The sequence below is a fragment of the Megalobrama amblycephala genome, linkage group LG2 (assembly GCF_018812025.1).
Source record: "Megalobrama amblycephala isolate DHTTF-2021 linkage group LG2, ASM1881202v1, whole genome shotgun sequence".
Taxonomy (NCBI): domain Eukaryota; kingdom Metazoa; phylum Chordata; class Actinopteri; order Cypriniformes; family Xenocyprididae; genus Megalobrama; species Megalobrama amblycephala.
Window position 1 is genome coordinate 53448795 of NC_063045.1, and position 72089 is coordinate 53520883.

Sequence of the window (72089 nt, forward strand, 5' to 3'; positions counted from 1 at the left end):
CAATGTCAATGATTTCTACAAGATTTAAGTGGCATTTCATGACATGGTCTATATGTAGTCACGATTTAGCTCTGAATTGGATAGGCTATGTGTAGTCTGCTTTTAGTCCACCCGGCGAAATCGAGGCAATTTATAGTCTAGTTTTTACGGCTTGGCTATAGCCCTGATTCAGACCAGCAATGAGTGTAACCAAAATAGTGTTAAGTCATTTTCGACCACAAAGCTTGTGGGATTCTTGATATAGGGCCTACTTGCATTTATACATTTATATGCAAGTATAATATACATTTATATGCAAGTATATATTTGAAACAGCATATTTTTGCTGTCACACAATCCTACATTCTACGATATCATATTATATATATATATATATATATATATATATATATATATATATATATATATATATATATATATATCAGGGTATAGCCAAACCATAATTTAATTATAATTATATACCACACACATATATGACTGTATTTAATTTGAAGTTAATTAAAAATTTACAATTCTCAACCGCTAGATGGCAACTGTGGCTCTACTGAGACATGACCACTGGCAACGCGAGACTTGAACGTTAGCTCTCGATCACTGTTGCCAGATCTCGCGATAAACATTTCCGCATTTTACAACCGTTGGAGACGGAGAGCAAGCAACAGCAAATGTTAAAGCAAATTCTTTACTGCTTTTGGTCATGTAAGTATCTGTGTTTTTCATTTTGACATGTGTTTATTATTTATGTACATTATGTGTAGGAACCGTGACATTTTAGCGGGTAACAGTGCAGACAGTAAAACGTGGTTAGATTAACATACATGCACATGTACTGTAGTGTTTCCTTGTGCCCTAAAACTCTGTAATTATCTAAATACAAGGGGGTAAACATGAAACCTGTGCACCCTACTATTATTTGTTATGGAAGCCTTGTATATCTTTTAATCTTTTGATCATTATGGCATAAAAATATGAGTTTTTGATTTGGCAAGGCAAGTTTATTTTGTATAGCTAGCACATTTCAACAACAATGTTCAAGGTAATTCAAAGTGCTTTACATAAAACATGGAATTTATGGAACTAAAAATTAATAAAAAAAAATATTGTTAACATTTTTTATTTAACTTTTTTTTTTTGTCAATGTTTTATATTTTTATTATGTTACACTTTGTAATTTTCTTGTAATGTTTATTTGTATTGTATTTGTAAAATTTAATTTATTATTTTTTTATCATTGTGTATTATCTTGAGTTCTGTTTCTAAATAAAACCTTTTATATTTAATTTGTTTGGACGGATTGTCATTTATGAGAACCTGTTATATTTAAGTGAAAAGAATCCTTTAGCCATTATTTTGTTGTCTATTGCATGTATAGATGTAATCATTCATTAGTAGTGTAATTGATGACTAGTCTATTTTTGGGTTATGGTTAGACGTCTATTAGATTTTCACTGACAGCCCAAATTCAGCCTTATTTTAGCCTAGACCCGTATTAACCGTCTATTAGACATAAATATGTAATTGTCTAATAATCGTCTAATTGATGACTAGTCTACTCTTGGGTTATGGTTAGACGTCTATTAGATTTTCACTGACAGCCCAAATTCAGCCTTATTTTAGCCTAGACCCATATTCACCGTCTATTAGACATATATATGTAGTCGTCTAATAATCGTCTAATTGATGACTAGTCTATTTTTGGGTTATGGTTAGACGTCTATTAGATTTTCACTGACAGCCCAAATTTTGCCTTGTTTTAGCCTAGACGGCCGGGCTATGTTTTGACGGCTATTAGACGTCTAATAGACATAAAATTGCTTGCTGGGTTCAGAGCTTATCGATACACCGGTCTTTCAAAATTTAGCCCCGGGGCCAATTTAATACCGGGTTTCGGTACCCATCCCTACCTAGCACTGGGGATTTGTTGCTTTTTCCTATTGTACCAAACTTGTATGTGACCCCAAAACTGAAGTACATACCGAACTGTAACTTCTGTGTACCATTACACCCCTAGTTACTGCACTTATAAAAGGTGCTAAAGAGGATGTTTTGTTTTATACATTTTTGCAATATTACTTGAAACTGTCTTTACTGATTAAAGACTATTTATTAGGTGCACTGAAAGGAATAATATTAATATACATCATCTGTTCACGAGGTAGGGCCTTAAAAACATCAGCCAATCGTTTACGCGATCATCGCGTAAACGATTGGCCCTCTGGCTTGTCAATCACTGCCATTACATTCCTTGTGAAAGACGTGCGCGGATTGGCCCTCTGGCTTGTCAATCACTGCCATGACGTTCCTTGTGCGAGACGTGCGAGCTCCAGTAACTTGCCACACTCTACAGGCGCTACATGCAATGTCTTTGTCAGGAGACAGGAGTAACAACTGCAGATTATGAGTTACCTGCGGTGAGTCCGACATAATGAATCCACTAACACGACACAGCGAATGCCGGTGGTAAACACTTGTGTTCCAATACTCGTGCACGAGTTTTGGGAGGCGTTCCCTCGAAATGAGCTGTGAAGGGGGGGGTTGTTCTTACGCATGCGCTCATTTCAAAAACTCACTAACAGTCTTTGGTTTCTCAGTCGATGAAAAGATCCTCTTTAGCACCTTTAATGCAAAATAATAGTAATTTTATTAATATATTACCTTTAGGATTAAAAATCCCCCACCCAGCACTACCAGATCAAGTGCTGGTGCCACCATCTGTGGAACTTAGTGGCACTATTGCTACTGCTCTCAAATGTTAGCCTGGAGCCCTGCAGACAGTTAGGGTGTACAGTGGCTCTCATCACAGAAAGGTGTGCAGAGCAGCTGATCGTATCTGTGGTTTGCGCCTGGAGGCCTCAAGTGTGCGGTCATCAAGGGATTTTAATCTGTTTTTCCCCACTGGGTCGAGCCGCCAGGAGCAAATGGAATAATTTCGTCGATCGGTCCCTGACCTTGAACATAAGTGCAATATAATTACTTGAAAACATGGCGCACTGTTCTGCAGTCAGTGTTCCTGAGGGACAAACCTCAAAAACAGATTAACAAAGCGAGCGCAAGGCACACAAACCCCTAGTGGACATGACTCACTCGTACAGGCTGTTGCTCAAAGTGACTCAAAATATCATTGAGGACAGTTTCATGGAAGTAATATATACGTTATTTTGACATTATAACTGTATTGAGTGAATAAAATGGTGGTAGAGACAGATGGAAATTCTGAAGTGAATGGAGCATACTGGTTGCTATGGCACACAATTGAAAAGGCTTTTGAGCACTAATGCGATGTGAGCACTTTAATGTGAGCTTTTACAGTAGGCCTGTGATATAAAGTATGTATATAGAATATGGAGGAACAGGCATCTTATTCCAGATATTTAAATGTCAATGGGAACATCAGTTTGTGCTATTTTTGTTCTGAGGTATGTTGCAATGTCAAGAAAATTCATCTCGATGTATACGAGTGTGCTTATGTGTCTCTCTTTCTTTTTAGCATGTGTGTGTGTGTCTCGCTCTCTTTCTCTCTCTGCCCATGTGTGCCTTTGGCAGATGAATGTGCTCCTCTCCTGTCAACACAAAAACAAAGCCTCTGTTCTGCTCAGCACAGATAGTGCCAGATCTCTGGAGCCAGAGGAACTCAAAAACCCAAAAGCCCAACATCAGTGGACCAGTCTCCCTCTCTGATGCTTTACAAATCTGAATGGATGTCCAAATAAAAATATGGTTAGCATGATCCACATATGAAAACAATGGTGGCATGAAGCTTATTTTGAAAGCCTGTGATTAAATCAAACTATGTAATGCTTGAAGTGTTTGAGAAGGAAAAAAAAACAGAAAAAGAAGAAAAATAATCCAAAGAAAAAAATTATATTTTGCATAAAGTGGTGCAAAGCCTGTTGTAACATTTATTCTCATTAAAACATTATAAATATAATATTGTTAGCTGATGTTCTTACATTATTATAAAGTTTTAAAGATGCAATATGTAAAATTTTATGTCCGCTAGAGGTCGCTAGAAGCCTATTTATAACAAAGCCAAGTTTGAGCGCGGAATCTAGGGACATGTGGTCTTCACCTCACAGCCGGTGGAAAATAATCGGGATAGAACTCGGGAAGAAATCATGTTCATGGATGTGATTATTAACGTTACTGTAGTATGAAGCAGAGCAGGACTTAGTGTTGTGGGAGCTGAACGAGGCCGCTGGAGCGATTGTGCAACACATGCCGTGAGCACCGGAACTTTTATTATGCCGCAGTTGCCGGGGCCGATTACGCTTTTCCGGTCATGAGTATGAGCTAACGCAGCTCTGTTTATATTTGAGTGTGTTGAAAATGTTATAACGTTACTCTGTGCGTTTGCTCAGCGGCTGTTGTGAGACACTTGTTTGAGACACACTGCAGTAAGCTAGATCGATTTTAGAATATCATATTAAATGCTGGATGGCTTGTGTTGATAAATGGCATGGAATTAATTTTAAAACGTATTGTATGATGGAGAAAATGCTGTACTAAAAGTAAAGCTGGTAAAGCATGGTACTCGCAAAAAATCAAGAAAATTAGATTTAAACAATAAGATTAAACGTGTTGAGCTATACCCCAGTAGAAATTTTACATTCTCAGAACGTCCACTGGTGTTAAGGACATTGTCTAGTAACGTTCTCAGTACGTTCAGAGACGGTCACGATGTGGAGTTCTATATATCCTAATTATTGTTAATATGTAATTCATTTTTCCAGGAGCTCATTGCTTCTACCTTCAGTTAAACTGCTAACAGTGATTGTAAATTAATTGCCTAAATTATTACATTATTTGCTAACTGCATTCTTTAAATTGTGATGTTGACATGCATTCTCTGTAAAGCTGCTTTGAAACGATATGTATCGTGAAAAGCGCTATACAAATAAATGTGAATTGAATTGAATTGAATTTTAAGGTTTGGGGGACGTTATTTGGTGGACCTTCATCGAACATTCAGGGCATTCTGGGAATGTTTAGGGGACTATTACTATAGGATGTTCTGTTAACTTCCCAAATGTCCTCTTTGTAACGTTCTCGTGCGACCATAAAATAACCTAAATAGAACGTCCCCCTAAACTTATATCGAGAACGTTATTAAATGACCAACAGAGGACCACGTGGGAATGTTCTGTTAATGTCCCAAATGTCCTCTTTGTAATGTTCTTTTTTGACCATAAAATAACCAAAATCGAATGTCCCTCCAAAGCAGTGGTCGCCAAACCGTCGATCGCGATCGACTGGTCGATCTTTATCACTGTTCCAGTAGCTCGCGAAAATAACAGAAATGAGAAAAAATACATTACATTTCTCCAGTCTTTGTACTGTATTTTTGTATTTATTTTTATGTTATTTTCTGGAGCTACTGGGACAGACAGATAAAGGTAAATAGCCCACATTATGTCTGAGTCTGTAAACGGCCGTAAACAAGAGGCCAGAGACGCTGAAAGACGGACGCGAAAAGGAGACAATTCTGTAGCAGGCAGAGCAGCTCACTGTTCACGATGCTCGAAATATAGGAAGAAAATATAAATATTGAATTGGGGATGAGGGATTATGAATTCAAAAGGAGATCAGTCTTCAGGAAGATTTCGATGGCAATGCCATTTTATTTTCCTCTTACCTCCGAATAAAGTAGCTAATTATTAGCGCATTTCAGCTTTGTTTACAGGGGTAACGAAGGAAACGCTGTGTCACTGCTGCTCCATAAGCGCCACCTGCTGTCAGAGAGTGAATCTGCGTCTCATTCAGCCTGCTGTTTTTGTTTCATGTTTTTTTTGTGTGTAGCATTTATAATTTCACAAAGATAAAATCAGACCGTTCTGTTTTTGCTTTAAATCTTGAAATTAAATCTAATTCAAATAAAAAACAACTGCTCATGTAACGTGCGTAGCATCTTTGTTTGGATTGTGATTAAAAAGCAGTGGTTCCCTCTAATATGAAATGGCTATGTATTTTTGTTTATTATAATAATATTAATAATAAATATCTGCAACCAGTATCAGAATCGGCCAATTTGCTTGTAAAAATAAATAAATAAATCAGAATCTACACTGACCACGAAAAAAATACTAAATACAATCTGGGCTGTCTTTTTCTATCAAGTAGATCTTGTCTTTCAAAAAGGTAGAGGTCAGGGATCTTGGGCTTAAAAAGGTTGGTGACCACTGCTCTAAAGTCATATAAGGAACCTTGAACTGCAGCACTTTCATTACCAAAAGAGGACGTTTTAGGAACGTCCCGAATGTTCTGTAAAGGTTCGGAATTTTCGTCATCTTTAGAGAACTATTAAGGAACGTTGCGCAAGGTCCTGAGAACGTCGCCTTCTATGTGGGTATAACAATAATTTATTAATATATTTAAATTAGTTTTCTGTCTATAAATATATCAAAACAGTTGTTCCCTTGTCTATTAAAACATGTATATTAAAGCGTCTTTGGTGTTTCCATGGTTTCTACAAAATAAATCCGGAAACCGAGGGTAACGCGGGTATGACGCAATTGACAGGCAACTCCCTCACACTTCCCGGAGCCTAGGTTAAAATTGTAATTTTCTCAAGATTTACAAATATTTGGAAACATTTGGGATATTGTTAGTACTCAAGTGAACAAAATATATAACACTGGCCTAGCGGTTTTTGGATATTTTACTGCAAAATTCTTACATATTGCACCTTTAAGTAATCTAGCTTTTTATACTGGGGGTCCCTGTATAGTCCCAGGCAGAGAGTTTGGGTGGGGGTGTCCCTGCTGGTTCAGAGCTTTACATCAGCGGCTCCTCTAAAATTCGCTCGTCTAACCGCATCAGGTCAGTCCGTGTTTTACACGTTGCCTGGGAACAACAACAACGCCGTTTTAATACTCGGCACGACTCTTGCTCATTTCTGTCTAACGTCTACAACAGGAAGTACAGACACAAAAAGTCGTCCAAAACTGCAGAATATTAAAACATGCGATGAAAACAGTCTTTTATAATCGACAGATAGCGTTCAGCTGCGGGGAAGAGCCGGTGAGAGTATCCAGTCAGGAATCACCAGACTCTCTTAAGTGGAAGCGCGTGTCCGAGCGCTGGAGACGCACAGAGCGCGTGAGCTGGATACATCCGCGTCGGTTTGAACCGCACCTGATCTGAGGCACCACAGTAACATAGAGGTAAGAAGTAAGGTAACAAGATAATGTAAACGTTTCTTATCTCAGTATACACTCTAATAATATCTGTTGTGTAGCCTATCTGAACGCAGCCGTATGGATAATTTAATTGTATTTATAAAGAGCATTTGGAAGCGTTTTTGTCAGTTAACTTACAGTTGTCTTTTGATCATAAGGATAACGGTTAATTATACAAATGTGGGCAAATTAATAAGCCTATATGAAGTGAACTACAGCTGCTGATGTTAGCTGAAACCCGCTCTGAGGACTCACTTGGTCAGATATGTCTAAACTACATGAATTTAGTTCATTTTCAAATGATTGACAGCTTGCGTCTGAAAAGTTTTAACATTGGTTTGGTGTTGTGGTCATAACTTATGGTATATTTTAACATTAAAGTGCATTTCCTTACTCTTTTATCATTTTGTTTTCTCTTGAAAATCTTTTTTCAAAATTTTTTCTGATTAGACTATTTTATGCCTTAATAATATAATAACATGCAAAAACAGATGTAGAGTTTTGCAGAGATAAACAACTCCTCACCTCAAGACTAAAACTAAATGTAGATAATCTCTGATACACATGCTGAGTGAGGTGTTAAGCAAATAACATAGAACAAATACCCAAAGAAAAGATTTGATGTGCCTATAGAGCTGGAGAGAGAAAATCAGTCAGATAATGTGCTGTTTTACAAACATGGTTTGAGCATTGATCATCAGATAGACCTCTCATTCCCATCAAGAAGAGAAAGGTTTTTCAATCAGTATGTAAATGATTTCATTTTCTATGTTAGGCTGCACAATTGACTGCACGTAATGCAGTGTAGAAATGAGTGCTATTTTCCTGGAGAATCCTCTCGGCGTAAAGGCAGTTTTCCACAGATTCTACAAGACGAGCTGTCAAACATTTCAGAACAGATGATGAATTTAAACGAGCAATGCCATATGTTGTTTGCTTGGTTGTTATTTGTAGAGTCCTGATGGAAATCTGTTATATATTAGGAGATAACATTGTCAAAATGATTGATCTTCTAGTAGCTGTTGCAAGGGATTTAAAGGAATATTCCAGGTTCAATACAATTAAGTTAAATTGACAGCATTTGTCTGTTTCTTTTTCCCCGTTGTCTTCTTTTATTTCATTCTTTTTCTTTCTTTTTTAGTGAGGCACTTACAATAAAAAGTATATTTTTTGGCCAATTTTTGGATGATTTAAAAAGAAGAAATGTGAAGCTTATAATGTTTAAAGGCAATTACATAAATTATTTTGATCAAACTTGTATTATTTGAGCTGAAAGGCTGTTTAAATTATAATTGTTTTAGGATTTAGTGTTAATGGCATTGAGTTGTCTTGGCAATGAAGTTGTAAAATTGGTATACTTTTACTTTTTATTTTCATAATAAAATCATTCTATTGTAACATTGAGCATTTTAAAGTTTACAATTTTGTCCATTCACTTCCATTGTAAGTGCCTCACTGTAACGTATATTTTTAAGGAGGGACAAGAGGATCAACATTACCATAACGACTGAAAATGTATTGAATCCTAAATATTCCTTTTAAGTGTTACACTAATCAAATACTGTAATAGATTTCAGTTAATTTCAGTCGCAAAGTATACTAGTGCTTTTGGCAAAACATCTGATATCCTCAGACACTGAGTTACTTTATACGCTTTGCTACACTGACGAATCTGCACTGGATGTCTTCTCTCTGTCTGCAATATGAATGAGCTCCTTGATCTGTGATATGAAGTTCAGCAGGATGGACAGCTCTTTCCTCCCACAGGCAGAAATTTCTTCCAGCCCATCACTCTGACAGACAGACAACTCACATCCTATAAACCACCAGGCGCAAATGAAGACCAAGAGACACAATTCAGCGATTCCTTCTTTAGATGTTTTCATACCTTACCTGTGTTTCTGCAAGCAGGCTCTCTTCAGTTTTCCAAACATGTTTAATAAATCAAAAGGGAATATGGTATTTAGACTCTTATTGATTCATCACATTAGTCCCAAAGGGCCACCACAAACTTTCTCACCATCTTCTGTCAAAAATGGAGAAATATGACAAGTGGTTCACATATATTGAGTTGCTTTCAGGTTTATGGTTCAGATCTAAGGCCCTCTTTACACCTGGTATTAAGATGTGTTTTGGATCACAAGTAGACGAAGGAGACACATTCCTGTTCACACCTGGTGTTTTAATCCGTTATCTTTGTCCACTTTCAAACTACTTCTGTCTTCTACTTCTGATTTCTTCGAGGGATTGATTTCGCATTTGACCGCATGAGCGTCTACAGTACGAAAGCAATCCTGACCTCTGGAAGTGGTCGAAAGCTCAAAACATTTTATACCCCTTTTAACACCTGTATTTAGTGTCGTCCACTTGTGATCCGATCGACCAAAACGCATTTTAATACCAGGTGGAAACAGGGCCCGAGTGAAGGGCTAAAATCTAAAGAGGAACATATTTTTATCTGATTTCATTCATACTGACAGGCCTTTTCTATTTATTTTAGGTCCTGTGAACTCGTAGATGCTGTAGAAACCAAGAGCTAAATCTTCTCTAAAGGATGAAGATCACAGTGCCTTCTAGAATGTATCTTCTCTTTAGTAGTCCTGTATAAGTCTAAGGATCTTGTTTGACATCCATCTGGATGGTTTGAACCAGGATGGCCAAGCCATCCTTTTTAAGAAGAGCTCAATTGCTCCTGTTTTTTCTGGGTGTGGCTTACATCATGGCAGGAAGCGTGTTACTGCTTCAGCGCTCCAGTGTGGTAACATTTCAGAGAGACACGGAGACCATGGCGCTCCCTTCCCTACCAGCGCCACCTAGAGCCCTGGAAGTACCTGCTGCCAGGTGGTTGTACAGGAGGAACGTCATCCAGGATATGGAGAACCAACCTCTTGAGCAGACAGGTGATATAATGGACCAGAAGCACCTCATATCTCGTAACCTGGAAATCAGGCATCTAAGACGGCCATTGGTTTCATGGTAATGCTGAACAGAAAAGCTCTTCTAAACATAATCTGTCACACAAGGAAGCCAGACATAAAGGTAGTGTTTCTTGAAACAACAGAATACCCATATTAAATGTAAGATTTTTTTATTATTATTCTAAACTATTTAAATTGATTTTTTGAATTGTTCTCAACAAGGGACCTACATTGGATGTTTTATAAACAACGAAACGGAGCACGCACTCGGCGGGACCATTCTTTATGATTTCCGTAAAATGACCAGCGCCTTGTGTCAGGACACCTGCTCAGAGAGGTAACGTCTGAAGGGATCAAATGGAAAGTACATTGGGTAAATGAAAGAAACCCTGTTCTTTTAGAAGAATGTGTTCAGTGTTTATCCACAGAAGCAGGTGGCAGAATGTGAGCTGGCTGGTGTGACTGACCTGGAGTCCATCCAGAGAAGGAGCGTTAAAAATATATCAATGCTTCAAGCATTTAAAAGACAGAAATTCCAATTCTAAATTCTAAAATCATTCATTTAGAATATAAAAAGTTAATATAAAAATACATTCACTGCTCAAAATAAAAACATGGTTTATTTAGGAAATGCCAACAGGTTTTTTTTTTTTTTTTTAAATCTTTTTATCCACCTTACTTAGCAAAGTGGAGGTAAGCAATTACCAGTGAATGTGCGAGAATGTGGGTTCATTTGTATCTTTAGGTAAATAACTAGAAGAATAGCAAAGTGTAGTAAATGGTAAAACTATTTAGCTCTACAAACCAGCGTGTTTATCAGAATAATCAATTAAAATAATATGATAAATATCAGTTTGCAACATTAATCAACAAAATTAAGGCTTTTGTACAAATAAAATAACTAAGTGGCTGACTCTCTAACTTTAGAAATGTCCGCACCAGCGCTTTAAGGTGGATAGAATGAGAAATCCTACACTACCGATACCATTTACAATTTTTAAAGTTTTCGAAAGATGTCTCTTATGCTTGCCAAGGCTGCATTTATTTTAAAATACAGTAAAAACAGTAATATTGTGAAATATTTCTATAATTTAAAATAATAATAATAATAATAATATTTTTTTATATAATATTTAAAATGTAATTTATTCCTGTGATGGCAGATCTGAATTTTCAGCAACCATTACTCCAGTCTTCAGTGACACATGATCCTTCAGAAATCATTAGCTATAGTTCCATGAAATTATAATATATAATACTTTTTACAGCATTTATTAATTTTGTTTACATTCTACATATACTAATACTCTTTAACATTTTAAATTGCATTGGCTAATGTAATGTTTTTAACATTGCAATATCATCAGTTAATGTATTATGAATGAATATGAATGACCAATAAATAAGAGCATATTTATAAATTAACAACCAAGATAAATGCTGTAAAAATGTTATTCTTTGTTAGTGCATCATAACTAATTTCATTAACTAATGTTAACTAATTAAACCGTATTATAAAGTGCTACTAAAAAACAAATAAATTGCGGAATGCAAGAAATCCATGTCATGAACGAAATCTTAGACGAGATAAGACTGGTTGAGTAGAATAGAACAGAACCAGGCAGAATAGAATTGAATTTACATGTAAATTCCCCAGATGTAAAGGTTTCCTCTTTGCAGTGGGTTCCGGTATGCTGGGCTGGAGTATGGAGCGGAGTGCCATTGTGGCAATCGGGTCTGTTCCCGCCGGGCTCGGGGAGAGGATTGTAATCTGGATTGCCGGGGAGAGAAAGGATCCCCCTGCGGAGGGGTGGAGCGCATGTCTGTTTACAGGGTTGAGGACCGTATTCCGGGACAGAGAAGATGTGAGTCACATTAAGACAGAAGTATTACAAACATGAATGAAGTTCTGCTTGAGCAGGCCACATATGACATGTTTAATATCTTTTAAGAGTAATGGATTAGAGAAGAACTAGTTTAAAGGCTAGGAACCCTGTGCCAAAAGGGGCATGGATAGAGTATGATTAGATATGACAGAAAGAATGTGAGGGATAGCGAGGGCTGCTCTTGTTGTAACTTCATGCGGCATCTGCTACAGTACAGTGGAAGGGACACCTGAGGCTTTGTACAAGACGATTTCTGTTTTTCCTTCCGATGTTTCTCAGACAGAACTGTGCACTACCACGGCTGTTACAAGAGGCCAAAGAACTCTACCGCTGACTTCCTGATCCAGACCTCTGGGCCGACACACACTCCTCAGCAATGTATCGAGACCTGTACAGATCAGGTATAATTCACAAATGCTTGTATTCATCATTTTGTAGCAAATTAAAAGTGTATTTTTATTCAGGGTAATAATTTGACTAAAACATAATATGCATTTTGAATAATACAACATATAATTATTATTATTAAAATAAAAATGCCATTGAAATAAAACATTATTATTATTATATATATAAATTACTGAAGATGGTGCAGTATAATAAGAAGAAGAAGAAAAAGAAGAAATAATTCTCCCTTAAACCCTACTTAATTCACACTGTATTTATTTGGATTAAATCTAGACCTGTCTGTCTGCACTAGAGTTTAAAATAAAATCAGAATCAGAAAGAGCTTTATTCGCCAAGTGTGTGCAAACATGATGATCACGATTCTCCCACAATTCTCAATAGACAGCTAAACAAATAATTTACTAGAGCTTTTGACAAAATGTTAATAGGTTGTTTGCACATGACGTCACAGCAGCAGCGCGAATGAGTCTGGAGGGCAGGGAGTGATTTTTCTATATAGGAATCCTATCAAAAACTCAAAATTTCGCTCAAATCGATCAAATCGAGAACCCAGAAGGTGTTTGTATCGTTTACATAACTTATACCGTTTATAACATATCGATTTATAACTTTAAAAGTTGTCGCCTTTAATAGCGTTTGCATCTGCTGATACTGAAATGAATATGGATACCTGCTTACCTTATTTCTTTTTGACTTGGTTAAATATCCACATTCTTCATGGTATCGTTTGCAGGGAAGAGAAGCTATTTTATCCCATTGAATGATAATTTGATGTTTTCACTTCAGTTTTGTAGTATTCCGTTCACAATGTTGATCTGGTTACCATGAGAACAGTGTCACGCGCTGCTGCTTCAGCCATCTTATGGTAGAAAATGTCCAAATAAATGTTTAACAAGCTGACAGAAGTCGATTCAACAACAAAGACAACACTTTCAAAAACACTCGGCTATGTGATTATTTTATTGAGTGATAGGGAGTGGGTTAAATCAGTGACATTATTAGATTTGATATACGCTGTCTTCCCGTCACCTCCTCAACCTGCTTTCCTTAGTGTGTTTTTACACGTAGGCTATAGGCAACAATTGTATTACACCGTCCAGTTTTTTCTTTGAACGATGATGTGAGCTCCTGTTGCAATTCTCGATTCAGCATAAATGACCTACAATGGCAACATTTTTCACAATCACGTCAGAAAATCAAAATACTGCCCTAACTTCACTAGCAGAAAGCCAGCGCGATATAAACAAACCCAGACTAGAACTGAACGCAGTGTGACGGCAGCTTTACATTCTCTATATCTGCCTCCTCGATGGCAGGAAAGTCTTTCAATTCAGTGAAAAAGTCGCTCCTCTTCATAACATGATCGCATCCAACATATGTTGTGATTTTCTGTTTATACCTTTCTAATCCAGCACAGTACAGATTTTTCTCCATCTCTCCCATTCTAATTTTCACTGCTTGCCCTCCACCGGTATTTCGCACGTCACCAGAACCACGTGATTGCAAACAACCTATTGCTGCAGTCTAAAAATGTCTAATTAATTTGAAGTATTATTTTTTTTAACCAATTTGAATTAATTCAATGACTCACTCATAAAGACTTGTTTTATTACAGGATGAATCAGCATTTTTGAACAAATCTCTTGAATGAATGATTCAATGGCATACATTTTTTTGACAGTCACTTGTCGCCACCTACTGGTGTAATCATGTAATTGATCATTTTTATTTGAAGCGTTGTTACTTTAAAAAGGTGATATGCTGTATTTTGATCACTACTCTTGTCATCAGTGTTTATATCCAAAATATTAACGTTTATCCCAGTACTCCTGTGATAATCTGAATTATTGTAACAGAAACAACTATACTGTGTGGTCAAAAAGACTGTGAAGCTGTTTTATGCCTTTGACATGCCATGACTCTGGCTCAGCGGCAGCACCAACCCAGATTTGAATGTTCGCTGTGATCGAACTTCTCAAATGTTTAATTGACAGCCAAATTGTCATTTAAGAATAAGATTGCATGGTGTTTGATTCATGATCGCAATCTTTTAATCATTAATTGTGCAGCTCTAGTCTGCACTAGAAGAATAATTTTATTCAGAGCTTTATCTGATGCCTGTAAATTGTGTGTGACCTTGTCAGGACCTTCCATTGGCCCTTTTGAGAGGGCAAGACTGTTTCTGCGGCCATGCCCCATTTCTCTTCACAATCCAGATGAGTGAACAGGAACACATGTGTGAGAGGGGCAACCAAACAAACCACACTTCCCCTTATGACTTGGACTACTACTGGGTGTACAGTACTCCTGTGTTAGGTAACCTAAAACATGCTACAACATTTAAATTGAACTTTGAGAACTACTGCTGCAATTGAAATTATCTGTTCTTTCAGATGCAACATGCAAAGAAAGGACATTTCTGCCCCAGAAGTCCAGGACTCTCGTGGCCCTGTCCAGCTTTCCAGGGGCAGGAAACACCTGGTTACGTCACCTGATCGAACTTGCCACAGGATTCTATACCGGCAGCTATTACTTTGACGGATCTCTGTACAACAAAGGTGAGAGTCCACTAAAACCACTTAAACCCTCAGCACTTTTAGCTGTGAGATTTATTATGATTCTGTAGGAGTGGGAACATGAACTCATCAGGAACACAAGCACTCTTAGATATTGCCCACAAGAAAGAAAATCAACACTGACATCTCTTAAACATCTTGTTTGTCCAGCACTATCAAACATGAGATTAAATGAAAAGCATCTCAGATTTCTACATCTCTGCAGGTTTTAAAGGAGAGAAGGATTACTGGCAGAGCGGGAGAGTCATCTGCGTCAAGACTCACGAAAGCGGCCAGCGAGAGATTGAAATGTTCGACTCTGCCATCCTGCTGATGCGAAACCCCTATCGTTCCCTTATAGCAGAGTTCAATCGAAAGTGTGCCGGACACCTGGGCTACGCATCGGACGTTCACTGGAGGAGCAAAGGTGCTAATGATAGAAACTAGAAATGCATCGATACTAAATTTATCCGCCGATATCGATAGCCGATTATTCCGAACGATATCAGCCGATGCAAATAGTTTGATTTTTCTTAAGGAAAAAAAAATCTCTCCCAAATAATGCAAACTATACAGGGAACATTTGGTACACTAATATTAGAGGTTACAATTAACAACAGATGTATTATATTCAGCTGCTATTTATATTCAGATATAATAATTACACTTAGATAAAAACTGAAGTGTTTGTATGCAACTCAACACTTGTATACAAACACTTCAGTTTTTATCTAACTCAGTTACACATAAGGTAGTTTTTATAAGCACTTATCTTCAGGGCAAATTTATTCAAACATATAATTAACATTAAATAAGCTCCTCTCTAGTTTTTCTTTTCTTTTTTAGCTAAGGAACTGTGAACATTGAAAAACATCCCTGGCATTATGTGACATTGTTCACAAGCTGTTTAATTGACGTCTTTCCTTGGTTCAAAAACAGATTAAGTGATTACATGAGACATGATACATTTGGTAAGTTGTACTGTATCTTTCAACATAACTTTTGATGTTCATGCATGTTTTTTGCGATATAACTTGTATTAATGTGGAAGAAAAGACTCACGCTCCATGCTGCTGCTTGCGCTACAGCGATCAGTCAAGTCACATTGACAAGAGTGTCAAAACTACTTTTATTATTTGAATTTCATGATAAAATGTACAGAATTTGAAAACTGAGACTTTGTTTCTTATCAGAAGTAACAAAGCTCTTTGTGAATATTGGATGGGAGGCGCTACAAATAATGTTTGATGTAGCAAAAAATTGCAGACATGGCAACCCTGGCTAGAACTACAGGTGAAGGTCAAATAGAGCCTGCTTTAACGTCCCTATTTTTTTTAACTGTTAATGCATTGTCACGTTAACTAAATTCAACACAGGAGAGATTGTCTTCAGACAGTATGAGTTGCAGTCTGAATTTGTTTTTCACACCCATTTGATTGACGGGATATAATCTGCCCTGATCATCGGCTGTTTTTAAACAGTCGACCAATGGCCAATAGTGATAATAATAGCCGATACCGATTGCTGGCTGATACATTGGTGCATCTCTAATAGAAACGCACTGCATTTCAGCATTACAGTATACTCAAGCAATGATTCTCAACCAGAAGCCCGGGCTCCATTAGGGGGCCTTAGCAAACTTCAAACGGGGGCAAAATGTTTACAAGATTTGAGTGCTCTATGTACTTTCGCTGATTAATGTTTACGTGAATAAAACCCTAAATTAAATCTGTTCATCATATAAAGCTACTGTGTCTCTTCAGAAGAATTGGATTAAGCCAATCGATTCATATGGATTTCTCTAAATGTTATGAAGCATCAGAGCTTTGGGTGAACAGACTTTCAGCGGAGGGACAGAAATCACTCAGGTTTCATTAAAAATATTTAGTGTTTTGAAGATTAAAAAAAAAAGAATTATGGGTTTGGAATGACATGAGGGTGAGTAATTGATGACAGAATTTTCATTTTTGTGTGAACTGTCCATTTAAGGTCTTCCTGTTTCCTGTCAAAATAAAACTTTAGTGGTTTAATGTTTGAAAATGAAGAAATTTAGACAGCCTTGTGATTTTACAGTTGTAATGTAAAATAAAATTATTATATTTTTCTTAAATGCTCAATTTTTTTATTTCACATTTTGTTTTTAATGGTTATATTTTTATTTAGTAATAATAATAATTAATATTATTATTATTTTACAGCCATATTGATAATCTGGAATTTTATTTTAAATCACATTTTACAATCACAATTCATTTTTTCCCCAAAATGCAGTAATAATGTTTTTGTTTTTCTCACAGAGTGGTCCGAGTTTGTGGACAGCTATTCGACCTGGTGGGTGTCTCACGCTCTGGCCTGGTTGCGATTTGCCCACCGCTTGCTCGTGGTACACTTTGAAAATCTTCAGAAAGATCTAGTCCCTCAGTTAAAGTCTATCACCGCTTTCCTAAACATCAGCATTCCTGAGGAAAGACTTCTATGCACAGAGAGCAACAGAGATGGCCATTTCAAACGCTCTGGATCTCGTAGCCTGACTTTTGACCCCTTCACCCCTGAGATGAGAGCTCGTATAGATGAATACATCCACACAGTAGATAAAGCCCTCAGAGACAGAAACCTCAGCGGCCTTCCACAGGAGTACATGCCCAGGTGAGGATACAGGAGTGTAGCTGCTGCCCCCTGCTGGAGGGAGGACACAGAACCACAAAGTGCCTGAGTAAAAAAACACAACTGACATCTCTCAAAGCCTTTGAAATGCTGTTTGTTTGTCTGTTTTATGTGTGCTTTTTGTTTGTGGTTGATGTATTATTGGCAGTGTGGAGACTGTGTCTAGTTTGTATGTTATAATTAAACTCATTAATTCTCATAGTATCAGTTTCAGTCCATTTTAATATCCTCAAGTAGATTACACAATACTACGGCATTTCAAGTACCTTAATAATTAAAATCCATGTATGTATTTATTTGAAAATTACTGCTTGTCAACTGTGTTTCTGGTGTGTTTTTGGAATCTCAGGGTCAGCATCTTCAGTGGACACAGATGCATTAATTCCAGATAGATGCATCAGGAAAAAAATGTTCCTTTTTAATCAGAGATAAGACATTGTGCTCTTATATGACAAACGGCATGTGTCCTTCAGTCATTTTATTGCTATAATGAATGAAAAGCAAAAATTTTAAAGGCTACAACACTCACATGAGCTAATTACAGTAACAGAAATGAATATATTTTTAATAAAATCTGAGCGATTTCTGTTCCTCCATTGATGGCTATCACTTTGAGACTTCAAACTGTTCACAAAGAGATCGTAAACTAATCCATATGAATTGAGTAGTTTAATCACAATCGCTTTATATGATGGACAGATTGAATTTAGGCTTCCTTCTTTCTCCAAAGTGGCAATCAGGAAGACACCAATTTCAAAGTCAAATGTTTTATTTTGCTGGCTACTAAAGGATGGTAGCATGCTGTGATGTTTCTGATTTTCTAGATAGTTAGTTGGTACATTAGTCCTTCCATTTGAGTGCTTCAAAATGATAATAAGTGCTTAATGTCACTGCAGCTTGAAAGAAAAATGCTCTGACTGCGGAATTACTCAGTGAAAGACAGTTCTTTTGCACATAGCTACATTTAAAGAGAAGAGCTGTTCACAGAGGACCAGCATGCTCCTCTATCAATCTTGGCTGTTTTAAATCATTTATCTTTTAAACAAGCCAGACTAATGTCTTTGATCGCAATGTTACAAACTTGGCATCTTGATTAAGGGACATTTGAATGCAACTGAAGTAGGTTTTAAATAATCCATTAAATAAAATAATTATTGTCATAAATCTGACTTCAAAAATACCTTGCCTACAAACTCAGAATGTGGAATATGCAGTCATATAAGTAAACAATAATGATAAATATTTGTATTTGCTACATATTTTAATATTAACCATTTCAATAATTATATTATAATTCAAAATGAGCACTATAATATAATGAAATATTTGTGATTTATCTTAACAAAAACAAACAAACAAAAACAAAACAAAAAACAGAATTTGAAGCCAAGTAAACGGTGCAAAGCTTTAAAAGGCTGTCAAAGAAATATGATGCTTTTTGCAGGCAGATGGTGTAGTTACAGCATCTACCAGCAGGGGCTAACTGGGCCAAACCTTGAACCCTTGAGATTTGCATTTAAAGTTACAAGTGAAAAAAAAAAAAAAGTTACAGAAAGATTTCAGAGCATTCTCCATAAAGTCTGCTATTAAAATATGAGCACATTCCTCGACTCTCTCCTGCAGGGTGCTTATATGAATCTGAGAGAAAGACTTAAATAACTTTGGCATATGGCTGCTCTGTTCTCTGCCAAACAAATCCAAGACACACGTCAAGCAGTCCGTCCATCTGTTAAACATTGCGTGATGGTAAGCCTGCTGGAACAATCTATCACCCTGTGATACAATTCAGTGATTTCATAATGTCCTGCTGTAATTTTCCCCCTGCAGAGCATCAGTGTGTTTTGGAACTAGAGAAACAGATCTATGAATCATCTAAATGTTTTAATCAAAGGAATTCTGGAAATGATAGTTTTTCATGAGTGATTATGAGTACATTGAAATTACAGACACAAACAATATTTATGAATCTGTAAAATGAGGAAAGTCATGAAATTGTCAAACATGCTTTACGAATCTTTTGTTTAGAATCAGTGGTTCGGAGCACGAAAGTCACATGATTTCAGTAAACAAGGCTTCGTTACGTCATAAGTGTTTCGAAATTTCAATGGTTCATGTGACTTTGGCAGTTTGATACACATTCCGAACCACTTATTTGAAATGAAAGATTTGTAAAGCTTCAAAGCTTCATGAAGCAGTGTTTGAAATTGCCCATCACTAAATATTGTTAAATAAAGTTGTTATTTTGTTTTTTTGGCACACAAAAAGTATTCTTGTCGCTTCACAACATTAAGGTTGAACCACTGTAGTCACATGAACTGTTTTAAATATGGCTTTAGTACCTTTCTGGGTGTTTGAAAGTGTAAATTAACTTGCTGTCAATGCAGGCCTAACTGAGCCATCGGATTTTATCAAAAATATCTTAATTTGTGTTTCGATGTTGAACGAACGTCTTACAGGTGTGGAACGACATGAGGGTGAGTAATCAATGACAGAATTTTCATTTTTGGGTGAACTAACCCTTTAAGTGAACATAAACAGAAAGAAAACGAGTGTGTATCAGTGTATTGGATCCGCGCATTAGCTCTTAAAGTGACAGCAGCCTAATAAACCTGCTGCCGTCTGTGTAATTAATGTTAATCAAACAACAAAAGACAAAGATAAAATCATTCACTGCTCTTGACTGAGTAACTTCTATAGCTTCAATAAGAATCGGTGTTTATTTAATTAATACAGTGAAGACTAAGCAGTTTTATTTTTACATTTGATTATTCAATTTCTGTTTTGTACATCATCGTATCGAATATCGCATTATTTATTAAAAAATTATCTCTTATCACACTTTTTTTTAAAATATCGTGCAGCTCTAGTTAGCATCTAAAATTTTGCATCTAAATAGCTTCTAAAAATGTAGTTGTTGCAAAGAAGCTGGTTGACCACTTTTCTATACACATAAGTAGTTCAATAATGTGATGATGATTCAGATGCTTTGAGTGTCTCTTAGAATCTGTCTCGGCTCACCTCTCTGTCCTCTAGACTCCCATTCTGACAGAATAAATCAATCCTAGTAAGGCTAATAAAGCACAAGCACCATTTAGACTGTTATAGTCTCAGACAGACGCAAAGAACACGTCGGTCCAAACAAGTGTGTCTGTCATAAATATAGCCTGAAACTGGCAGCTTTCAGATTTGTTGAAACAAAAATCCCACAGCTTGTTAATGGCTGAACATGCAGTACCAAGAGGTGTTTAGAGAGGTAGAAGAGGTGAAAGAAGAGACAGTAAGGAACTGACATTCATTAACACAAGACTCTAACACTTTTTTTCCACTGAGTAAGGCTTATAAAGCTCTGAGGACTGTGATGAGAGCCTGAAAGAGGCTATGCTAGTCACCTTGATCAAGGGCACAAGATGACATAAAGTAAGTCTTCATTAGGATTCCTGTCAGCTCAATGTTTCATTCTGCTCTACTCGGCTAAACTGTCCTCTCAACCATAACTGTTTTTTATTCACTTTAAATGCCACAAATATATTTGACCAAAAAATTAAAAAATGAAGCTTTATAATGGGAGTGAATGGTACCCTATATTTTGAAGTCAAAAAAAGCGCATCCATTCATCATAAAAGCAATCCATATGGCTCCAGTGGGTTAATAAAGACCTTCTGAAGTGAAGCGTAGGGTTGCAAAATTCTGGGAATTTTCAAAGCTGGAAACTTTCCATGGGAATTAATGGGAATATATGGGAATTAACGGGAATTAATGGGAATAAACAGGAAATTTGCAAAATTGCAGGTTAGCCTATAACAGGGTACTTAAATGTAGTTGAAAAAAACATCTTGCAACTTAATTTTGGTTAAAACAACCATATTTAATGTAATTTTAGTTTAATTTTTACCCTGCACATTCCTCACACAGCACACTACTTACTGCAGGGCTATTGAGGCCACACACCCTGCATGCACTGTGCATTCCCCCAGTCCATAACATGCACATTTGATAAAAAAAAAAAAAAAGACAGAAAAAAAACTGTAATATTGTGAAACATAACTACAATTTAAAATAATGGTATAATAATTGATATACATAAAAATACAATTTACTCCTGTGATCAAAGCTGAATTTTCAGCATCATTTCTCCGGTCTTCAGTGTCACATGATCCTTCAGATAACATTCTAACATGCTAACTGTTTCCAACAATGATAATAACAAATAAGTATCAAATCAGCAAAATTAGACTGATTTCTGAAGGATCATGTGACACTGAAATAAATAACACATAACAATTGCTGCAATAAAAATATATTTAATTTACATATTTACTAAATTAGAATTAATTTAATGCGAAAAAGAAATAACTGTTATTTCATGTTATGACCAAACAAAATGTTTATATTTGTTTTATATGATACATTTTATATAAATATTATAAATCTGTATAAATTTCCCAAAATTTCCAATTAATTCCCATAAATTCCTGTAAATTCCCGTAAATTCCCATAAATTCCTGTTAAGTTTCCAAATTGGAATATTTCCAAAATTACCCAGGTTAAGTTCCTGTGGAAAGTTTCCGGAAATTTACCGGAAACTTTCCGCCCCTTTGCAATCCTAGTAAAGCGATTTGTTTTTCGAAGAAAAATATCCATATTTATGAATTTATAAACTCATTTTTTGCCATTTTTGGGTGAACTAACCCTTTAAACAGGCAAGCACCACTCACATTTTCGAAAAATGTAAGAATTTATTTTTCAGCGCTTAAAAGAAGATTGTGAGAAATAGGCTGTTTACAGACAGGCTATAACAGGAAACCACCAAAAATAATGATGGATTCTGTTTGTGTTTGTTAGGTTCAGTCGAGCGAGTAAATACTTCAGATAACAGATCAGATATTATTAGAGGAAAGCAGAGACTGCAGCCTCAGAGCCAATGCAGCAGGTGAGGTGTGAGATTCGTCCTATCCATATTAATGAATACATATTTATTTATTTTCAAATAAATAACAGACAGATGGTGAGGTACTGAAGTGTGGTCTGTCTTAGCAAAACTGCTACAGTACGTATAGAATAATCTTATATATTTAGCACAAATGATGGATGATGGAAAATGTTAAAGGTGCCCTTGATTCAAAAATTGAATTTACCTTGTCATAGTTGAATAACAAGAGTTCAGTACATGGAAATGACATACAGTGAGTCTCAAACCCCATTGTTTCCTCCTCCTTATATAAATCTCATTTGTTAAAACGACCTCCGAAGAACAGGCGAATCTCAACATAACACCGTCTGTTACGTAACAGTCGGGGTGTACGCCCCAATATTTGCATAATGCCAGCCCATGATGTTCCTAACATTATAAAAGGCATTACACAAGGGCAGCCAGTTAAGGTCTGGAGCTGCACACAGCCGAATCATCAGACTAGGTAAGCAAGAACAGCGAAAAATGGCAGATGGAGCAATAATAACTGACATAATCCATGATAGCATGATATTTTTACTGATATTTGTAAATTGTCTTTCTAAAAGTTTCGTTAGCATGTTGCTAATGTACTGTTAAATGTGGTTAAAGTTACCATCGTTTCTTACTGTATTCACGGAGACAAGAGCCGTCGCTATTTTCATTTTTTAAACACTTGCAGTCTGTATAATTCATAAACACAACTTCATTCTTTATAAATCTCTCCAACAGTGTAGCAATAGCCGTTAGCCACGGAGGACAGCCTCAAATTCACTCAGAATAAAACTTTAACATCAAAATAAATACTTTACTCACATAAATCGAAGCATGCATGCAGCATGCATGACGAAACATCTTGTAAAGATCCATTTGAGGGTTATATTAGCTGTGTGAACTTTGTAAATGCGCTGTAATATAGTCGACAGCTCATGTGGCAGGGAGCACGCGATTTAAGGGGGCAGCGCAGAGTGTAAATCAGTGCATTGTTAATGATGCCCCAAAATAGGCAGTTAAAAAAATTAATTTAAAAAAATCTATGAGGTATTTTGAGCTGAAACTTCACAGACACATTCAGGAGACACCTTAGACTTATATTACATCTTGTGAAAGAACGTTCTTGGGCACCTTTAATAGTGGTGCTTGCAAGACATTGTTTTCACTTGTACTATAAGCAATGTAATTTATTATCAGCATCATTAAAGTGTTCTAAAGAAAGGCTTTTTGAAAAGAAACAAAAATCCACTAGTTTCATGAGGCTCGTTCCTTCTCGCAAGCAGCCATTTCATGCACCGAGAGACAGAATCAGCAGAGATAATTGTTTTTCAGTCCACTAAGGTCATCTGCAAAGATCAAAGGTGCCAAACGCATCTCAGAGGAGAGCAAACGCAATCCAACTCAGAGTCATTATTGACCTTCTGTATGTGACTTTTAGCTGCAACTATTATTAAAGAGTGAAAGAGAGTGAGTGAGCATGCATTATTTATACTGCTCCAGTCACTCTGACCGTAGTTCCTTTTACAAGAGAGAATCCATCAATATTGTTGCTTTTTATCATGTCCCCTGTTAGAACGTTATTGATGGCAGGAATATCGGCAGAAGAAACACTGTCCTGAAATTGAGCGTTATGGTTCTCAAAGGCATGAAGTTTATTAAACTGTATGATAGGTTCGTCCTGAACTCCCTTCGGAAAATATATGTGACCTTTTCCAGGTCACAAACTCCGCAAACATCATTCCACCCAACAAGATTTGATCCACAAAGTATCTCATCCACTAAAACCTCAATCAGTCATATGGCATAAAGTATCTATCTATCGACTGTATCCATCCATCCATCCATCCATCCATCCATCCATCCATCCATCCATCCATCCATCCATCCATCCATCCATCCATCCATCCAAGCATTTAATTCAGCAAATTTGATTTTCTGGTCAAAAGTTTGGAATAACTAACTATGTTTTTAAAAAGAACTTTCTTCTGCTCACCAAGGATGCATTTATTTGATCAAAAATACAGTAAAACAATAATATTGTGAAATATAATTACACATTTTTAAAAAGCTGTTTTCTATTTGAATATATTTTATGCAAAGTTGAATTTTCAGCATCATTACTCCAGTCTTCAGTGTCACATGATCCTTCAGAAATCATTCTAATATGCTGATTTGTTGCTCAACAAACATTTCTTATTATTATCAACGTTGAAACAGTGTTGACTGTTTTTGCTGCTTAATATTTTTGTGGATTCTAAAATATATTTCTATAGAAATACATGCAGACTTGGTGAGCATAAGAGATGTATTTCAAAAATAGTCACACACACACACACACACACACACACACACACACACACACACACACACACACACACACACACACACACACACGCACACACACGCACACACACACACACACACACACACAATCTTTAGGTGCAGGTATCTCTGTGAGCATAGCAGATACTGTATGCTAAGAAAATGAATATTCCTCTTATCTGAAGAAATGTTTGGAGACATACAAACAAAAGAGCCACCTACAAACCAGCTGAAGATTAAAGCAATTCCTCCACGGCTCTTATAAAAGGATCAAGGGATCCTTAGCATCCCAAACATGGCAAAAAGATCTTGACACTAATAAGAGTCTAAGCTATAATATATATACATATACACACACACACACACACACATATATATATATATATATATATATACATATATATATATATATATATATATATATATATATATATATATATATATATATATATATATATATATATATATATATATATATATATATATATATATATATATATATATATATATCAAATATATCAAAATTACTGTTTAAAGGAATAGTTCACTTAGAAAACCTGTCATTAATTATTCACCATTCATGTTGTTCTAAACCTGTATGACTTACTTTCTTCAGTAAAACACAAAAGGAGATGTTCAGCAGAATGACCAGGTTGTTCTTTTTCATATATAAAAAGCTATAAATAAAAACAGCTATGAATAAAACATATTATATAAATGCTTTTTTTTTTGCCTCAAACTATCCGTCAAATTACATATATCAAGATTTTTACCATTAAAGGGTTAGTTCACCCAAAAATGAAAATTCTGTCATTAATTACTCACCCTCGCGTTGTTCCAAACCTGTAAGACTTTCGTTCATCTTCAGAACACAAATGAAGATCTTTTTGATGAAATCTGAGAGGTTTCTGTCCCTCCATAGACAGCTGCAACTGACACTTTCAAGCCTCAGAAAGGTAGTAAAGACATCATAAAAGTAATTCATGTGACTTTAGTGGTATAACCTCAATTTAATGAAGCACCGCGAGTGCTCTGCACACACACACACACACAAAAAAACATAATTTACCACTTTATTTACAAAGTATTAATATCCAACGCACGTTCATTCGAGAGCAGATATTGTTGCGTGAAAGCGCTTCGGAGATTAAGATTTTTGTAAATAAACCGGTAAATTATTATTATTATTTTTTGCACAAACAAAGCACTTGCTTCGCTTCGTAAAACTGAGGTTAAACCACTGGAGTCGCATGGAGTACTTTAATGAAATACTTTAATGATGTCTTTACTACCTTTCTGGGGCTTGAAAGTGGTAGTTGCATAGCTGTCAATGGAGGGACAGAAAGCTCTCAGATTTCATTAAAAACATCATTCATTTAGTTCCGAAGATGAAAAAAAGTCTTACGAGTTTGGAATGACATGAGGGTGAGTAAATTATGACAGAATTTTCATTTTTGGATGAACTACCCCTTTAAAATGTATTCTTACAGTAGTTTGTGAGGCAATATCACCTCAGAGAAAACAGACCAAATGCTTATCATATCTCTGAGCTTGAGATGTAGATATAAATGGCAATTTCGGCAAACATACATCATGTCCAAACCTTTTACCAGCTCCCGGCTCAACAAATCACACAGTTCTGCAACGTTCAGGAGCAATGGAAAGGTGAACATCAGACACCAGCTCTGATGCTACGCAAACTCTCAGAGCAAAGCATATAAGCTCTGAAGAACAAACCACCTGCATTCAATCTAAAATCCCAACTCAGGGACCACATAAGTCATTAAAAACAGGAACAGAAGGGTTTTGAACACAAAACTGGAGAAAAAAAATAGAGTGAATAGAACATCTGTCAGCTTGTGTAATTTAGACCAAAGCATGTGTCTCTCCTGCAACTATGAGAGCTCAGTCATGCTTCAGTCATGTCAAGCTGCCTGCTCTGTTCTTCTGTCAAAAAAGCACCACAACGGCTGTTTGATCACCATGACAACCTCGTGAAAGCTGGTGTAGCCCACCGCCGAAAACAGCCGTCAAAGGAAGTGAAGCTTGTATTGACACTTTTCTCATTAGAAAGCACATACAGTGCTGCTGGTGATATGAATGAGAATCAGAGGAAAGGTTTTTGATGGATAGATTTATTAATAAGGACTATTTTCTTTGTAAGTAGAAATGGCAGATGTTTCATGGCAAGTGAAAGGACAGGCCATTCTAAGGTCAGATTAAGAAGCACACAGTCGCTCAAGAAAGACTGACTGCACTGATCCATACAGGTTATCACCTGTCAATCTACCTGTCTAGACTTTAAAGATGTGTTTGCTTATGAGAAAGGCTACAAGATTTTGCACAAATCGATTCAAGAATCTCATTTTTTCTCAGAGGCGAAGAAAATAAAGAAAAATACTTCTAAATTACAAAACGTATGTGCTGTGACAGAGAAGTTGCCCGGTTTCGCAGACAAGGCTTAAGTCTAGCGTAAAATGAATGTTTGAGCTATCTAACTGAAAGCAACTTGCACTGACATATTTTAAAATATGCCAGTGCCATTGTTTTGTCTCAAGATGCACATCAGTAATGTTTTTTTTTCTAAGGCACATAAAAGCTACTTAAATGTCCTAATTTAACTAAGGCCTAATCCTGTTTTAAAGGGATAGTTCACCCAAACATGAAAATTATCCCATGATTTACTCACCTTCAAGCCATCCTAGGTGTATCTTCGAACACAATCAGAGATATATTTAAAAATATCCTTACTCCTCCAAGCTTTATAATGGTTGTGAATGGGGGGCCACATTTTGAAGCAAAAATAAAATGCATCCATCCATAATAAAAGTAATCCATACAGCTCCAGTGGGTTAATAAAGGCCTTTTAAAGCAAAGTGATGGGTTTTTGTAAGATAAATATCCATATTTAAAACTTTATTAACTATAACAAGCTTCCGACAGGCGATTTGTGGCGGAAGAGCAACCTCTGACCCAACGCGTGACGCAATGTCGAACGCGGAAGCACAGAGGATAGAGTAAAACAAAAGCAATAACACTGGTAGAAGTCTAAAACTGAAAATTTTAAAAGAGAAATATCAGAGGATTTTGATATAAGAGAAGAGGAACTTTATCGCACGCGATTTGGCAAAGGCAGTGATTATTTTATGCGCAGCTTGTCAGAGCTGTACGGCTTTGTGATCAGTAGTAAATGCTTCTCCATCTGAAAGCCAGAGGGCGCTCTTGTACAGAAACTCCAAATATGCTCTGCCGCAGAAATAGATAACATCCAGGAAATCCCTATGGACATCATACTATCTCTGTAGCTGAATAAACAGAAGATTGAAACGCTTTGTTATTTTTCGTATTGTGCAATAAATCGTGCAGCCCTATTTGTTTGAACCGCGAGAGGCATCTACGCTTACACTATTCCTACATCTTGCCTCACACATTGCATCAGGGGTTACTCTTGTGGCGCAAGTCATCTTGCGCAGTATTTGTACGGTTGTCCGTCAGAAGCTAGTTATTTGAATTTATAAAGTTTTAAATATGGATATTTTTCTCACAAAAACGCATCGCTTCGCTTCAAAAGACCTTTATTAAAGGTGCCCTAGAATCAAAAATTGAATTTACCTCGGCATAGTTGAATAACAAGAGTTCAGTACATTGAAATGACATACAGTGAGTCTCAAACACCATTGTTTCCTCCTTCTTATATAAATCTCATTTGTTTAAAAGACCTCCGAAGAACAGGCAAATCTCAACATAACACCGACTGTTACGTAACAGTCGGGATCATTAATATGTACGCCCCAATATTTGCATATGCCAGTCCATGTTCAAGGCATTACACAAGGGCAGCCAGTATTAATGTCTGGATCTGTGCACAGCTGAATCATCAGACTAGGTAAGCAAGCAAGAACAATAGCGAAAAATGGCAGATGAAGCGAAAATAATTGACATTATCCATGATTACATGATATTTTTAGTGATATTTGTAAATTGTCTTTCTAAATGTTTCGTTAGCATGTTGCTAATGTACTGTTAAATGTGGTTAAAGTTACCATCGTTTCTTACTGTATTCACGGAGACAAGAGCCGTCGCTATTTTCATTTTTAAACACTTGCAGTCTGTATAATTCATAAACACAACTTCATTATTTATAAATCTCTCCAACAGTGTGTAATGTTAGCTTTAGACACCGAGCACTATCAAACTCATTCAGAATCAAATGTAAACATCCAAATAAATACTATACTCACATGATCCGACGCATGCATGCAGTATGCATGATGAACATCTTGTAAAGATCCATTTGAGGGTTATATTAGCTGTGTGAACTTTGTTAATGCACTGTATTATAGTCGAGAGCTCGGGGGGCAGGGAGCGTGCGATTTAAAGGGGCCGCAGCCTGAATCGGTGCATAGTTAATGATGCCCCAAAACAGGCAGTTAAAAAAAATTAATTAACAAAAATCTATGGGGTATTTTGAGCTGAAACTTCACAGACACATTCAGGGGACACCTTAGACTTATATTACATCTTGTAAAAACTGGTTCTAGGGCACCTTTAACCCACTGGAGCTGTATGGATTACTTTTATTATGGATGGATGCATTTTATTTTTACTTCAAATTGTGGCCCCCCATTCACAACCATTATAAAGCTTGGAGGAGCAAAGATATTTTTTAAATATATCTCTGATTGTGTTCGTCTGAAAGAAGATAGTCTTCTACACCTAGGATGGCTTGAGTGTGAGTAAATCATGGCATAATTTTCATTTTTGGGTGAACTATCCCTTTAATCTAAGCCCTGTCTGTACAATCAGGCCTTGAAGTCTTTTAAACTACAATCACAACAAAAATGCCCCCCAAAAAATAGCATAATAGTAACATTACCTTGTATGTATGGTATGGCCGTCTGGGTGCTGTTTGCGGTCTTATCACATGACCAGCCCAACCGGATGAGAGATTTGTCTCTTTTTAGTGTTGCTGCGTCCCAATTTGCCTACTTATACTATGCCCTAAAAGTATGTACTGTTTTTGTGAGAAAAGGAAAAAGTACATACTTTTGAGTGTAGCAGAACAGTAGGGACATACTTCATCATAAACTGCGTCTTTAACAGACCGCTCTGTCGCTAGATATGTGCATCCATTCCTGTCAGCGATTAAACTGCCCTGTCAGTCATCTTGTCACAGGTAATCCTCCACATTCAATTTCATTTCATTTCCTACCGTATCGCAGAGAAATGTAGTAGCACATTGAACTGCAGTCTTGGGTCTTTCATGCGGAGAGCTCTCCTCATGTGTTTGCATAATGATGCATTTAAAAGTTAATGACCAAACGTGTCATTATAAAACTTCACAATGCTGTTGCAGATGAAATATATGTGGATAACATTGAATAAATATATTTTCGTCAGGTTAGATACAGATTAACCTTTTTTCTAAACCTCTCTTCACGTCTAAAAAAAAAAAAAAGATTCATAAAACATAAATATCAGTTGACCCTGTTTACTTTCTTCACTGACAGATGAAAATGAAAAGACGATCGATCAAAGCTCAGCTTTGGGAAGGGAAGAGATACAGGGCAAGATAAGGAGACTGAGAGAAACAGAAGACAAAAGGTGATGAAGATGAGAAAGGAAGAACAGGTATTGAAACATATCTTATTTAAGGCCATTCCTGTTTGGAATATGATTGTGTATTGTCAACTATAAACTTATGATTTTCTAGTTTGTGTGTGGATCATACATTCCAACATTAAACCTGATTCTCATGTTTAAAAATCTGTTAGCTTGACAAATAATTCATGCTTCTGCCCACAGACATGGTTTTAACGCTATTGATTTATTGGCCTTCAAAAGTCTTAAAATACACATATGCACATCAGGGAAATATGCCCCTGAACCCCCCTAGCAAGCTCCATTTTTCCTCAGTATTTATACAACCCTACGCATACATGCTCAAAAATGTGTTCATATTTGAACTGAATATTAGATTTCCTAAAGCACATTCAAGGTTCTTGGGATTACTAAGAATGAAGAACTCTCCATAGTGCATAAACACTAAATTTGTTTATACCTTGTTTTATTATTCCCAGACTTATTTGCAAATAGATGATAATTTTGCTGACCTTTTTAAATACATATTGCTCTTACTCTTCACAGAACTTAACGGCATATTTATATGCGAGTCAGATATGTGTGGACAGAATGCAAAGAACTGTTCAACATTTTAAAAGTCTTTTTTTTTCTCATGTATTTGCTATATTTCTTCATTTGAAGGATAGCTGGCCGTGGTGTGTGACACCTGTGCGTTTGAATACTGGGAACAGGAACAAACCAACACACACACACACACACACACACACAAACTTGTGTTCTCCATCTGCCACCACTTCAATCAGCCTGTATAATAATAATTTCCTCTTTGAATTAAAGCCATTAAAATGCAGCAAACTGAAGTGAAGTTGTGCAGCAGTGATTCTGAGTGCATCTGTCTTCATCAGACAGACTGACAGGCTGCATAAATCAGCACAACCGCTGGGAATGAACAGCCCCAGAGATCCGTCTCTAATCAATTCCTATTAGTTTAGCATTTCTCATGCAGCCAGCGGCCTCACGGGACACATAAACGGCAGATCAAATTTGAGCAATATGTTTGATGAAATGATGAGACAGTATGTGTGGTATCTGAACTGCATGTGTTTGTGTGTGAAGGGTTGCTGGCCATTCATCACCAGTTTCAATTTTACCATTTAAGTGTCTCATCCATGCAGAGATTCTGTTTTATCAAACCATCCTTTAACATTAGTGTCACATTATCAACGATGGGGAACGCGGAACATGTTTTTCTTGTCAGGTTTCTCAGATTAGATATTATTCTACATTATATTAATTACTGAAGACTGACGCGCTGATGCCCCCTTCTGGATAGCGGGAGTGCGCGCGGCACCAAATCACATCGGGTCAGAGAGTTTATGCTAGTGTATAGCGAAGAAAATGTCACCACTACCTGTAATTTAATTTACGCGACATTCGAGTTTGTTCACTGGAGGGCGCTTAGGTTAAAAGAATGGAAGTCTGGAGAAAGTTAGCAACATGAATGCTAATCTTTGCTGACAAGAAGAGGAAGTTTGGGCAGGATGTAGAGCTTAATTTCTGATTGGAGAACGTAAATATATTATTGATTGCTACTGGTTGCAGTCTGTTAGGGGCAGAAATAGACAGCATTTCATTGGACAAAAATCTGTGCAGTGCTAGATGAGTCATCAACATTTTACTCCATTTTCAAAGAAGACAAAGACTCTTCGTTGTAGATTTGAATTTTGCCAATGTTTAGAGCTGTAGATTTCACAGACTTAAAGCTAGAACATTTAATAATATAAATAATTGAATGTAATTTATAATAATACAGTTTTGATAATAACATAAAAACAGAACATTTTCATTTTAAAAAGGCCCAGCTATATTGTTTATTCAGGTTGAGCCACTCTTTGTCAGTAGAGATAAATGGTAAAAATTGGCCCAATTTAACTTAATTTACTCTAATAATGACCAAGATCACAGAATGACTCAGAGATTATGAAAATCTTTAGATGTTGTATAAGATCTTAAAGGGATAGTTCACCCCAAAATGGAAATTCTGTCATCATTTACTCACCCTCAAGTTGTCCCAAACCTGTATGAATTTCTTTCTTTTGCTGAACCCAAAAGAAGATATTTTGATGAATTTTGGTCACCAAACAGTTGATGGATCCATTAACTTCCACAGTATGGAGAAGACAAAAATACTACGGAAGTCAATGGGGCCCATCAACTGTTTAGTTACTGACATTCTTCAAAATATCTTTTGTGTTCAGCAGAAGAAAGAAATACATTTTTGGGTGAACTATCCCTTTAAGTGTGCTTAGAAAATGTACCCCAAGTATTTATAAGTTTGTCCACTAGATGTCCCTAGTGTTTCTTTTTAAAAGAATATCAACCCTCAAGTGCCCTGAACAAGCCACTGGAGAGTTAAAGGGTTAGTTCACCCAAAAATGAAAATTCTGTCATTTATTACTTACCCTCATGGCGGTCCACACCCTTCGTTAATCTTCAGAACACAAATTAAGATATTTTAGTTGAAATCCGATAGCTCCGTGAGGCCTCCATAGGGAGCAATGGACACTTCATCTCTCAAGATCCATAAAGGTACTAAAAACATATTTAAATCGGTTCGTGTGAGTACAGTGGTTCAATGTTAATATTATAAAGCGACGAGAATATTTTTGGAGCGCCAAAAAAACAAAATAATGACTTATTTAGTGATGGCCGATTTCAAAACACTGCTTCATGAAGCATCGGAGCATAAATGAATCAGTGTGTCGAATCATGATTCAGATTGCGTGTCAAACTGCCAACGGCTGAAATCACGTGATTTCGGCGCTCCGAACAGCAGATTCGACACACTGGTTCTGCTCCGATGCTTCCTGAAGCATTGTTTTGAAATCGGCCATCACTAAATAAGTCGTTATTTAGTTTTTTTTCCGCGTTTCAAAAATATGCTCATCGCTTTATAATATTAATATTGAACCACTGTACTCACACGAACCGATTTAAATATGTTTTTAGTAACGTTACCTTTATGGATCTTGAGAGAGGAAGTGTCATTGCTCCCTATGGAGGCCTCACTGAGCCATCGGATTTCAAATAAAATATCTTAATTTGTGTTCTGAAGATTAACGAAGGTCTTACGGGTGTGGAGCGGCATGAGGGTAAGTAATAAATGACAGAATTTTCATTTTCGGGTGAACTAACCCTTTAAACTGTAGTGCTCTGGATATTAGTTGCTACTATTTTTTTTCTTGATATAGTTACTTTTGCAGCTCAGGCAATGGACTAAGATCCAATCTGTCTAGACGTTCTTTACTATTTGTTATGTCCCATTCATAGACAAGGTCTCTAAACTCAATTTGAACTACTTCAGCAGTAACTGCATGGGTTTTTCCTATGTTTATCTTTAAGTGTAACATCTGTGACTTTATTTAATAAAACAGCATTACTTTCTGAAAACATATGACAGCCAGACTGCTTTACCACATTTTTGCTGTGACATATTAATAACCATGCAGGTTTATAACAATCAGCATGTCATTTAAAGATAATTGCTGCCTTTTTAGGAAGCCATATGCAGGTTGTCTAATACCAGGGACATCTGTGAGGAAGTCTCCAGAAAACAGGTTTAATGTATATTTCAAAGAGCTCAGATGTCTACGAAATGAGGCGATAGGTGATAGATATAAGAATGATTGCTCAGTGTTTATTAAATGTCACTCCACTAAACAGGAGAACGATTGGGCTGTAATTCCATATTACCGCTGATCTCTGTAGCATTATTACTGGTCAGAGGTTAGTGTTTCAGCTGGAGTTTGAAGAGCTGATTTCTCATCAGTATGAGTGGTCAGCCAGAGCCTGGGGTCAGATAACTCACCTGTGTTGACCATCAATGCCGCAGTAGATCCGTTGCCATGGCAATGCAAACTTCATAATAATAATTCTGGAAAAGTGGAAGCGTAGGCCAACAATCTTCAGGCTACAATAACCCACGTCTTGTATTCCTGCATGTTAAGATTCCTGCGCTCCTTTACATTTAGATTACCTTATCTGTCATCAAACAAGATAATATTTAAAAACAGTTACATTTATTAACAGTTAAATGTGCAAATCTCAAAATAAATATATAAAAATAAATATCATTATAATGTTGTAATACGTTAAATCACTTGTAGTATTTAAAAAATATTGATTTTATTTTTTAGCATATTGTTTTTTAATGTATTTAGTTAAAATAGTATAATATTTTTAAATATCGGTCAATTCTTTTTATCGGCCATAATGTGAAAATAATTATCGGCTTATCCGTATTGGCCAAAAAATGTAATTTCGCTCCAGTATGTTGCTATTTGATCCGTTTACAGTGCTCATTTAAAGATATTTAAAAACATTAATAATTTATTAACACAAATGCAATATTAAGCAAATCTCAAAATAAATATCCATTTTTCGTACTTTAAAATTTTTTTTTTTTGTGTTTTATTTTAAAATTAATTTATATAATATAGTATACAATTTTTAATATCGGTCAGTTACCTTTATTGATGATAACGTGAAAATAATTACATCTTGAGTGATGTAATCTAGCTTATGTTTACAGTGGCTCTAAGGCTCATTTAGCGATAATAATTGAATAACATTAATATTTAACAGTTAAATGTACAAATCCAATTCCAAAAAAATTGGGACACTGTACAAATTGTGAATAAAAACAGAATGCAATGATGTGGAAGTTTCAAATTTCAATATTTTATTCAGAATACAACATAGATGACATATCAAATGTTTAAACTGAGAAAATGTATCATTTTAAGGGAAAAATAAGTTGATTTTAAATTTCATGGCATCAACACATCTCAAAAAAGTTGGGACAAGGCCATGTTTACCACTGTGTGGCATCCCCTCTTCTTTTTATAACAGTCTGCAAACGTCTGGGGACTGAGGAGACAAGTTGCTCAAGTTTCGGAATAGGAATGTTGTCCCATTCTTGTCTAATACAGGCTTCTAGTTGCTCAACTGTCTTAGGTCTTCTTTGTCGCATCTTCCTCTTTATGATGCGGCAAATGTTTTCTATGGGTGAAAGATCTGGACTGCAGGCTGGCCATTTCAGTACCCAGATCCTTCTTCTACGCAGCCATGATGTTGTAATTGATGCAGTATATGGTCTGGCATTGTCATGTTGGAAAATGCAAGGTCTTCCCTGAAAGAGACGACGTCTGGATGGGAGCATATGTTGTTCTAGAACTTGGATATACCTTTCAGCATTGATGGTGCCTTTCCAGATGTGTAAGCTGCCCATGCCACACGCACTCATGCAACCCCATACCATCAGAGATGCAGGCTTCTGAACTGAGCGCTGATAACAACTTGGGTTGTCCTTGTCCTCTTTAGTCTTGATGACATGGCGTCCCAGTTTTCCAAAAAGAACTTCAAATTTTGATCTGTCTGACCACAGAACAGTTTTCCACTTTACCACAGTCCATTTTAAATGAGCCTTGGCCCAGTAAAAATGCCTGTGCTTCTGGATCATGTTTAGATATGGCTTCTTTTTTGACCTATAGAGTTTTAGCCGGCAACGGCGAATGGTACGGTGGATTGTGTTCACCGACAATGTTTTCTGGAAGTATTCCTGAGCCCATGTTGTGATTTCCATTTACAGTAGCATTCCTGTATGTGATGCAGTGCCGTCTAAGGGCCCTAAGATCATGGGCATCCAGTATGGTTTTCCGGCCTTGACCCTTACGCACAGAGATTGTTCCAGATTCTCTGAATCTTTGGATGATATTACGCACTGTAGATGATGATAACTTCAAACTCTTCGCAATTTTTCTCTGAGAAACTCCTTTCTGATATTGCTCCACTATTTTTTGCTGCAGCATTGGGGGAATTGGTGATCCTCTGCCCATCTTGACTTCTGAGAGACACTGCCTCTCTGAGAGGCTCTTTTTATACCCAATCATGTTGCCAATTGACCTAATAAGTTGCAAATTGGTCCTCCAGCTATTCCTTATATGTACATTTAACTTTTCCGGCCTCTTATTGCTTCCTGTCCCAACTTTTTTGTAATGTGTAGCTCTCATGAAATGAGCCAATATTTGGCATGACATTTCAAAATGTCTCACTTTCAACATTTGATATGTTATCTATATTCTATTGTGAATAAAATATAAGTTTATGAGATTTGTAAATTATTTCATTCCTTTTTTATTCACAATTTGTACAGTGTCCCAACTTTTTTGGAATCGGGTTTGTAGCTAATATCAAAATAAATATGCATTTTCATACTGTATATAAAGTTGTGATGTCACTTGTAACATTTAAAATTAAAGATCTTATTTTTTTTAGTATTGTATTTTTGATTTAGACAAAATAGTAGGCCTATTCAAAAATTAATATCGGTCAATTATCTTTATCTGCCATATCTTGCCCTGTTTTTGTCTGATGTGACATAGCTCTTGTTCTTCAAAGCGAAGGTGCGAGTCAACAAGATGATGGACTTCATCGCACAGACCATTGAACTCTCACAGCTGTCTTGTGGACGGGACACTCACTCCAACAAGCCTCGTGTCCGTCAGACGGGTTGCCCACCCGCCACAGCTGGGCGGCTCCATCTGTTTGCATGCTATAAAAGTTCCCCTCGTGTTCTGGCTGGGTTCGGCTGTCAGATCCCGGTCTGCGACAGAGGCGCGCACTCATGTCTAACACACAGCTATATGAGTGTTTGTGTATGAGCTCCAGAAGAAGAACAGGCATCGCTGAGCATCTGAGCGACAGAAGACACGTGGACTCTGAGCGGCTCTTCTTCTTTACGGTGCGCAGGAAAGCCCTCCTCCAGCCAGCTGTGGATGTCGATGCTCTCATCAGCTGTCACACTGTTTTTAAAGGAATACCATGACACTTTAACATTAGCAGTCTCACATGCAGGCGTGAGACTGATGTGATGATAATATCTTTAGCCAACACTGTATTCAGTCAAATTATGACAAAATACATAAAATACTTTGTGCCAGTCAACCTCTTTATTTGGCTGCTGATTTCCTGTATTAACTAGTTCAGGTAGCCTATATCATGCACGTGAGCTGCAGCTGTACGCCTCCGTCTTAGGTAAGAGAATTTTCTGCATTAATAGGGAATAAGATAAGGTGAAAATGTCATGGTCGATTCTGCTTGTTGGTTAAGGTTAACGGAATATCATTTAGATTTGCCTTCAGGTAACATGGAGGAATAAAAGATCACTGGTAAGGGAAAATAGCGTTAGCCAATCAGTGATAGTTAATCGGTTGTTGGTTTTATCAGTTAGCAAGCATTACAGCTTGTTTGGAGGACTGAGTGAAATGCAGTATTTTGGTGGTGATATTAGTCGTCAATCAATGTAACTTTTTCTATATAGTTTAAATTGCGGTAAGCAAATATACCTGTTTAGCTTTTAGTGGACAGGAGTTATTTACACTTTAGAGGGATGTGCTTGATGTTAAAAAAGACTTATTAAAGGGTTAGTTCACCCAAAAATGAAAATAATGTCATTTATTACTCACCCTCATGCCGTTAATCTTCGGCACACAAATTAAGATATTTTAGTTGAAATCTGATGAGGCCTCCATAGCCAGCAATGACATTTCCTCTCTCAAGATCCATTAATGTACTAAAAACATATTTAAATCAGTTTATGTGAGAACAGTGGTTCAATATTAATATTATAAAGGGACAAGAATATTTTTGGTGCGGCAAAAAAACAAAATAACGACTTATATAGTGATGGCCGATTTCAAAACACTGCTTCAGGAAGATTCGGAGTGTTTGATTCTTCTGTGTCGAATCATGATTCGGATCGCGTGTCAAACCGCCAAACTGCTGAAATCATGTGACTTTGGTGCTCCAAAAAGCTGATTCGACACACTGATTCATAATGCTCCGATGCTTCCTGAAGCAGTGTTTTGAAATCAGCCATCACTATATAAGTCGTTATTTTTATTTTTTTTGGCGCACCAAAAATATTCTCATCGCTTTATAATATTAATATTGAACCACTGTACTCACATGAACCGATTTAAATATGTTTTTAGTACCTTTATAGATCTTAAGAGAGGAAATGTCCATTGCTCCCTATGCAGGCCTCACGGAGCCATCGGATTTCAACTAAAATATCTTAATTTGTGTTCCGAAGATGAACGAAGGTCTTACGGGTGTGGAACGGCATGAGGGTGAGTAATAAATGACAGAATTTTCATTTTTGGGTGAACTAACCCTTTAACTCGTATTCAGTATTCACACACTGACAGGCAGCTTTCTGTACACGGCTAAACATCCAAATACATACAAAAATATGTCAAAATTTGAATATTCACTTAAACACAGTCACTTTATGTCTTGAGGGAAGGTAAACTGTCAGATGTGTATCAGTATATTGGGTCCGTGCATTAGCTTTTAAAGTGACAGCAGCAGGTTTATTAATTAATCATTAATGTTAATCAAACAAAAGAAAAAGAGAAAATCACTCACTGTGCATGACTGAATCACCTTTTGTAGCTTCAATAAATAACATTGAGCATTTAATTTATACTGTGAAGACTATGCAGTGTTTTGTTTTACATTTGATTACTTTATTCAAGTTCTGTAGTATTTCTTACTTTTGTTAGGTAGACCTAACTAAAACTTAGCTCTCTTTAATTTATTTTCTTTGCTTTATTGTATTTAGTTGTTCTATTGCTTGTCATCTGTTTCTTTTTTTCTTATTTTATTCCTTACAGTTTACTTGTCTTCAATAATTGCTTGAACTTTTTACTTAAATTAGTTAGCCTAGCATTAATTTTTGCTGTGGTATCGAAACTATAGTTTCTAAGCAGTTGTACACACCAAAATGTTCTTTGCATTTCAGCTTAATCTGGATACTTCACTGAATGGCCAATTTCACATGTATTTTTTTGTTTATTTTCAAAATACAAAATATCGTATTTGTATTAAATACATATTTTCCACACAGTATTTGGTACTTTATTTTGATATATTTTCATGTACATATTCCCATCTCTGTATATAATCTCTGGTAAAAGGCAAAATGCAATTAGATTATAGTAGTTTTTACCTTAAACATGTTTCTATTTAGACTCTCAGGTTAAAGAGTTTACTCAGACCTGAACTTCCAGATAAGACACACAGAAAAGAGTTGCTGTCATGCTCTGTATCTTCCTCCTCCTGCTCGCCGCTGTTTACTTTGGACTCCAGGTTTCAAGTGTTGGGTTTGTTACTCTTAGGGGATGAATGTTTAGTTTGCATAAAAGATAATTCAGTTTTTCTTTCCTCTTTTTTTTTTTCATGCCAGTTCCCTCGAGGCCTAACTTCAGAAGAAAGGCCAGTAGATTTTGATAATGTACAAGCAGAGCATTTGTTTTACTCACCCTTGAATCAAAGTTTCCTTTGTGTGTGGGACCGGATCTGTTTCCCAGGCCTGCAGACTCTGTTGAGTTCAAAACAACAAAGAGGCTGACTTCCAAGAGCTATAACAGAATCGCCTGTCCTCGCATACAGAGCTACAGGCAGATAGATGGTCAACAGCCTGAGTAAACAGATCACTGGATCTGTGAAAAAAAGGACTTCACTTGCTCCAAAACAAATCTGGCTGGGCAGTGTCTAAGATTGGATATTATGTAATTCATTAACACTAAACATATTAATATTAACGCTGTCACCGTGGTTATTTTGCATATCATCCTTGCATACTGGTGTAATGGAGGCCAGCTAGTAGTCGCTGTGCAAGTAAACCTCACTCCTCTAATCTTAAGAGATGCTCTAGCGACTGACGCTAGAGGTTGCAGCCTTTATCCTCCTCGTTAGAGCATCCGACTCCGACGCCAGAGACCCAGGTTCGAGGCCCGCACAGAGCGGGGCGAGTAGGACCTGGGTAGAGGGGTTACACTGGCAATGGTACAGGTCAAGTTGAGAACATTGCATTGTGGGAAATAGTACTCATATAGTGTATTTTGCCTGCATACTGCATTATGTTCCATATGGATATTCTATGCATAGAGAAAATGTGCATATTTGCATAGTATGTATAAATTGCATACTTCAAAAATAGTACTGCCTTGATTTACTAGCAGTAATTCACCCAGGTCAGGCGACCAAACATTTTTATAGTTAAAGATAGGTTAAAAACTAGCAAGAGGACATCTGAGGAATTATTTCAGTGACATGAAATTTCAGTTTCATTTTGAGCAACATCAGCCCACACCATACAAGAGCAGTTTTTGGATTTTCTTACCAGTGAAAAACATTTTAAAGCAGCATTTTAAGGTTTAATAGATATCTTAATTAGGCATAGGTATTGTAATAGAAAGCAACAGTGGGGTTCCCAAAGTAAACACTCCATGGGGAAATAAGATTTTGAACGATAACTGTCAAACCTTTAAAGACAGACCTATCATGAGCTATGAGGTTGTTAATCCATGGTATTTGCTTCTGCCATCAGCTCTCAATGTTTCATCTCATTTTTAAAATTGTTTAACAGCAGAGTTCCTGGTGAAAACTACATTTTCCATGATGCTATATAGAAAATTGAACTAATCAGAGTCTAAAAAAAGCAACACATGAAATAGCTCTTTAGCTCCGCCCACTCCCATGAAGCACTGCATATGACATAATCGAGTTGATCTCTCTACGCTATCAAAATACTTAAATGTTTGTATATATATATATATATATATATATATATATATATCAACCTAAAAATATATTATTTATATTGGAGATGAACCGATATATCGGCCAATAATCGGTATAGTTTAAAAACAGCCGAGAGTCAAGGCCGATATATCCTGTCAATCAAAAGAGGGCAGGAAAATGCACCAAACCCCCAAACTATCGGTATCGGATATCACTCTGAATAATTGGCTATCGTTATCGGTGGAGAAATTTAGTATCGGTGCATCTCTAGTTTTTTTATATAATCAACAGTAAATAAGTAGTTTTCTAGCTCTGTCATTTTTAATTTGATTTTGCTGTTCGCAATGCTTCAAGGGATTGTAGTTCTTTCCCTCACTAAAGCCGTTAAGTAAACAGTCTTGTACCTTTGTCTTTTTGTCCGATTTTCAAATCAAAGTTTGAAGTGTTTTGATTCACCTCATAGCTGATTGGCTTGGTCAATGGCTTATAACTCTTTTCTATTCTATGATACCTCATTATAGCCAAATTATATGGCAGCATTGCATGTATCCTTCACAGAGAAGACAACGTACTGCAACGATCTCAGTGAATAAAAAATGAAAGATGAAACAAGAGAAATATTGATTATAAATCATAGTTTATTACTTGATATATACCTAAAAGTATCAATTAAAATAGTTGTAATTAATCACTATTGTAATAGATTTTTGCAGTGTATTTTTATTTTTAATTAGGATAAGACTGCTAGCTTAGCAACATGCTAATGACAACCTCTATTGAAATCAATTGGGAGTTGAATCTATATTTGTGTTAGCCATGTATTTTTATTTTTATTAGAGTAGCACACTATTAGTTCAGCAGCAAACTGTATTGAAATCAATACCAAATCCAGCCTCTAGCATAATATGTGAGATGCTCACAGATTTGCAATGTAAAATGTTCCAAAATAGGCCACTTATAAGGTTCCAATGCTTAAAAGGCAGCTCACTAGGTTTTGGAACTGAGATACTCTTCAAAAACCACAAATCTGAACATACTTTGCATGATTTCAGCATTTCTCTTGGAGACTTGTGTTGGGATGTTTTGCGTTAACAGCAGCTAGCTGGCTAAAGCTCTCTGCTTTGTTCTCCAATCCTGAGGTTAACGATTTTCCGTCGTGGGAGGCGGGGGAGAGGAGCGGCAGAATTAGGATTCAGCTCCCATCCTCAGCGCCGAGCGGCTGTCTGCTGCCTACCCAGCAACCCCGGCGCTTTGTGACAAGGAGATGGATGATATCTGCAGCCTGGCCGGCCGCTCTCTGGGTAAGGACACACACACACACACACACACACACACACACGTCTGCAAGTGCACAGGGTCGCACACACACACAAACACACTTCTTCAAGCCAGCAAGGCTGTGCGCACACACATTCACACATGTAACTAATGCTGTGCTGCTGCTACAACCTTTAACGTGTAACACAAAAGAAGAACCACAGCCACCTGCCTTCATGATTGTTTACTTCATTCGTGAAAATATTGCACTAATACATATGGGGTGAGAATATAAAAGTGTGTTAGGGTAATGATTTCTTGCATTCGGGAGTTTAAATAAGTAACGTATACCAGAAGAAGAGAGGGACACCAAAAAGGAGGCAAGAATTAATGAAGTAATATAAACAGAATTTATTAGAAAATTCTTAAAAATCTACAGCATTTGAAAATACAAACCTACAAGAGGACAGACAGACTATTAGGTGTTTGAGTGTGTGTGCATGCATATGTGTGTGTGTGTGTGTGTCACTGGACAGTGTGTGAAAGCAGAATGTCAAAGGATCTGTCTCTCTTGTCCGCCTCCTTTAATGCAGGAGTGTATCTGTGTGTCAAACTCACCTGCTGAAACTGCCACTGCACACTTGCACACACATACATACTGCTTCATTTCTGCAATACACATGGGTGGGTAAAATTATATTCATTAGTTATATTCTTGTTTTCCAATAAAAATAATTACTATTGGCTGTTTTTGAACTGAAAATTTGCTTTTACTGGCCTATATATATATATATATATATATATATATATATATATATATATATATCAGTTGCCAATAATCAGTACTGACAGATAAAAGCAAATTTTCAGTTTAAAAACAGCTGATTGTCAGGGCCGATATATCCTGTCAATCAAAAGAGGGCAGAAAAATGCACTGAATTTACGCTTTGTGTAAAGAAAACGCTAAGAAACCAGTTTGATGTTCAATATTAATAGTAATTGTATGAATTAATAACATTCAGAAAGTTATTAATTTAATCTTCAGTATTTAGTTAATGTGTGTTAATATTAAGTTGAGTAATGTGTTTGAACTGATACCAGTTACTGTGAAACAAGTTGAGGAAATGGAAAGAATAAAGTTTTTATTTGCATTTTTTTTCAAAATATAATCATTAAAATAAAATGAATAATTATTAATTATAATGAAATTATCATTAATTTAAAAGGTATAAAAGGCAGAACCTCCAAACTATCGGTATCGTTATTGGCAAATATCACTAAATAATATATATATATATATATATATGCAATAGATATTATGCATAAATACTGACTTTTCAGTAAATATATATATATATATAAAATTTGCTGAAAAGTCAGTATTTATGCATAATATCTATTGCTTTTCATGACATTGTTGTATGGCATACATTAGTAATTAGTTAGAATGTGTATAATGATACAAAATGAATTGGGATTTACTTGCAAGCTGAAAATAACTTCTTTCTTCTACACCTAAAAAAAAAAGAAAAAAGAATTACAGCAATTAAAACCATTAATTCAACCAATTAATACAAAAATAACATCAAATAAATCTGAGGTATTATGTTGGGAAACTTATTCACAACAGGGATCAACTTTTTTTTTTGTGAGGGAGACAAAGAGTTAATTTTATGATACAGACAGGTTTATTTCTCTGCCAGAGCTCACTGTGTGCTGAAGAACAAAAAGATGTCTGGGGTGTGTGTGTGTGTGTGTGTGTGTGTGTGTGTTTGAGGATTTCTGGAGTGCTCACGCAGCTTTTCGTGCAGGTAAAGGTAGCACCTGCGGCTATCGCTAACCGCCATCCGACGGGTTAAAAGCTCTGACAGGAGGAAGACGCTCTGAGCAGCCGCAGGTTCCACTGGAGTCCCATCGGCTGAGAGAAACCTGTGAGACAGAAGCTAATTATCCTCTAAAGCAAAAAGCCAGTTGTGGTTCAATAACTCCAGCACGCTGCCAGCCAGATACTGCGTTTCCTTGGCAACGCCTCCACAGCAGTGCTGCAGACATCACAGAGAAAGGCAGGCGGTCACAGGGTACACAGGGCAGGATGAATCGGGGAGGAAAGACTTTTTGAGTGACGGGCCGTGTGGAGATACGTCCTCTAGACTGATGCAGGCCAATTATAGGCCATTACTCTCTGCTGAGATTGATTTACTTTCTTTACGTTTGGGGTCCCAGAGATGTATAAAAATAATGACATTTTCAAAATTACTTCCTATTTTCCCTTCAAATTCTTGTAATGTCTCTGTCTGACCTAATCAGACCCCAGCAGACATATATTATTGAAACTTTAACCCTTGAATCATTAAGCAGACGAGCATTTTTAAGAAATTTAACTGTTGCCCACTATAGGGACACTGTTTCTTTAGGACACTTTAGTATGGGGAGCACATATTCACTATTAACTATGACTTTTCCCTCAATAAGCTCAGAATTTACTGCTTAATAGTTAGTAAGGTAGTTGTTAAGTTTAAGAATTGGGTAGGATTAAAACTGAAGAATAAGGCATTGATATCTGCTTTATAAGTACTAATAAACAGCCAATATTCTAGTAATATGCAAGCTAATAAGCAACTAGTTAAAAGACCCTAAAAAAAGTGTTACCGTTGTTTTATGAGACCCTAAATTGATGTTTAAAGGTGCCCTAGATTATGTTTTTAAAAGATGTAATATAAGTCTAAGGTGTCCCCTGAATGTGTCTGTGAAGTTTCAGATCAAAATACCCCATAGATTTTTTTTAATTAATTTTTTTAACTGCCTATTTTGGGGCATCATTATAAACGCGCCGATTTTATGCTGCGGCCCCTTTAAATCCCGTGGTCCACGCCCACAGAGCTCGCGCTTGCCTTGAACAGTGCCTTAACAAAGTTCACACAGCTATATAACCCTCAAAATGGATCTTTACAAAGTGTTCGTCATGCATGCGCCATGCATGCGTCGGATTATGTGAGTATTGTATACTGTTATATTGTTTACTTCTGATTTTGAATGAGTTTGATAGTGCTCCGTGGCTAACGGCTAATGCTACACTGTTGGAGAGATTTATAAAGAATGAAGTTGTGTTTATGAATTATACAGACTGCAAGTGTTTAAAAATGAAAATAGCGACGGCTCTCTTGTCTCCGTGAATACAGTAATAATCGATGGTAACTTTAACCACATTTAACAGTACATTAGCAACATGCTAACGAAACATTTAGAAAGACAGTTTACAAATATCACTAAAAACATCATGTTATCATGGATCATGTCAGTTATTATTGCTCCATCTGCCATTTTTCGCTATTGTTCTTGCTTGCTTACCTAGTCTGATGATTTGGTTGTGCACATCCAGACATTAATACTGGCTGCCCTTGTCTAATGCCTTTTATAATGTTGGAAACGTGGGCTGGCATATGCTAATATTGGGGGCGTACACCCCGACTGTTACGTAACAGTCGGTGTTATGTTGAGATTCGCCTGTTCTTCTGAGGTCTTTTAAACAAATGAGATTTATATAAAAAGGAGGAAACAATGGAGTTTGAGACTCACTGTATGTCATTTCCATGTACTGAACTCTTGTTATTTAACAATGCCAAGATAAATTCAATTTTTCATTCGAGGGCACCTTTAATGCATGTTATCAAGTTTAGAATCCGTTTTAAAAAAAAATAAGGTTAGTGAAAATTATAAAGTACCAATCTGATACATGAATGTTAAGCATGTTTTTTTTTTTTTTTTTTTTTTTTAAATTATGAGAGATTAAAAGAGACTCTAGGTCTCTCAGCACTTCTGGCCTGGGACGATCGGACATCCACATTTCAATGAAGTGTAAAGGCCCGTTCACACCAAGGACGATAACTATAAAGATACAGATATAGTTAAAAAATTGTTCTAAATATAAAAGAATAGCATAGTCCACACCACAACTATAACGACACAGAGAAACTTTCATTGGAATCACTTTCAGAATGATTTTTTTGATGAATGATAAAAACATTGACAGCCAATCAGAATCCATCGTGCTGTGACGAGCTTGAGCATTTAAAACGGCAGATGACAAAACTGCAGCGCGCCCTTAGGCCCCGTTTACACTAGTCTGTTTTCGTTTAAAAAGGCAGAACTTATAGAGACTTTTGGAAATGCTGAAGACCCCGTTTTAGATTGAAAACCCTGGGGTTTTGTTTCAGTGCAGATGGTCCAAAACGGAGACTTTTGAAAAGGAAGGCGTGGCTGCCCACATTCGCCCCGATTGGGTCTTCTAGATCATTGCGTATTCTCCAGATTCGTAAATCCCCTATCATATGGCCATTATGCAACCGGAACACAACAGAAACAGACCAGCCTCGACAACCATATAAACAAATAACATGGAGACGGAACTGCAAGCCTTGCTAACTTGTCCTTTTTAGCAGCCATACATATGCAAGTGGCAAGCTATTATTAGAGCAATCTTCAACAGTCGGCAACTGTTTACACTTGTATGCACATAGCCAGTGTGCATGAATGGTCATCTTCGGTTTTCGGTCGTGTAGTGTGGACAGAGATCTTTTCTGAAATGCAATGGAAACGGCAGTATGGACAAGGATTTTCATTTTAAAACTAGTGTGGACTTGACCTTCGAATGATATTGTGCACTGGTGTGGACGCTAATATAGTTATAGTTATTGTTCTTGCTGTGAACGGGCCTCAACTCTTAAAACAGCACATTTTGAAATTTCAAATTCATCACGCCTAGCTCTTACTAAGTGCTGAAGCTGGTTTAACCATCAAAACAACACAAATGTACAATACAGAATTGGTTTTGGGTTGGGAACCAGCATATAATAGAAACGTAGGCCCATAACAATAGCCTATTAAAGGTAAAGGCAACAAAAGTTGTGTGATACAGTGGCTAAACAATAAGGAAAGGGATTTCTTATAGGCTCAATATGACATGAAACTAATAACTAATATGACTGCCTCCAATGGCGACAACAAACAGTGATGAAAGATGCTAATGTTCAGCACAGTTACATTTATTAACAATAATCTGAATTATGGGAAGTAATATGCATTGAAGCATTTTACCCTGGTTTCAAATGTCAATCAGAATTGAAACTCAGAACTATCAGTTTTATCAAATTTTTACATGATGTCTATGATGGCCAATATTAAAACTCTATACTAATTTTGCGTAAAGTGAAGTCAGACATCAAAATAATTTAATGTACAGCACAGATTGAATTATTTGAAATTCAACTGCTTAAAAAAAGATGACTAATATTTGACACCATTGTGGTCACTGATATATTTTTCATAAATAAGTGAATTCTGTGGCATTCGCTCTCATACGGTTTAAGTATTCATCATTCTCCCTGTGTCTGGATGTAGGCAGATGTTCGGAGACTCTTTGTGTGTGTACACCTGTTATTTGTACCTGCAGTGAGCAGTGAGAAGGGCCCACTGTTTCCTCTGACCTGCACCGATAACATGCACAACAACAATCCCTGACAACCAATGGAAGAAAGATTCCTGTAATCCTGTAAATTCACCCGGCTCCCGCAGTTTCTCCCGCCCGAGCTCTCAGTGCCTAATCTACTTTCAGTACCTTTATCCCAGACAAATGTTAAGTTTATTTAAACCGCAGACGGTTAGCGACAACACACACACAAACGCACACACACACACACACCATCAGCAGGCTCTTTTAATTCCTCAGTGGCCGGTCTTTATCTCCTGACATTTATCAGTGGAATCTTTCTTGCAGTCCATAAAATTATTCGATATCAGATTATGTACGTTTTATATTTCAAAATGTTTATCATTTTACAAGTGAACACTGTTTCTCTATGTACATTCCTTTAATACACATTTGATATATAAAATGCAATATATATATATATATATATATATATATATATATATATATATAGTGCTGTCAAACGATTAATCGCATCCAAAATAAAATGTGTGTACTGTGTATATTTATTATGTATATATAAATACACATACATGTATTTATTTTAAAAATATTTACATGTATATTTATATATTATATATAATTTATTTCATATATAAATATTAATTTTGTTAAATATATACGTGCATGTGTGTGTGTTTATATATACATAAATATACACAGTACACACATTATGTAAACACAAACTTTTATTTTGGATGCGATCAATTGCGAATCATTTTTTGACAGCACAAAAATATATGTGTGTAACTTTTATCAGTCCATATAAATTGTCCAGTTAAATATCCTTAAAACAAGGAAATGATGGGGAAATTGTATATAATGTTATTGATCTTAAACTATTTCACAAAGATTCATTTATTGTTTGCATGTCTTTCTGGAAGTCTGTGTCCGTCTGAAAATGCTGGTCAGACTTATCAGGCAGAAAACGAACCATTTCTTGCTCCGATACACACAAATGGAACCGTCCGATATGCTGTCAGCCAAAAATGTAAATATGAAACCACGTCAGTGAGGCAGAGACATCAGAGCCCGATGCTTGCTGGACCATTCAGAAGTCGGGTCGTTTATTAAATAACAAAATCTTCATTCCTGGCTTGACATTCCAAGTCTTTGTTCCTTTTATCATCGAGCTGATGAAATGGTCCGTGTGTGTGAGAGTGTGTGGGATGAGGGAGTATTTATGTGCTAGCTCGGATGAATAGTGTGAGCAGCACACAAGATTTTATCTGTGCGTTGGCATTGCCAGCCTGTGCCGAGTGTCAGACGGATCCTAATAAAACTGTCTGACCCCGCGTTGGGCACCAGGCTGGCGCTCGTCGGTCGTGGCTGACTGCTTGGTATGCACAGAGCATGGCAGAGCTTCAGCTGTTGCTGGGAGCTTTGTGGCACAGACCCAGGCTGATTAGTTGGCATCCGCCATTGTTCAGAGCGAAACCAAGCAGGGGAAAAATATAATTAGTGAGAGAGAGAGAGAGAGAGAGAGAGAGGGAGCAATAGGGAGAAATCAATTGTTTTGAAACTACATTTCTAATGTGGGTAATTTAGTAAAATTAGGTTTTCAAAAGTTAAACACTCCAGGGAGATAAAGAACAAAGCCAGGCGTAAGACTTAATGAGTTCACATCTTTAAAACAGGAAGGAGCCCACAGCTCCGTGCCAACCGGACCCCTTAAAACTACCACCCGTCTGGAGTTCAATGTCATTTCTGCTCAAAAACAACATTATGACACATTGAGGACCATATAAACATGGACGCCTGTGCGTGCCGTGCCTACAAGCGCAATAATCTGCTAGCCTCATGTTCTGCTAACGCAAAGTCTGGGCTTCACTAGGTAATAAAGTCTATTCATAGAAATCGTTTTTGTGTAAATGAAGGTGTCAGCATATGTTGGTTCAATATGTCGCTCGTTTTTTTTTACACAGACTTGTTTGGCTATGCATCAGACAGATCTTACATTATTGGATTAAACAAAAAATGACATTACATCTGGTGGATACATGAGGATAAAGCCAAGCAGACATGTTTCATAACAGTGCAGGTGCTGAGATCTTCTATGAAGGGCGTCACCGTTAAAACGGTTGTACGTTTACGTTCGTTAAAAAGAAAATCTTTGTTGTATGCAGAAGATACCGAAATATTTTTGTTTAAATCGCAGACTTCTCGACTGCAACCAAAGCAAACCGGTGATGGAATAACTGATAATCCCGGCCCTTCCTCTTGCTGCCGATGTGATAAAGGTCGGTTATAGATGAGCTGCAGCAGTGACCAGACAGCCAGACGGAGCGATTAGCACGACGACCCTCTCCTGCACCCCTCACCCCAAAGAAAAACATTTCAGCAGACATACAAGATTGAGTTTTATTTAAAAACAAGAAGATACCATGATCACAGGCATGTGAACATATTGAACATTAAGTCTCGTAGACACGCCAGTTCTGCATCCTCTCTCGTCTTCCACCGTTTCTTTCTTATCTCCCTCAGACATCCGTCCCACGTCAGTCTCTGTCGGGACACGTCCGTAGGATTGAGTGCTTTTGCCCTCTGCCCAGGTCCCAAGAGCTTAACCTGTGATTTTTAGCACACAAAGCTCACAAGTTAGGGTCTCAGGGACCAGGAGGAGTGCAGCGGTGTCCGCACAGGTTAGTCACACACATACACATACATATTGCACCCTCACGTCCTCTTTTGTCCGGCGTAACGAATATTATTCTGCTAATAACGTTCGGCCTATGGAAATAAAATGTGCCTTCATTGCAGTTCTCTCAGAGTAAAGAGTCACAGACATGCAACACACAGGTATGTCATGCACCAAACGCCATGCACACAAAGGCAGCCGGACAAAAAAACGCCAGGTATGAGGAAACGAGCGGACGGATTTGAAGCTGTCCATCGAGTGGGCAGGCAAAGCCTTTGTTGGTCGAGAAAAGCCTCCAGTCAGATGGTCAGTCTTTCTCTTTGTCCTGTGTTTCTCATCCTCAGGATCTCTGGTGAGCAGAACCGCTGGCCTCTGACTGCAGCTTCAGATATAAATGTCTGTATGTGTGTGTGTGTGTGTGTGTGTGTGTGTGTGTGTGTGTGCGTCTGTCTGTCTGCGTCTCATCTCCCGCCACTGACTCCATTACACCGAAAAACGTGTAGCGGCAATTGATCAGCCACAATCAGAGCCGGTAAACTGGCGTTGGGGCAAAATGAACAAAAACTGGTCCCCGGCTTACACAGCTCCCCGCAAGACAAACCCCCACCAACCCAAACACGCATCGCCTGCAGTTGTTCCTGACGGCTTTTGCAATAAGTTGTCTTTTTTGTGACTTTATGAGTGCAGACGAGATCATGCAACCTCACAACACTGACCGCAAGCAAATCCAATAGTGCACATGGCAGCCAAAACATGCATGTCATTTACACTGCAAAGACACATCTAATGCACACACACACACACACACACACCTTGAAGACTCCTCCTCCCCCCACAAATAAGCAGCATCGTTCATCCTTAGGGACCAGACGGTGTGTGGACACTCCCGGAAATGAGAGCGGCTGCCACGTGCCTCAAACACACACACATACAAAATGTCTACCTTCAAACCTGTGTCAGCTTTGTCATCTTCAAGGAAAAGAAAAAGAGAAAGTGAGAGAAAAAGAGGACAAGCGAAACATCCTGGACTTCGTCAGACAGTGAGATGTGACCAAAAGTAGACACTTGTGAGAACACCATCATCTTCTTGCCACTGTCACCCTCCTCGTCAGTCTGACACACACCTAACGCTAGCAACACACACTCACCCGCTCATCCTCCTCCGGTCCGGACACCTGTCCCGGGCGACTCTGTACCTGTACCTGGGCCGTCTGTGAGACCCGCTCTCGCTCTCTCGGTGTGACTGAGTGCCAGCGAGCAGCAGATTCTGCAGCGAGAGCGCTCCCCCACCCTCCCACCCACCCACCCGCCCGCCCTCCCCTCCGTCTCTCTTCCTCCCTCCCTCTCTTCATCTCAGCTCCGCTTCCCCTCTGCACTGATCAATCCCTCACTTTCTCCGAAGGCTCGAAAAAACGCAGCCAGCCAGCAGCCAGAAATGGCGTCTCGCTCTCCACAGCGCTCTGTGCAGCCACATGACAATCTGTCTGTCACAATATTGTGACAACATTTCCACAACTGACTGAGGAGGGTCATCCACCACCCCACCGCCAAAGCTGCGGAAAAACATTGATCGTCACGATAAAGAAATTTGTCATTTTTGTAAAAGCAAAAATTATAATTCCATAAAACTTCTAGGGATAAGCAAGCAATACATCATCTTTAAAAAAAGAGATGAAAAAACAAAAGGCAAACAATGACAAAAATAAGCAAACAAAACATAAAAGCATCAGAAATCAAATAACAGCAATTTAAACAAAACAAGGAGGTGAAAACAACAAAATAATGAAAACAATGGCAATTTAAACAAAACATGGAGACGAAAAAACTAAATAATGAAAACAATGGCAATTTAAACAAAATGAGGCGACAAAACAACAAAATAATGAAAACAATGGCAATTTAAACAAAACGAGGAGAAGAAACAACAAAATAATGAAAACAATGGCAATTTAAACAAAACGAGGAGAAGAAACAACAAAATAATGAAAACAATGGCAATTTAAACAAAATGAGGCGACGAAACAACAAAATAATGAAAACAATGGCAATTTAAACAATGAGGCGATCGAAACAACAAAATAATGAAAACAATGGCAATTTAAACAAAACATGGAGATAACACAAAATAATGAAAACAATGGCAATTTAAACAAAACATGGAGATAACACAAAATAATGAAAACAATGGCAATTTAAACAAAATGAGGCGACGAAACAACAAAATAATGAAAACAATGGAAATTTAAACAAAACGAGGAGAAGAAACAACAAAATAATGAAAACAATGGCAATTTAAACAAAATGAGGCGACGAAACAAAATAATGAAAACAATGGCAATTTAAACAAAACGAGGAGAAGAAACAACAAAATAATGAAAACAATGGCAATTTAAACAAAACGAGGAGAAGAAACAACAAAATAATGAAAACAATGGCAATTTAAACAAAATGAGGCGACGAAACAAAATAATGAAAACAATGGCAAATTAAACAAAACAAGGAGACAAAACAACAAAATAATGAAAACAATGGCAATTTAAACAAAACGGGGAGAAGAAACAAAAAAATAATGAAAACAATGGCAAATTAAACAAAACAAGGAGACAAAACAACAAAATAATGAAAACAATGGCAATTTAAACAAAACGGGGAGAAGAAACAACAAAATAATGAAAACAATGGCAATTTAAACAAAACAAGGCAACGAAACAACAAAATAATGAAAACAATGGCAATTTAAACAAAACGAGGCAACGAAACAACAAAATAATGAAAACAATGGCAATTTAAACAAAACGAGGACACAAACAACAAAATTATGAAAATAATGGCAATTTAAACAAAACATGGAGATAACACAAAATAATGAAAACAATGGCAATTTAAACAAAACATGGAGATAACACAAAATAATGAAAACAATGGCAATTTAAACAAAATGAGGCGACGAAACAACAAAATAATGAAAACAATGGAAATTTAAACAAAACGAGGAGAAGAAACAACAAAATAATGAAAACAATGGCAATTTAAACAAAATGAGGCGACGAAACAAAATAATGAAAACAATGGCAATTTAAACAAAACGAGGAGAAGAAACAACAAAATAATGAAAACAATGGCAATTTAAACAAAACGAGGAGAAGAAACAACAAAATAATGAAAACAATGGCAATTTAAACAAAATGAGGCGACGAAACAAAATAATGAAAACAATGGCAAATTAAACAAAACAAGGAGACAAAACAACAAAATAATGAAAACAATGGCAATTTAAACAAAACGGGGAGAAGAAACAAAAAAATAATGAAAACAATGGCAAATTAAACAAAACAAGGAGACAAAACAACAAAATAATGAAAACAATGGAAATTTAAACAAAACGGGGAGAAGAAACAACAAAATAATGAAAACAATGGAAATTTAAACAAAACGAGGAGAAGAAACAACAAAATAATGAAAACAATGGCAATTTAAACAAAACGAGGCGACGGAACAACAAAATAATGAAAACAATGGCAATTTAAACAAAATGAGGCAACGAAGCAACAAAATAATGAAAACAATGGCAATTTAAACAAAATGAGGCAACGAAACAACAAAATAATGAAAACAATGGCAATTTAAACAAAACAAGGCAACGAAACAACAAAATAATGAAAACAATGGCAATTTAAACAAAACGAGGCAACGAAACAACAAAATAATGAAAACAATGGCAATTTAAACAAAACGAGGACACAAACAACAAAATAATGAAAATAATGGCAATTTAAACAAAACATGGAGATAACACAAAATAATGGAAACGATGGCAATTTAAACAAGACGAGGAGAAGAAACAACATGATGTAAATAAAATGATGTAAATGAAAACAAAATAAGAAACAACAAACAATGAAAAACAATGTCAACTCGAACATAACAAGGTGAACTAAAAAAGTGAAAAACCATGCAAACATAATCATGCAACTGACTGAAAGTCTCAATTTGATAATGGGTCTCATGAAACTTCAGCAGAACAAATTTCTGCATAAATCATTCATAGAAAAACATGGCACATTCAGTTTATTAGTTCATTCTCCCGTAAATTGTATTGAATGACGTACACATTGTATTTCACAAATCAGGTCTAATGTACACATACACGTCTAAGATTGATTCATAAGTGATAAAAACATGCACTGCTAAAACTGATAAGTATTAAACGAAAATTTAAAATGACAACATGCACTTGCTGTGTGGCTTTCTGAGCACCAGACGCATCTTTATTTGTCTGGCAGTGGCCCTGAATGACCTCTGACCCTCTGCTTGCACTGGGGGGTGTGTGAGAGTCGTGACCCTATCATAGAGGGGTGCTGGGCGGCGACAGCCCACCACATACACCATTGATTACGAGCTTAATGCACAAACTTGCCACGTCTGTTCTACTGCAATGCAGAGCTCCGAACGCGCACACACATACATAAAGCGTGAGAGCTCACAAATCCACATAGATTCAGTGTTTTAAAGTCACACCATCTTGGGCAGCGTCTGAACACAGGTTTGTCGATACAAGTGAGTAGTGTACAGGTTCGAGTCTATCACATCGTATAGTGGAGAAGCATGTATTTTTGAGTGTGTGTGGGGAATGTTGGTGGGATCAGCAGGGACCGAATGGGAATGATGGTGATCAATCAACACACACAGAAGCCATCAGCAGAGCGCTGTCACCACACAGTACCAGACAGCACACACACAAACGTAAAAGACACAATGAATGCTAGACAGAAGTGAAAACACCATAAACCACTATGCTACGAGAAACATATTAAGTTTGACATCCGTCTCTAATTAAACTCTGACTTTACAAGCCTTCAGACACACTTAGAAATCCCTTATTTCTCCTATTTTCGAACACAAATCTAGCAATTTCCCAACTCATTTCAATTCATTTAATTCACAGCCAAACATTTTTAAATTACAGTTTTTACGTCTTGTGAAGAAAATGTGAGTAGCAATTGCCTGTGCAAAACTCACCTCCTCTATGCCAGGGTGTTGCTATGCAGTTGCTAAAGGTGTTCTGAGTGGTTGCTAGGGAGCTGCTGAGGTGTTTTGGATGGTTGCTAGGGCACTGCTGAGGTTTTTTTTTTTGGGTAGTTGCTAGGGTGCTGCTAAGGTGTTCTGAGTGGTTGCTAGGACGTTGATGAGGTGTTTTGGGTGTTTGCTAGGGCATTGCTGAAGTGTTTTGGATGGTTGCTAGTGTGTTGCTAAGGGGTTTTTTGGGTGGTTACTGGAGTGTAGCCAAGGTGTTTTGGGTGGTTTCTTACTATCTCAAGTAACAAACGCCAACCTGAAGTCTATATGGCTCGGTCCTTTCTTCAATGTACATCTATGGAATTTTTTCACCCAGTTTATTGTCCGGCAGTTGAAAATTATACGTCTGGTTGCTTAGAAAAGGAAACGGCATATCTCTCCTCAAAATGCCAAAATGTAATTTAAAGGGATAGTTCCCCTAAAAATGAAAACTTCATTTACTCACACACATGTTGTTTTAAACGTGTATGAGTTTCTTTCTTCTGTTGAACACAAAAGAAGATATTTTGAAGGATGTTGGTAACCAGACAGTTGACAGTAGCCTTTGACTTCTATGGTATTTTTTTTTTCCTACTACGGAAGTCAACGGCTACCGTCAACTGATTAACAACATTCTTTAAAGGAGATGTCTAATGCTATTTCGTGCATTCTGACTTATTTACACTGTTAAAGAATTGGATTCTCTTGCTAAACATGGCCAAAGTTTCAAAAAAATGAATTGGACGTATGATGGAGTATTTCTGTGCCAAATACAATCCTTCAGGATTCGTATAAGTTTTGGAAAGTTTTTTTTTTCGAGTATGGCCCTGTATGACGTCATAAAGGGTGGAATTCCTTGTATGGGCACTTCTCCTGGAAGAGCGCACGCACACACAGCAACCAGAGCGAGAAAGATTATATCTGATTATATCTGTCTTTTATAAATCTGATAAAACTAAAGACTCTTCAGAGATATAAAGGATGCAATACTACTCTATAGGTACTCAAGATTAACATGAGATTGGCAGAAACTGTGTGTGTTATGTACCCTTTAAAATATCTTCTTTGTGTTCAACAGAAGAAAGAAACTCATACAGGTTTGGAATAACATGAGGGTAAGTAAATGATGACAGAATTTTTATTTTTGGGTGAACTATCCCTTTAAGATGTCATTCATACCTGTAGCACAAACAATGTGGGATGAGTTACATGTTGAACTGTAATACTTAGTGTTAGGGGTTTGTACAAATCTAAATCTGCTAACACCTCAATACTATGTATCATGTAATGATGATAAACTCACAAATCCAGAACAATTCAGTAGGGTTAAGTTTTATCCAACATCTTTCAATCATGAAAACCCAGAAGACCCTTCCAGAGAACATCTAAGTGCACAGACACACATATGTACACAGCATTCAGGTCTGCTAAACGCAGGTCTTTAACTGCTATAACATCTCGTCTGACTGGCTAGCAGCCCAGCGCAAAGGCCCCGCCCATCCGAATCAAACTCATTGATCTCTCATGCAGGGTCAGAGGTCAAATGCGTATTGACTGGAAAAAGTGTCATCAGCAGCAGCGCTGCCCTGACTCCAGACAGATCAATAGCACCTCTGTCTGCTACGCTTAGATTACTCTTATTCATCCGTCATAAATCTCAGCACCTCATCACCACAGTAACGTCTGGCTGCTCCTGATGCAGCTGTGGCCCTGTTAAGGTCGACAGCGGTCTGGGACCAGTAGGTCATGTTCATCAGTACTCTGCTCTCGTGCACAAGGGGCAAAAGGGTAGACGGCCAATCACAGACCTTCTAATCAGAATCAATGAGCAGGCTTTGGTCACACGTCTAGAAGAATCAGACAGAATTGGATGACAACAGACATCTTAGATTATGGCACAACGATGAATTTAAAGACAATATTACCCAATTTATTTTCGTTATGTGCACGATTCGTCAGTGCATCATTTCTGGACACAAAAAAAATGTCTTAGCTCAAATGTTTATATGTGAATAAAAGCCTAAATTCAATCTGTTCATCATATAAAGTGATCGAGTCTCCTCAGATATTTTGGTCTAAACCACTCAGTTCTTATGGATTAGTTTTATGATCTCTTTGTGAACTTTATTTGACTTTTTGAACTTCAGTTGCATAGCTGTCTATGGAGGGACAGAAAGCTCTTAGATTTCATTAAAAATATCTTAATTTGTGTTCTGAAGATGAACGAAAGTCTTACAGGTTTGGAACGACATGAGGGTGAGTAATTAATTACATATTTTTCATTTTTGGGTGAACCTTTAAGTCCTGACCTATGTAATTTCCCACTGAATATTTTGGAAGTTAAATGGATTGCAAATGTCATTTCAAGGTAATCTGTGAATTACATATTGCAATACATTTTTCCAAACAAAGCAAACTCATTTGTTTACTTCAGAAGTAATTTGAGCTTTAAGCATAACATTTTATGATAAATGTGTTTGCTCAGCAAAATGCTGATAATGATGAAAGATTTACTCATTATAGCAACCCAACAATGCAAGAAAACCATGTTTACACGAGAAATGATCAGTTTGTCTTGACGTCAAAATGTAACATATGTACACACTGAATAAGCTGACAGAATGGCAATAAACGTCTGTACATATAGAGCAAGAACATTTTTAAGACAATCATGATCTTACTTGAAGTTTTCAGCTTTTTGAGCATAATCGGTGTAAGATTGTGCACATAAACAAAACCAAAAAGTCTGTTTCTGGCGATTTGCAGAAACCTCAAATGAGAATGTCGCAACAACAGTTCATCGCTTGAATTGACTAAGAAAACCCTTCAGGACACTGGTGTCCTCTGCCTTTCTCCGGACCCATGCCTCACTGAAACAAAAGCTTCAGCTTTCTCCCGATCAAATCCACTAATTTATTTGTTCAGCCATCGCATAAATCTAAGCACAGCTGTAACCAACGAGTTGCAGCTCGACTCGGCTGCCAGCTGGACTTGGTTTTGCTGAACCAGCAGGATTTCAAGCCGGGTTTGCGCCGCTACATCTGGAAGAGTCATCCGAGAGCAGAGGTGAAGGCGGAAAAATCCCTCCTAAAATAAAAGCAGCTCGACTCCCTCTGTCAGTTTAAACAGGAAAGTATGGAAAACAAAACGACGGGCTTTCCCTTCAATTCAACGAACCCAAAGTTCACCCAAAAATTTAAATTATTTACTCACCCTCATGCCAATCCAGTCTCGAATGACTATCTTGCATCTGTGGAACACAAAATATTAATTTTTGAAGAACATCCAGGACACTCTTTTGAATTTAATGAAAAAAATTTATGAGGACCGGGGCTGTTAAGCTCCAAAATTACCAAAAAAAGTACCATAAAAGTGCTTCATACAACTCGCATAGTGTTCTGAAGTCATATGATAGCTTTGTTTGAACAACAGATGGAAACTGAAGTTGTTAATCACTGAAAATCCTGAGTTCAAGTAGTGATGTTTGATTCATGAATGAATCATTGTTTTGAGTCAGATTTTTTTCAACGAATCAGTTGATCTAGTTCACAGAAGTAATCTGAATGATTCATTCATTCATCACATTCAACTCATTGACTAGATTCAGTCACAGCAGTTCACTGGAAGGGAACATTATTAGTGAATAACAACTTAAAGGGTTAGTTCACCCAAAAGTCCAAATTTTCTGAAGAGACACGACTGCTTTATACGCTGAACAGATTGACTTTAGTCTTTTACTCTTTTACATATAAACATTCATCAACTCACACATCAGTTGTGGTAAACAGAAGCTCAAGCATGTTTGCTTGATGTGCGAGAACCAATGAGGTTCGTGTTACGCAGCACATTTGAGCTTCCGTGAGAACCAATGAGGTTTGTTCATGTTCGTTGATCAATGTTTATATGTGAATAAAAGCCTAAATTACATCTGTTCATATAAAGCCATCGTGTCTCTTCAGAAAATTCGGACTAAACAGCTCAATTCATATGGATTAGTTTTACGATCTCTTTATGAACTTTTTGAAGCGTCAAAGTGGTAGCTGCATGAACTGTCAATGGAGGGACAGAAATTGCTCAGATTTGATTAAAAATATCTTCATTTATGTTCCGAAGATGAACAAAAGTCTTACGGGGTCGGGACAACATGAGGGTGAGTAAATGATGACAGAATTTTCATTTTTTGGTGAACTATCCCTTTACATTTCAGTCTGTTCTTCACATAAAGCATTTCATATGACTTAAGAACATGTGGAATATACCGCAAGAGTCATATGGACTACTTTTATACTTTATACTTGCATCTTTTTTGAACCTTGACAGTCTCCGTCCTCACTGACTTTTGTTATATTAAAAGTGAGTTTTCATCTTTGTGTGAACTATCCCTTAAAGAGTTTCGACTGCTGTTTTCTATAAATTAAATCCTAAAAGCCTAAGCAGAATTCAGATGTAAGCTGCATGAAGGTTTGGCTGACAGAGAAAGACAGCTGACACCCGACTAAAGGCGGCTGAAGTGGACTTAAGCCTTGGGTAGAGGAGCCGCGTCTTTTCAAGCTTTAGAGGGGCCATGTTAAGCTCGTTCCAACCCTGTCGTCGTGTGAGAGGGGAATCAATGACGGAGACTCTTACGCTTGCCCATTGAATCCTCGTTTATTTCACTGCTCATTTGTCTGTGCTTAATTGATAGCAGTTAAGTCCCTTTCACCATGTTGGCTGCGTTGCTGTGGGGCCTATGTGTGCTTACAGGGGCTTTCAGGCCAGACTAAAATACTTCATGAACACTGGGCCTCACAGACTGCAGGCGTTCATGCTGGAGACCCACCAACACAAGACGCCGGACAGACATATGAGGCTGTAAACTGCATAGCTTCAACACGCCACTGAAAAATGAGAACAAAAGCTTTTAAACCCAAATTTTGGGAGCATACTTCATAGGAAAACCTATTCTTGAGTTTTGAATGCCAAAGAAATGTCTGCTGCCAGATACTCAACAATTCTTGTGAACATTCCCAAGCAAGGAATTCTGAGTTTTTAAATGGATTCATCACATTTCTAAAATATTAAATTATCTGAGACCAGCTACGTGGACGTAATCCATTTCTTAAAGTTGCTTTATGACATACAGGGCTCTACAACCGCGTACATACTTCATAAATATGAGCTTCACAGTAACATTTACTGGCCAAAGATGCTATATAGGCATACACTACCATTAAAAGTTTGGGGTCTGCAAGATTTTTTTTTTTTAAGAAACTGATACATTTATTCAGCATAGATGCATTCAATTGATCAAAAGTGACAAAATATTTCTACTTCAAATAAATGCTGTTCTTTTGAACTTTCTATTCATCAAAAAATCTAGTAAAAAACTGCAATTTTTCCACACAAATATTAAACAGTACAACTGTTCTGACAGATCACAGAAACAAATTACATTACATATAAAATATATTAAAATAGAAAACAGTTATTTTAAATTGTAATAATATAACAATATAATAAAATATTACTGTTTTTACTGAATTTTTGATCAGATGAATGCAGTCTTTGTGAGCATAAAAGACTTGCAAAAACGTATCGATCCAAAACCTTTTAACGGTAGTGTATAAAAACTGTTGAACTAGTAGGTCTGGAACCACTCAACCTGGATTCTTGTCTACGACTACACTCCAGGGCAAAAAAAGAAGAAGAAGAAGAAGAAAAAAAGGCCTAGCCAAAAATGGGAAAAAAAATTGTGATCTTTTAATGGTCTTAACCATTTTAATCACAAATCACTGGTCAGGAAATTAGCAAGAATTGCACAGATACTGTAGATACTTAAAGTGACTTAGCACAGAATAGACTTCACCAACTTGCAGACAGCTTTTTACAAGAAGAAGAGTCAGTGTTGTTCCACTCAATGTAAATGGCAGTAGTTGAAAAAATGTCTCCAAGTTCATTTGAGTTTGACCAAATATCCACTATAGCGTTCAAATCTGGACTCTGACCAGGGCAATACATGAGCCTGATGGACTTGTTGTCAGACCACTTCTTGGTTGTCTTTGCAATTTGGGCAGGAGCATTGTCTTGTTGAAAAATAACATCTGATCATTCCTCTTTAGAAAACAACTTTTTATTTGTGGGAAGCAAGCCATTCTGCAATATTCTCCTGTACTCCAAAGCATTAAATGACTTTTAAATGTCCAGTCTAAGCAACTAGTTAAAAGACCCTAAAATAAGGTGTGACCAATACTTTTACTGTTTCACTTCCTATTTAAAAACAGTATGCATTATACAGTATAAACTTTGCAGTTTTTAGGAAACAGTGAGCTAGTATTCTAAACATAGCCCACATCAACCACTTCTCCAATTTTTAGGAAGTGACATCAGTGCTGATTATTAGAAAGGCCACCGGATCCAGAAACCAACAACACTGGTGCTGTACACTACAGTTATTTATGTCTTGGCCCCCTAAAAATCCCTTTAATCCTCAATGATTCAGGAAGCAAAATTAAACTTGGATGACAGATCATAGGAAATGAATTTCTCATTCTAACAGCCGAAATCTCATGTTATATATAACCCAAAGAAAAAACAATTATTGTTCTCTAAATGAGGTTCAATTTGAGTATACAGGTTTCCTGCTTTCTAGGCATGTTCAGAACATTTTCAACTAGTTATTGTGTTGACTGAACAATTAATGAGTCTAAATGTAGTAAATAATTAAAGATGCAACTTTTCCAAGAGCGGTTTTCAGTGCAAGAGCTACAGCACAGCAGTTGTCAACACACTAATTAAAACACTGTTACAAAAAATATCAGAGATAAATATAAAAACATAAAATATAAAAAGATAAAAAGAAATTCTAGATAAACCAGTCGAACAGTCAACCATTGCGGCCAATCCCTGCTGGGTTTTTTTCTCTCCAAATATCCAATGCAGTCTGATTATAAACAGCCATCACAAGCGTCTCAGGGGAAAAAAGACTGATATGCAGCAGTGATGATAAAACACAAGACAATTTGACATCACACTGTTAGCTGAAAGGGATACTGGGTGGTTTCTGTGGTGGTTCCTGCTGTCATTTTAGTGATGGTGTATTATATTACTAAAAATATGCTGCATGTCTTCTGTCCAACAGCAGATACGAACAGCACAGTAAATGATAATGAAACTGACAGCCTGTCCCATCCTGGAGGAACAGGAAACATCAATTATCTGTATGACTCTGAATCATCTGTGGGCTGCTGCATCTATCTCTTGAATTTATGTATTCAAAAGTGGAAAAAGCGAAGATATGCTGTATTAATTCAATGGATACCATTTAGAAGGTTCCCACTTTGTGGAAAGGAGGAGTCTTGCTTGATGAAATGAGTGTACTCCAGGGAAAGCTAGAAGGTTGTACAGTTAACTCCCATGGTGTCATTCGAAACCATACAACCTACTACCTCAGCCTGGATGCACACGTCCACACTGCTGTTCCTCTGGACCTCCGGGAGCAAAAAAAATAAAACATCTTCTGCCCTTTCAGAGAAGGAATTATTCCCTTTTTTTTGTTTATTTTGCATTAGCAAATTGTCAATGTATTATCCATTTACAGCAGCGGTTCTCAAACCTTGAATGGTCCATGATTTTATTTGCTATTAAAAAAATAAAATAGACAATAAATTAGTAAAATTGATAAAAAGCACCAACACTGAATTTGTAGACTGATTAATCAGCCCAAAACAATACATGGACTGATAGTGTTAACATTAATGATGTTTCTGCTGTCTCATGTAGTAAAGCATGCAAGAAGTGTATGCCAAATTTTAGTCAGCAAAGTAGCAGTCTGATTCATTCCAATTAAATAAAAACAAAACAAAACAGATGTCTGTCAAAATTATGGATTGGTAAAAGTGAGGCTATTTATTAAAAATAAAATATAAACTAAGCGTAATTTGTGCACTACCAAACCTGCTAGCTGTTTTTAAGGGTTAGTCAACCAAAAAATGAAATTTCTGTCATTAATTACTCACTTTCATGTCGTTCCAAACCTGTAAGACCTTCATTCATCTTCAAAACACAAATTAAGATAATTTTGATGAAATCCGAGAGTTTTTTTTATTTTTATCTCCCATAGAAAGCAACGTATGTACCACATTCAAAGTCCATAAAGGTAGTAAAGACATTGTTAAAATAGTTCATGTGACTACAGTGGTTCAACCTTAATGTTATGAAGTGACTACAATACTTTGTGTGCGCAAAAACAAAACAGAAATAACAACTTTATTCAACAATTTAGTCTCTCCCCTGTCATTCCCCAACATTTTTTATGTTGCAGCGCTTCCAGGTTCTACGTCAGAACGCCAACTCATTATTGGCCGGCTCCTGCGTCAGCATCGCACGCATGCATCGTGCTGCTCATGTGGACAGCGTTGGCTAATACTGAATCGGCTAATACTGAATACTGTTTTTGCACACAAAAAGTATTCTCGTCACTTCATAACATTAAGGTTAAACCACTGTAGTCACATGGACTACTATTTTAATGATGTCTTTACTACCTTTCTGGACCTTGAATGATGGTAATTATGTTGCTTTCAATGGGTTATTAAAAAAACCTAAAAAACTCTTGGATTTCATCAAAAATGTCTTAATTTAAGGTCTTACGGGTTTGGAATGACATGAGGGAAATATACATAATGTCGGAAATTTCATTTTTGGGTGAACTAACCCTTAGGCAGTTGGTGGTTTCTGCATTCTTTTAATGTTGTGGCCTGAAAAAGTTTGAGAACCACTGCTTTAGCGAGTTCAAAGAGTGCGCTGAGTTCACCACAGTGACAGAGACCCACAGAATCGAGCTTGGGTTGCCGATTACGCCACAAGATCGGATCTACGGGTTTGTGACAAGTGGTCAAAGCTTCTCATGAAACCCAAACCCGGGTCATACTCATGTTCCCGATTCTTTGTGGATGAGCTATCAGGTCAGATAAACCACAGCAATATTCCCCTGCATGAACAAAACACTGTAATATAGAGATGGGAGAAAGACAAAAACATCATCCACTGACCTGCTTGAGTTTCAGTGGTGGAGGAGTATCCGCATATCTGTTCTTGTTTTTTTTGTACTGTGAAAAGAAAGAAATCACAACATTAGGAAACATCTTCACAGTTAAGAGTCTATAGCACATACGTACAGTAATTCAATTCAGCATTCTGCAGAAAATGTAAATTAAATGAATACATTTTGTTTCCATAATATGAGATATCTCTAAGTGAAACAGGATATTTATTGAGAAAAAAGGTAGGGAGGGACTTTATTTTATCCATCAGGAATTGACTGGATGAGGAAAAGTGGTTTCTACAGTACAGGTTATTATAGGGGAGGAGATGAAAAATAAGAGGGCTTGATGTCCCCTGAAAAGGAAAGTCATTTCAGAGGCGGAGCAAATCATTACATTTTGATGAATTTGATGAATACATATTTTTTAGAATAAGCAGTCGGGATAAATGTTTGTCCACCATGTTGGGCAGTTTTATTTAATCCAACTATTGTTTAAAAATTACTATATGGCCGGCTTAAGATGAACCTAAAATAGGCTGGAAATTAAAAATCAGACATATATATTTCCAACATATTTTGGGTTCATTTTAAGCAAGCAAGACAGTCATTTTTAAACAATAGTTGAGTTAAATAAAACTGCCCAACATGTTGGACAAACATTTAACCCAACCTCTGGTTTGCTGGGTTAAAACAACCCACTTGCTGGGTTTGTCCATTTTCAACCCAACATTTTTTAGAGTGTAGGACAGGTACTCCGTTTGAACAATCAGACAAACATCTAACACAAAGGAATCTAAACAAATCATAAAATAATGCTTCACCCATCATATTTTCACTTCAGTCAAACAGTGAATAATTAGATGGTTACACAAACAGTCTGGCTTGAAAATATTGAAAAGTTTGGCAGAAACAGCTTGTTCAAACACATCCCTGTAAGAGAACGCCATGCGTGACTGTCTGCGAGATCAGGGTGAGCTTAGACAAGAACACAGTGGTTTTAAAAGACAACATAAAAGCTGTTGAGGCGGTAAAAGTGAGCATTTCACAAACAACTGCTGTCCTTTGACTGCCTCACCTGCTTACTGATGTACATCAGACGTCAACGCTCAACTCACAGTACACTTGAGCCATGCCGAAGTGGGCGGTGGTTTTTACACCCATTCATTCTCAGAATCATGACTTTTTTGGAGTTTCGGAAACAGTTTGCGCATCATTTTTACTCCACCAAAAACAACCTGTGAGAATTAACAAAAGGCACTGATACCAAAATAATTTAGATAAAAAAATCTGAAAGTCTGCGGAGTCCGCCATTTTCTCAGCAAGGAAAAGACAAGAGAGGAAAAAAGAGAAAGAACTCTCACTAGCATCGCTTTCCAAGTTTCTCCCTTTCTGTCCTGGCACCTTCACAAAACCTTCACCAGTGGGTCACATGACGCTGCTCGAGCCCAGAAGCATTCAGCTGATGTTGAGTAGACATCTTTTGTCTAAAATAAAACCTTTCGCCGAGCATTCCACGAAAAAAATACCTTCTTGGGGGGCTGAAAAGGGGTGGCGTTGGAAGTCATGGCAACCTCTACCTGGCACGATGCCCATCGTAAGGACAAGAGGACACAGAAATCAGCTGAATTCAAACAATGATGCTAAGTCACTCGGAAGATAAGAGAAGAGGAAACGTCTTAATATTTTAACGATGCTTTTCGAGTAATTCTTGAGCGAAGCTGCACTGGAATGCAGTGAAGAGTGCATTCGCTTGCAGACGGTAGTTCAGAAAAAAACGCCCCATCGGACTACGTGTCTCCTGTGCGTGTGAATGGAGTGACTCAGTGAAGCTTTATTTCAAACACACAGACAGCGATTCATCATCCATCCGTGAGTCATAATTGTAGTTTGTAGATTGTAGTGGGCTGATGAAGTTTCCCACTAGGGCTTTATAAAGTGTGATAGCAGACTTAGGGGCACATATGTGGGCGTTTCCTGCATCTCGTTAAAGCCGCGCACATGAGATCACAGATGACCTCTGTATAGAATCTCTACAGCCTCAGAGTTGAACTGAGGTGACGGCAAGCGGAAGTAACTATAGTTAACAGGGGAACTTATCTATCATTTCACTACAGAGTAAGGTCTGGATACCAGAGTTTGAATTGAATTAAAGCTGCAATATGTAACATTTTTGCAGTAAAATATCCAAAAACCACTAGGCCAGTGTTATATATTTTGTTCAGTTGAGTACTTACAATATCCCGAATGTTTCCAACTATTTGTAAATCGTGAGAAAAATCGCAATTTTAACCAAGGATCCGGGACGTACGAGTGAGTCGCCTGTCAATGGCGTCATATCCGCGTTATGGAAACACCAAAGACGCTTTAACATATATTACATGTGGGAATACAGACAAGGGAACAACTGTTTTGATACATTTATAGACAGAAAACTAATTATTGTTATGTAGCTCAACACATTTAGTCTTTTTGTTTAAATCTAATTTTCTTGATTTTTTTCGAGTACCATGCTTTACCATGCCTCAGAGAAAACACTTTTTGGTCAAGTAGCTAACATAGCATAATCAGATGCAGCTTTATTTTTAGTAACAGTAATACACAATTTTGTCCATCATACAATACGTTTTAAAATTAATCGCATGCCATTTATCAACACAAGCCATTCTGCATTTAATATGATATTCTAATATCGATCTATCTTACTGCAGTGTGTCTCAAACAAGTGTCTCATTTTCAACGCACCCAAATGTATCTAATATGATAAACAGAGCTGTGTTACCTCATACTCATGAAGCAGAAACGGCGCCGGCGACTGTGTCATAATAAAAGTTCCGCTGCTCGTGAGGTGTGTGTTGCGTTCGTCTCTCATTAAGAATCGCTCCAGCGGCCTCGTTCAACTCCCACAACACTCGGTCCTGCTCTGCTTCATACTACAGTAACGTTAATAATCTCATCTATGAACATGATTTCTGCCCCTGAGTCCTATCCCGATTATTTTCCACCAGCTGTGAGATGAAGACCGCTTGTCCCAAGATTCCGCGCTCAAACTTGGCGTCATCAACCTACGCCTTTGTTTTGAATAGGCGTCCTCTAGCGGACGAAAAACTACATAGTGCACCTTTAAGAATGCCTCAAATTCCTGAATTTCAACTGAGGTAGGATGCAGGATGCAGAATTGCAGTTCAAATAAAAATGAATGAAAGTTTAAAGAAATTAATATAACTCATTTTTAACTAGAAAAGCAAAATCTGTCAAGACAAAAAAAGCAAATGCTAACTTGACAAAGCCTTGTTTTAAAGTTTTAAAAGTTTTGAAGTTTAAAACAGAAAGAATGATAGATAGAATGATCCATAACTAAAATAACAACATATTGACTTATAGAGCGATAGAAAACAATAGAGAATGATAGAAAATGATATAGAATGATTGAAAATGATAGAATGATAGATATATAGAACAATAGATAGAATGATAGATAGAACTAGTCGATAGATCGATGGAAAGAATGATGGATAGAACTAGTTCTAAAACAATAGAGAATGACAGAAAGCGATAGAATGATCAATAGATAGACAGATTGATCGATTGATTGATTGACAGACAGATCGACAGATAGATAGGGTGTGTTCACACTTGCAATTCAGTTCACTCGGTTTGTTTGGTCTGGACCAAAAAAAAAAACCCATTTAGGGTGCTTTCACACTAGCACTTTTGGTGCACACCCGGGGTCAACTGACATCAGAATCCGGATCGTTTGGATGATATGAACACTGTCTTCCGAACTCGGGTGCACACCTGTGAATCGTACCTTAGTTCCTTTAAAAAGGGTGGTCTGGGGTACAGTTAATGTGAACTCCGGTATGGTTCACTTCTGATATGAATGCAATCATACTAAATTACGGAAGTGAACCGCTATTAAAGACATATGATTTGATGCAAGCAGAGAATGTGTATCTCATTTCTGCTGGACTCCCACATTCTTTAGAGCATTTGCAGTACATTTGCAGCAGATAGGTGCAACTCCAACGGTTCAAAAACAAAAATATAAAAATGAGGTGAGCACCACTATGCATTTTGCTGCCTTCTCCTGCGCTGTCTTTACCAGGCAACAGGGTAAACAGCTGCTGCTTTGATGACACAAACGCACCGCAGTTCGGAACCAAATAATTTAATCTGAACAAAGTCCAGTGGGGGCGAACTCGGGTTCGGACAAGGCAATCGAACCAAGTGTGAAACCACCCTTAGTCCTGGTCCGCTTATCTTTCACATTGGCAACCTGATGCTCGTCTTGCACTAGCTCTGCAATGCGCCATGCATTACGTAGGAAAGGTCAAGCGTGACGTAGGCGAAAGTACCGTGGTAGGGTGTAAAACGCTGTCTCATTTTCTTCTCCAACTTCAAAATCATCTGACATTGTTTTACCTTTTTTTGTAAAGGGCGTTTGACTTAGTCTTTGCACGTTCACTTTGTAAATACTTGCTCGGTACTTCCACCTACGCCACAAGTGACCTTTTCAACGTGAATACGTAATGCGTGGCACATCACAGAGCAGTGCAAGACGAGCATTTGTGGTTAAAAAAGTATATATATTTTTTATTCTTTTAGAAAATGACCAATCATTTCACTAGATAAGACCCTTATTCCTCGTCTGGGATCATGTAGAGCCCTTTGAAGCTGCACTGAAACTGCAATTGGAACCTTCAACCTGTTGGTATCCATTGAAGTCCACTATATGGAGAAAAATCCTGTAATGTTTTCCTGACAAACCTTAATTTCTTTTCCAATGAAGAAAGAAAGACATGAAGATCTTGTATGACATGGGGGTGAGTAAATTATCAGGAAATTTTAATTCTGAAGTGAACAAATCCTTTAAGTGTCCGAATATTGTATGGGTCCACTTTAAGCTTCACCATAAACGTCTGGAACTAATTCGGTTAAAGGCCATGTCACAGCTCTTTTGAATCTTTTCTTGGACACACAAGTGCACTTAAGAGAAGCACCTCACTGAACTGAACATAAAATATGTCATGACATCCTAATGATCTCTCGGTCCAGAGCAGCAACAGACTAAGATGAAAATTTTCACACAAAAATCCACACAACCCTGAATCGCCTACAATTCCGCTCATATTACTAGATATTTGGATCTGATCACCATGAACTCATCCACCCTTGTTCCTGGATGGATGAATTTCTCAACACACTCTGACAGCAGACAAACAGTCAGCAGATCTGCATCAAACCACAAGAGATGATCTGTTCAAGTTGATGCATGTGAGTATATATTGGTGTGGCCCTGTGCACACAAAAAGAATGAACTGGGAAAAGATGATATCTAAATCTAGTCCTTGTCTGCAAATTGAATCTCAATTTATAGAATAGGTTAAAGGCAGAATTTAATTACTTCCTCAACATAAAACAACTTGTTGCAGTTCAGGGCCACATACATCATCCATCCATCCATCCATCTATATACAGTGCTCAGCGTAAATGAGTACACCCCCTTTGTAAAGTAACATTTTAAACAATATCTCAATGAACACAGAAACAATTTCCAAAATGTTGACAAGACTAAGTTTAATATAACATCTGTTCAACTTAGAACATGAAAGTAAGGTTAATAATATAACTTAGATTACACATTTTTCAGTTTTACTCAAATAAGGGTGATGCAAAAAAGTACACCCCACAACAAAAACTACTACATCTAGTACTTTGTATCGACTCCATGATTTTTTATGACAGCACCAAGTCTTCTAGGCATGGAATGAACAAGTTGGCGACATTTTGCAACATCTATCTTTTTCCATTCTTTAAGAATGACCTCTTTTAGAGACTGGATGCTGAATGGAGAGTGATGCTCAACTTGTCTCTTCAGAATTCCCCTTAGGTGTTCGATTGGGTTCAGATCAGGAGACATACTTGGCCACTGAATCACTTTCACCCTGTTCTACTTCAGAAATCCAACAGTGGCTTTAGATGTGTGTTTAGGATCATTGTCATGTTGGAAAAGTGCACAACGACCAAGGGCACGGAGTGATGGTAGCATCTTCTCTTTCAGTATAGAGCAGTACATCTGTGAAATCATGATGCCATCAATGCACCAGCAGCACTCATGCAGCCTCACATAAGGACACTGCCACCACCATGTTTCACAGTAGGCACCATGCATTTTTCTTCGTATTCCTCACTTTTGTGACGCCATCCAGTTTTGAAGTCATCAGTTCCAAAAACATTTATCTTGGTCTCATCACTCCAGAATATAGAGTCCCAGTAGTCTTCATCTTTGTCAGCATGGGCCCTGGCAAACTCTAGGTGGGCTTTTTTGTGCCTGGGCTTTAGGAGAGGCTTCTTTCGTGGATGGCACCCATGCATGCCATTCCTCTGCAGTGGACGCCGTATTGTGTCATGGAAAATAGTCATCCCCATATGGCTTTCTACTTCTTTAGATAACTGCAGTGAACTTGCATGTCAATTTTCTTCAACCCTTCTCATCAGAAGACGCTCCTGTCGAGGAGTTAACTTCCATGGACGACCTGGACGTCTCTGTGAGATGGCTGCAGTTCCATCTTTTTAAAATATTTGTACCACTTTTGCTACAGTATTCTGACTGATAAGTAAAGCTTTGCTGATCTTCTTGTAGCCTTCACCTTTCTGGTATAAAGAAATTATTTTCTTTCTCAGGTCTTGTGACATTTCTCTTCCATGTGGTGCCATTACTGACAGCATGAAATGGGAAGGGTTTTAACACCCTTTTATAGTGAACTGTCTGCTGGACACCTGTGTAATGAATAATTCGACTCACCTGTGGTTGAATTCTTGTTAAATTAGACATTTGTAGTCTAAAATTTAGCTCTGCTCCAGAGACTTTCAGTGGGGTGTACTCATTTTTGCATCACCCTAATTTGAGTAAAACTGAAAATGTTGTTCTCTAAGTCATATTATTAACCTTACTTTCATGTTATAAGTTAAACAGATATTACATAAAACATAGGGCCAGATTTACTAAACGGGGAAAATTAGTGCGAGAGCGCAATTCCACAAATGCGCAGATGGGAGTGGCAAGTTTTGCGTGATCTACTGCTGACGCGCAAATTAAAGAACAAAGACGCAGTCACAATCATTTACATAATGATCAAGGCAATCTAAGAACAGCAGTGCAAATTAGCGTTGGGACGCAAATAAGCAGAGCTGATGCTCTCATCAGGTGTTGGTCAACTTGTTACATGTAATCTGATAAACGCATACACATATAGGTCTAGAATCATTTGACAAGCCATGTTGGCATATATATATATATATATATATATATATATATATATATATATATATATATATGTGTGTGTGTGTGTGTGTGTGACATGGCTTGGCAAACGATATGTTCGGATAACGAACGCCTCTGGCATTACAAATAAATTAATATCAGGGGAAAATATTTTCTCCCTTCTACCACACGCTCTCTGTGCCATGCAGCCATGTCGCAAAATGGGTTAAGACATGTTTTTTTTTTGGGGCGTTAAATAATGACG

At 37.2% G+C, this 72089-nt stretch overlaps 1 protein-coding gene across 1 annotated transcript; it reads left to right on the plus strand.

Moving 5' to 3' along the window:
• Positions 1-6790: 6790 nt before the first annotated feature.
• Positions 6791-19673, plus strand: wscd1b (WSC domain containing 1b). The gene is given in 10 exon segments (XM_048180906.1): positions 6791-7160; positions 9676-10137; positions 10139-10214; positions 10316-10430; positions 11774-11958; positions 12259-12380; positions 14532-14703; positions 14781-14945; positions 15169-15369; positions 17240-19673. Coding segments are annotated over 9 exon segments (1698 nt in total). The 5' UTR covers positions 6791-7160; positions 9676-9828; the 3' UTR covers positions 17593-19673.
• The last annotated feature ends 52416 nt before the right edge of the window (positions 19674-72089 follow it).